Below are 60,948 nucleotides of genomic sequence, written 5' to 3' on the forward strand. Positions count from 1 at the left end.
CATTATTTGCCCTACTTAGGGGCAGTATTTGGAAGGTCCTGGGGGTTGATTGTCCCTATGTGTTTTTTAAGTTCTTGCCTAGTTATGAAATATGCAGAAATCCTCATCATCCTTTTTTTCTGCGTGGTAATCTGGCAGAGTGGCTGGCTCCAATCGCGGGCTGTTTGGCTATTTGAGTGTGTGAAATGGGTGGCATATGTTTGACAGCCTGAGGTCTGTGGGTGGAGGCTCTTCAGATGGAGGTTTACGTGTGTGGTCAGGCATGTGTGCGGAGGCCGTCTGTGTTTTAGGCTGTGGGCGCTGCTCGGACCTGATGAGTGGCACCCGCACGGGCATATACCCAGGCACAGGTAGGAGCTGACGCTCCAGTGGTTCAGTCCTGCTTAAGGCGCCACTGTGTGTGTCAGTGTGTGCGTGTGTTTCAGTGTGAATGTGGTATGTGTGAGTATCTGTTCGTATGAGTGTGTGCGTGCATATTGTGCCTGCATACTGTATGTGTGTGTGTTTGGTCAAGCGCACCCTGACAAACAGATCTGGCGTCATCTAATTAAAAATTAAAAATGGGTTTGTATGGTCGCTCTCTGTGCTCGGGCAGCAGTGCTTTTGTCATCGCTGTCATTCCACATCACTGCCATGTGCTGATGGCTGCGCAGAAGCGTGGAGATGGACGAATAGGATGCAGCCCGCAGGCCTGTTTGGTGGGCCACCGTTGAGCCAGCAGAGCCGGACTTTTTCCATTACACTCAACAAATCTGCCCAAATCACAAACAGACACACACACTCAGGCTGAAGATTGTTACTGTATTATCACTGTAAACACCCAGGATCACTCACAACCTTTAAAAGCAAGAATCCATATAAGACAAGATGCGGTCATGTCATACAATATCACTAGAATAAAAAAAAAATAGGATTAAAATAAATAATGGCAAAATCTAAAGAATGTTCTTTTTTAATGGAGTTATAATGATCTCTCCTAAATATCCACAAATGTAAACCATATGTTGGAGAGCTGATAAACAATAGAACCGCTTAAAAATGGACACCATAACTTGGATTACGTGTTGATTTCACACATTTCGTCTTCTCCTTTGCCAACCTGTCTGCAACCCTGGCTGAGTGTTTTGGAGTAAAATATTTCTCTCCCCTGATGGTCCAGTGATGGATCAGAAACGGACAAGAAAACACCTCCGCTCAGCACACTGGCGTTGGCACACGCTGCGCCGCTCGGTCTGCCAAATCAGCTGTGCTGTCCCATTTTGTGACAGGTGTCTACATTTCTCTGAGCCCCTTTTCTGCACCGCTCTGGGTTATTTTCCTGACATTTTCCAGATGAACTATGAGAGAACATGTAATTCAGCGGTTCACATCGATAATTCCCAAGTCTGTCTGGGTGCATTTGTGAATCAGCGGTGGAACAGTAACCTTATTAAATGTGACAACGCAATTACAGGGTCAGTAAGCATGCAGACCTTATTATTATCAGATGTGTGTGTATATTGACTGTGGTGCGACTGTTTTGCGTAACTGTCAGAGGTCAACCCCCTCTGACTGATTCTAAATTGCTTTACATTCTCATTTACTGTAGTAGTTTACGGTCTCCTATTATGCATTGGCCCACTGCCTTAATTCACTCATTTGTTGTTCCATGGATGAGAGAGCCAGGTTTCCTTGTTAACATCCAAGATATGGGACCCTAATTTAAAAGGCTGTCAAAGTGCAAATTCAGTCATCAAGCAAAGTTCTAATGCAATATAGCTACTGCCTTGCATATGGGAGCATGTGTTGGCTACTTACTTACCCATGGTGTTTAATTGTTTTTGCCTAGTTATTGAATTAGCTTTAGTTAGACTTCAATCAAGATAGGGGCCCAACTTTAAATGTGTAGGTGTAATATCCTACCTACCATACAGTATGTATCCAGTTCCCTAATAGCAAACCCAGAATGAGTAGCAGACTTTAAGACTTTAAGCGAAGGAAAGCTGAGGAGTGAGAGAGGTTAAACCATCCCTTCGCCGTGAGCCGCTGCTTTTACATGTTGTTAACCACGATGGGGCCCATACAAACGCGGATCGAGACGAGATGAGATGAGCGCACGCTCGGCTCAGCTCGGCTCGCTCACAGAGAGAGAGAGAGCAGCAGCAGCGGCACTGATTTCACGTCTGGCTACCACTCACCTCATGCATAATGCACGAGGATCCACTCTCCTCCCGCCTCCACTCCAGCTAAGCGGCACAATGGAGAGAGACAACGGTCTCCCACAGGTACGAGCCTGAGCAGCACTCAAGCACATTCCCACATCTTCTCTGAATCAGAGTGGAGATTAAACTGCACCACTCACACAAGCAGAATGCACCACAGCAGTGCACAAGCACAGTCTCCATACTGAAAGATGTCTATAAGCAAATGGTGGTGGGGTAAAAACCATGGATGGCACAAAAAGTGTTTTGTACTAATTTAGGCATATGCATGTCTGTGGTGTTTTTTTCTTGAATGTGTGAGTTATGAACTTTTTTTAATCCACTCATTGTGAGAATTTGAAGCAGGCGGTTTTAAATGTGCTCAGAAGCGGTAATTGTCTTGCTGCTCTTGTTGAGCACTTGCCACTTTTCCTTCAGTAAAAGGGCATCGTCATGGGAACCATTTAGCATCTCATGCCTGTCCAAATGAATGCAGAGGCTTGTTTATTTCAGATTGAAACACTTCATATGAAAACCTTTTCATGCTACTGAATATAAGATACCTAGAATTTGCTGGTCCGACATAATGGTTCGCTGTTTCCATCTAGTTGTACTTGTGGGTTTAATATAAGGCTAAATTCTGAAGCTTCAGAAAATAATGTCAGATAGTTTCCAGCTCACAACATGGGGATTTGAGAATTTCATATCACAGCAATCAACTCTCCAGTCTGTTTAAATACCTTTCTGAATGGGCGGTAAAGTGCCCAGAATTAATGAATGTCTTAAGCACTAATGTACCAAATACAGCTAACAACTTCATAACATATTGTTCAGACTTCATAAAACAAAGATGTGACTGGATCTGACTGCATTCTCTGCTGATTACTGCATGTTAAAATAAAATTACTGACTCATATGTGTTTGGCCTACAAGGGTCACATCAAGACTACTTCATGGTGACATGTGACATCAAACATTGAAGTTTTCACAATCTGACGCAAATTATGGCAGACAGTTTCTGCCAAAGAGATGTGTATCTGACAAATTAAATAACAGCTATAGTCCAGAACATAATTCAAAAAGGATCCCTATGTATCCAGGGTTCCCACGGGTCATGGAATTTCTGGAATATCATGGAATTTTATTCCAGACATGAAATTCAGGGAATTGTATCATATCTGGGGCAAAGTCATGGAATATCAGGGAATTTTGTTGTAGCAGTTTAGAATATACTTGTCAAAATACAAATATATTTCCACACAGAATTTGTGTATATCTGATTATTAGCTTTACTGCTTGTTTGAGTGATGATGGCTAGCCCAACTTTGTTAATCTTTGACTTTTTTAGAGTGGAATATGAATAAATGAGCTCAATGCTCATTTATTCATATTCCACTCTAAAAAAGTCAAAGATTCTTGAACGCTGCGCGGCTGCTCTGAAATCTTATCTCATTTCTCAGAAAATTCAGGGGTTTTGTCAGAGAAAAGTCATGGAATTTTACACTTAGAGTGGGAACCCTGTACCATCCTGTGTAAAACCCAACTGTGAACCCTGCTGAGGACACCTTAGCTGTTCACGGATGATAAACAGATGAACAAGAGTTTGATCTCTAAAAAAACTCTTCTATATTAAACATCCAGCCAGACCAGCTGGGGGGCAAGTCAGGACCAAAGGGGGCAATTTATCAGTGAGCGTGTCCGTCCTCTAAAACAGGCCCCGGGGAAACAAATCTCCCTGTCAGGCTTTAACCCTGTGCGCCAAGTCAGCATTATTTTTCACCATGTGCCCGTGATTGCAGTGGGAGCTGTCAGGTTGCATGAGAAGCTTATGCCTGAAGCTTGTCTGGCTTTGACAACGCTTTTGCATCACAGTGACTTCGCACCATTAACAACTGAAACCACATTGTTGCCGATGTTGCTGTGCAGAAGCGAGAATTGTACTAGTCACCTGTGAAACTGCATTACCAGTGCCATTTACTATGATCACGCATGCACACAAGTTTATGACAAAAACACAAACATTTACACTTCCGAAAACATACATTTACACTTCCGATATAGCAGAGAAGGAAAGCAATATGCAAAAATCCGCCAGCATCAAATTCATGTCACTGATGCTTGCTTACAAAGGGATGGCTGGGTCTGCTCCTTAAATGCTCTCATAGAGGCTTATGTTGTAACCCTCGGCCGCTACATTCCTCCAAGGAACGTCGTCTGGCATGGTCACCCTTACACCAGTTGCGACTGGTGGTTATAAAAAATAACGGAGGAAGGAAGGTGCGCTTGATTGGTGTTAGTGGCAAATGTGAGACTGTGATGGTGTTGGTGGCATATGTGAACAACAGAGTATGTAGGCCGCCTACCCAGACACATTTATAGCAGCAGTACGCTATGTACTATGTAGCCTTTTAACTGGCAATGTTGTGCAATAAATGCTGTTCTGACATTCTCAGGGATCGTCTGACCTACAGTAAGGAGCTAGGCTAGCATGCAGTAGCCAGAAAAGTTGTGGGTTCAATTCTTGGCTTCCACCATTGTGCATTTGAGCAATTCAGTGGAAAAGCATGGATTCAGTTGCTTCCAGTAGCAGCAACTGGAATCCATGCATTTTCACGGAATTATTTTTGGAATCTGATCCCTTATCATACTTGTTCGTTCGTACTCGTCGCTCGACTTATCGTGACTAAATTCAAGATGGCGTCGAACGGTAAAATTCCTTAAGGTACTGTCTGTATAAATCGTCTTGTAAATAAACTACCAGTGCTTTTTCAAAGTTCTCTATGTCTCGTTTTAAATGTCAAGGCCCTCGGAAGTCTACCAATGAAGTATGGAGCTACTTTGAGCCTCGTAAATGGTGTAAAACAGTTATTTATTTGCATGGATAGGCCGATGCCCGAGGCACCACAACAAAACACTGTGTTGGTAGCATTGGCTAACTAGCGCCAGATTTCTGAGTGCAGGGGACAAGCCGAGGTGAGCTATGAGACATACATTCACACTCGGTATCATGTTTCAACACACTTTAGGTCAAAATCACACCGGAATTATCCTTTAACACCAAATTGCTCTCAGGGACAATGGACTTCGTAATATAATTGAAATATAAAAGTCACTTTGGTTAATAGTGCTAAATTAATAAATGTAAATGTAAATAAATGTAAATTTAGGTCTGGGAAGTCAGGGAAGATATGTAGGTCTAGTTATGAAATACTGTTTTCCAGATGTGCAAAATTATGGAAAGTCTGAAGGTTTTGCTCAAAGTAATACATACAGTCTATAATACTAAATATATATAGACGCTTGTTTTATAAAACCATGTAACTATTTACCATTAAAAAATAGACCTTAAATGTGGTTATTTGTTACATGCAATTTGTTTTTAAAGCCAAATCGCTATATTGGTTGTTAATAAGGGGTTTGCACTGACGTCATGTTCTGGCCGGTAACCATGGTAACCCAGCACGCGCGGCCATATTGGCGATACTCAGTGAATGAGAACTGAGAGACTCAGGAGACGTTTTTATCCCCAGGCCGTCCGAACTCTGAACTCACACTATACTGACTTTGCACTAGGGATCAACCGATATGGTTTTTTCAGGGCCGATTCAATTATTACCAAAACAGGAGGCCGATAACCGATATGTAAAACCGATATGTCAGTTGTCAAAAAGGGGGGTAGATAGTAAAGGCTATATGCTACAAAAATTTAATTCAAAATCATTTAATTATGCAAACTTTTCTTTCTTCTTTTGATACACAATTGTCTATCAACTTGCATCACTTTGCAAGTGTAAATCCTGTGTATCATGTTAATCCAAGAGCTGAGTGATAGCCATTATTTTCATAGAGTAGGCCTGCACAATGGGATATGTGCTTGTTAAGGGACCTGTCACAAAGAGGATGCTTTGCCATCGTGTGTGTGAGTGCACGAGAGAGGGAGAGGAAGAGGTGCATGTGTGATGGCAAGTGTTACTGTTGAATAGTTTAACAAAACAGTTTTAAAATAGTTCTTAGGCTATTTAAGCATGCAATATGTGTCCATGTGTAGGCTATAAGCTACACTTTTGAGAGCCTAAAAGGCACGTTAATAGCCAGCTCAGGACGCGATTTTGTTCAGGTCGGATTAAATTACGGTTGGCCCTGGGTGCATAGTCTTTTCTGACAGTCAGTTTCAAAAAGGAGCAATTAGACTTTTTGACGTTCGCTATCGCATAATTTAGGACTTGTCTGTACTATGTCCGCCGAGGTGTCCCGTTATTCACAATTAACGAACGAGGTGGAGGCAGAGAACTCCCGACGCGCAGCACCCGAGTTTGTGGGATAACTAGTAAACAGCATCAGTAACGTGCATCAATCGGGAATTCGCTAAATGAAGGAAGTGGGTGCTTTACTTATTGATCCGGATCAAAGAGACAATAGCTTACAAAGTGGTGTTTTTGTAACTTCAGTGTAGATGATTGTGATTCACTGCAACTTCAGCAATGTAGGCTACCTTCCTTACCTTTGAAAAATAGCTCCGTAGGCTACAACTGAAGCCCAGTCTGCCAGTGAGAATCCTAAACTTTGTCTGTGTTCAGTCTTCGATCCTGATTGGCTGCATTCGTGCTAACAAATCAGACGGTGTAGTGGGCGAGACAATGCTCTTGAGCACAGAGTAGCAAATTCAGGGAGTGAGAGACGCTTTACAAAGTAGCGCGTTTCATTCTTTATCCATTTCAATATCGGTTTATCGGTGGAAAAAATGACCGATACCAATTATTATAAAAAAATACTCTGCTTGCAATAGTAAGTCCCTTCACCATACTTGCAGTACACTGCCCCCCCCCCCCCCTCCCCTACTTACACAGCACATTATTTCATCAGGAAGCTTCTCCAACACACATCCCCAACATACTTACAGCACACTGCCCCCCCCCCCCCCCCCAATACACAGCACATTGTCTCATGAGGAAGCTTCTCCAACACACATATTGCACACTGCCCTCTCCCCACATACACAGCACACTATCCCATCTCCCTTGTCATCCCCCCAACACACACACCAAGACCCCTGGCAGTTGGGTTAGCCCCTTGAGCCGTGGATCTGCCCAAGGTTTCTTCCTTAGTAAGGGAGTTTTTCCTTGCCCCTGTTGCTCTTGGGTGCTCCTTGTTGGTGCCCCCCCCCCCCCCCCCCAGCATTAGGCACTGGATTTACTTCAGTGCCTAATGCTTTCTAATGAGGCGAGTATCTCCAATATGGCGAATATAGCAAATCCCTGAACTGTCCACGTTTGTGACAGGCCAGCAGTAGGCTATAGCTGATTGTTTTCTGTGCTTAAGTTACCAGCCATGAGTATTTGCCATACTATGTAGCATTCAGTAGCCTACACTAGCCTTACCATCTTTTTTTGGAATATGAATTTTTGGAGCTTCCTGCTGCTTTGATCCTAACCTTTGCACTGTATTTGAATGTATAAAAGATGGACATTGCCTCTGATTCCATTGTACTCTTTATTTCACGAGCAATAAAACAAGCTTTCCGTTCAACACAAGATTCTTCGCTGTATGACTGCAGATAACGTTCTTGCAGAGCAGCTGCTCATTGGTTCACCGTTGCCGCTTAAAACAGCATTGGCATCATTTGTGCGTGGGTGGAAGGGCAAATTGTAGGCCTACTGGTAGTTTGGCTTAACTTACTGAACGTAATATATGCTAATTAAGTCATTTTTGTGTCAGGGGATGACACTTGGTACACTTGTACAGTTTAAAGCTCTGAACATTTTCAGATATAGAGCCATGATCGAAAGCCCTAGGCTAGTGACAAATGGTCAGAAAGGGCTTTAGTTTTTGAGATACCCCTACCGGAGGTAGAACTAAACCCAACAATGTTTTTCCTCATCTCTAAGGTCTCCCATATATGAAATGGATTCTTGGCTAAAAATATTTTACTGCTAAGATTGTTAAATTAACAGATATTGTTATACACCCCAAAACCAAAAAAGGACTAAAATATAGCCTGTCCGTATTGGAGTTAAGGCATATAAATTAGTGCAGATCAATTATACAAGCTCTGAGACCTTTGAAACTTGGCATGTTTATAGTCAGGAAGTTGCTTTACCTACTAGAAAAGACTGGATGTGAATATCTTGATGTATGGAATGAGCAGAGACATGTAAACATACACCTAAAATAAGCGGACATGCAAAAAATTAATATCTATGCAGAATGTTTTCATTTACTTTGTGGCTGCTTTGCCAGGGATTATCATAGAAACACATATGATGGCTTGTTGGAAAGGTGGGGTTGTACTGAATCCAACAATACCAAATATGTAAATATAGTATGGCAAATTAGGGTGTTCTGTCACTCAATGTATGAGGTGTCCAAAATGAAAGAAAACAGAACACTGGCAAAATACAGTCTCAAGTCCAAATCACATTATAAGTGGTGAGAAGAATGTTGACAAATTCATTGTTACTGCAAGGTAAGTGCTGATCTATATCTACACTTAATAATGATACATTTCATATGAAACACAGATCCAATTGAATCAGGTTAACATTGGAATGAAACACCTTTATTAAAATATTTACATTCACTTGAATTTTGTTTTGGTCAAGTCATTACTGAATAATGGAAAATAATATTGTTAGCTTTTGTCTGTCCAGACCAGCAGTGGACAGTAGAGCCTACACTGCTTACTTCACCCCTAAGTAGCTAAACAGTTAGTTGTAGAAACTACTTTCCCTAGCTAAGAAAGTACTTAGCCCTCTGACTAATGTTGCATGTGTAATTGAACTTGATTTGCATTTCAATGAAATATCTGAAATGTATATCATTTTTCCTTTTCACTAGTCTCTTGAATTATGGAGAATGTTTTACAGACATTGGATCCAAAGCTTTGTATCATTTGTGGAATACATTTTGAAAAGGGCAAGAAAAAAGATCCCTATGTCCAAAACCCCACAAGAGAAGACCTCCAACGCATACTTACCCTTGCTCAGCAGAGAGAGAGATGGTGATGTCCATAAAACTCTGGCTCCATATACAGATGATAAAGTTTCATATCATGTATCATGTAGAGCGAACTACTGCAGTAAGACAAAAATCAGTGAGCAGCAGCAAGTTGCAAATGTTGAGAGTGAGAGCACATCTGCACCAAGAAGGCTGAGTGGGGTTGATACAACATCATTTCAAATACGGAGAGATTGTTTCATTTGTGGGAAGGCCAGCTCTAAACCAGAACCTCTGACAGCAATTTCAACTGGAACAGGCGCAAGTACCAGAGACAAGGTCCTTTGGGCAGCTTCTGAAAGGCTTGATGAAGATAAAAAGGGAGATCCAAGGTCTAACAAGAGCCAAGGAGCAGGACCGGTGCACTAAATGCTTAAAGTGATTTTTATTAGTGCAAACTGATTAACGTTTCGACGCCCATGCGTCTTCTTCAGAGTCAAAACCAAAGATGATGAAGATGTACAACTTTGAATTCTTTCATGCCCAAATCTCTTTGCATACGATACCAAATTCCATACCTGGACTTGTAACCGGAGGGTTGCCTGTTCGAGCCCCGACCAGTGGGCCGCGGCTGAAGTGCCCTTGAGCAAGGCACCTAACCCCTCACTGCTCCCCGAGCGCCGCCGTTGTAGCAGGCAGCTCACTGCGCCGGGATTAGTGTGTGCTTCACCTCAGTGTGTGTTCACTGTGTGCTGTTTGTGTTTCACTAATTCACCGATTGGGTTAAATGCAGAGACCAAATTTCCCTCACAGGATCAAAAACGTATATATACTTATACTTAAATGCCTTGCACACTACATATCTAAATGAAATATAGCAGAAGCTATAGAAAAGAATAAAAAAAGCAGACCAATGTCTATAACAAAGCCTTTATTAAGCTCACTGAAGACATTGATAAAACAGTATTGTCCAAAGGTATGAAAGTGAGGACTCTCAACTCGTTCACTGATAGCTATGAGAACATACTAAAGACCATTGCTGAGCAAGAAGGTGTGTCAACACAAGAAATATAGATCAAGGACAGTGGTGTCTACATCCCAACTGTTCTCACTTGAGACGCTGAACATGGAATTGTTGATGCAGCTATCAACAACTTTTACCAAAATGAAGACACCCTGGATGGGAAGCATACAACTCATGTTATGGCATCATTGTGTTCCGAAGAGGCCAAGTCTCTACAGCAGATACATGCCTATAGCACAGGTTCCACATAGGTCCCTCACCACATTAAACATGTTTGATATGAATGGAGATAAACTTTACAGGTACATTTTGTCCATTCTTTTGTCCATTCTTCACATTCAGGGTGTCTTTATTTTGGTCAAAGTTGCTGATGGCTGCATCAAAAATTCCATGTTCAGCAACTCCAGTGAGGCCAGTTGGGATGTAGACACCACTCTCTGTCCTTGATATCTGGTCTGCTGCAACAGATGTGACAAGTCCCTGACTTCTGTATAGGAAACACAGTACCCCATTGCACTGAGCTCATTGATGACTGTCTTACTACTAAACTCATGATGTATCAAAATGGGAAGTCCCAGTGTGATTGCCGTATGGATGTGACAGCTCCAGGTCAGGACAATTTGCGATAACACACAGATTCTCCTTTGAAGCTGGGTCATCATTAACCTGACTCTCGCTAGATGAATTTCGTTCCGCCTAGCTCCACTCATCCATCTGGGATCGGTCCATTGGAGTGGTGCTTCAGAAGGCTGGGCCTTATTAAAAAAATCCTTGCATAAGATTGGATAAGCCACTTGTCCGTCATCTATTGACGTGCTACTTCAACCACTCACATCGAAGCCAAGCCATGACGCTGAGAACAGTCTCACAGTCGCTTCTACGCTAGGGCACATCTATGAAACTCCTGCCCTGCGTCCTGATTAGCTCTACCATACAATCTCGTGCTGAAATCACTCTCAACGGAATCAATCCCAGATGGATGTGAGTGGAGCTAGGCGGAACGAAATTCATCTGGCGAGTCAGGTTAGGTCATCATCACATGTTTGGTCATCTCTGTGGGCATGTTAATCAACACACCAGTTCACAAAGTCATACAGGATGTTGGGTACATATTTGCTGCATTGGAAACATAATAGACAGTCACTGCTGACATATTACTCACCGTCATACTCTACCTGATCCATGCTCTTCCTCAATATGTCTGCAGCCCTGTGTAATATTTGGATTTTATGTCTGTGAGTTTAGCAGCTTCCCTCAGTGCACAATATGGTCATACTATCTATCTGAGCAGATCAGATCTGACTGTCTTGGACGTGGAACAAATGCAAACCTGTCTTTGTGCTGTATCAGCTTTTCCTTTAGTTTCCAGGATCTATATTTCTTGTGTTGAACTATGGACACACCTTCTTGTTCAGCAATGGTCTTTAGTATGTTGTCATAGCTATCAGTCGAAGAATTGAGTTAACTTTCATATCTTTGGACAATACTGTTTTATCAATGTCTTCAGTGAGCTTAATAAAGGCTTTGTTATAGACATTGGTCTGCTTTTTTTATTCTTTTCTATGGCTGCTGTTATATTTCGTTTAGATATGTACTGTAGTGTGCAAGGCACATTTTATGGTATTTGGCATCATATGCAAAGAGATCTGGGCATGAAAGAATTTGAAGATGTACATCTTCATCAAGCCTTTCAGAAGCTGCCCGAAGGACCTCGTCTCTGGTACTGGGGACAGCCATGGCCTACTGGTTAGGGGTTCGAGCATGTAACCGAATAGATACCGGTTCGATCCCCGGCCCAGAAGGAAAAAAAGCGGGGGAAGTGATTGAGCACTGCTCTCCCATGCCCACATCCACGGTGCCCTTGAGCGAGGCACCTAACCCCTCACTGTTCCCCAAGCGCTGCTGTGGTAAAGCAGCTCACTGCTTTGGGTTAGTGTGTGCTTTACCTCATTGTGTTCACTGTGTGCTCTGTGTGTTCACTAATTCACGGATGGGATAAATGCAGAGACCAAATTCCTTGTATACGCAAGTATACTTGGCCTATAATTTACATTGCGCCTGTACCAGTCGAAATGGCTGTCAGAGGTTCTGATCTAGAGCTGGCCTTCCCACAAATAAAACAATCTCTCCGTATTTGAAATGATGTTGTATCAACCCTACTCAGCCTTCTTGGTGCAGATGTGCTCTCACTCTCAACATTTGCAACTTGCTGCTGCTCACTGATATTTGTCTTACTGCAGTAGTTCACTCTACATGATATGAAACTTTGATTTTGGAGGAAATATCATCTGTATATGGAGCCAGAGTTTTATGGACATCACCATCTCACTCTCTGCTGAGCAAGGGTAAGTATGTGTTGAAGGACTTCTACTGTGGGGTTTTGGACATAGGGATCTTTTTTCTTAAGCAGTGTAGGCTCTACTGTCCACTGCTGGTCTGGACAGACAAAAGCTAACTATATTATTTTCCATTATTCAGTAATGACATGACCAAAACAAAATTCAAGTGAATATAAATATTTTAATAAAGGTGTTCCATCCCAATGTTAACCTGATTCAATTGGATCTGTGTTTCATATGAATTGTTTAATACTGGGACATATGTACGGTGTTCATTTTAGGACATCCTCAGACTCAGGTGTCAGACTCAGAAAAACATTGGTCATCTTCAGACAAAACTGCCTCAGCGTCAGAAAAACCAGACTCAGATGTCAGACTCGGAAAAACATCTGTCATCTTCAGACAAAACTGCCTCAGCTTCAGAAAAACTTCTGTCATCTTCAGACAAAACTGCCTCAGCGTAAGAAAAACCTCTGTCATCCTCAGATAAAACTGCTTCAAACCAAACTGCCTCAGAAAAACATCTCTAAGGAATCAGGTCTCAGAAAAAATGCTGTCAGAAAAAGTGGAGTCAGGTCTGGTATTACATCATGGCATAGCACATTTGTCTTTATGGGGGTTTGGGAATAATGATGTGATGATAATGATGCAGGTTTCTTACAGGTAGGTAGTGTACAACTGGGAAACGGTTAGCAAAAGTAAGAAATAATGGTCCAGGTGTCGTTCTGGACTTTCGTGGTGGAAAAATGTTTAACCCACTTTTCCCTAGCTCATTGAATGTACCGTAGTCCTACGAAAAACAAATTATTTTGCTGTATGTAGTACGTAGCTTACTCCGGTATGTGCCTTACAGCAGCTGCTAATGTTAGTAGCGAAGTGAGGTTAGCTAAGTTACATACATGGATTTCCTACAATGTGTATACCATTGGATCACTTTCTACCTTTACTTATAATTTCTACATCTAACCAAGCACCAAATATAACATGCCAGTGACAGAATGAATGTATTAAGCATAATAATAAACTCACCGTTCTGTATCCGTCATCTTCTTCTGTCCCCACAATAACTTTTCATTTGAGACTTTTTCGTCTGACTTTTTCTGACAGCGGTTTTTCTGAGACCTGACTCCACTTTTTCTGACAGCGTTTTTTCTGAGACCTGACTCCTTAGAGATGTTTTTCTGAGGCAGTTTGGTTTGAAGCAGCTTTATCTGAGGATGACAGAGGTTTTTCTGAAGCTGAGGCAGTTTTGTCTGAAGATGACAGATGTTTTTCTGAGTCTGACACCCGAGTCTGGTTTTTCTGACACTGAGGCAGTTTTATCTGAAGATGACAGAGGTTTTTCTGACGCTGAGGCAGTTTTGTCTGAAGATGACCGATGTTTTTCTGAGTCTGACACCTGAGTCTGAGGATGTCCTAAAATGAACACTGTACATATGAAATGTATCATTATTAAATGTAAATATAGAGCAGCACTTACCTTATGTAACTTACCTTGCAGTAACAATGAATTTTGTCAACATTCTTCTCACCACTGATAATGTGATTTGGACTTGAGACTGTATTTTGCCAGTGTTCCGTTTTCTTTCATTTTGGACACCTCATACATTGAGTGACAGAACACCCTAATTCGTCATACTATATTTTTACATATTTGGTATTGTTGGATTCAGTACAACCCCACCTTTCCAACAAGTCATCATATGTGTTTCTATGATAATCCCTGGCAAAGCAGCCACAAAACAAAGTAAATGAAAACATTCTGCATAGATATTAATTTTTTGCATGTCCGCTTATTTTAGGTGTATGTTTACATGTCTCTACTCATTCCATACATCAAGATATTCACATCCAGTCTTTTCTAGTAGGTAAAGTAACTTCCTGACTATAAACATGCCAAGTTTCAAAGGTCTCAGAGCTTGTGTGATTGATCTGCACTAATTTATATGCCTTTACTCCAATACGGACAGGCTATATTTTAGTCCTTTTTTGGTTTTGGGGTGTATAACAATATCTGTTAATTTAACAATCTTAGCAGTAAAATATTTTTAGCCAAGAATCCATTTCATATATGGGAGACCTTAGAGATGAAGAAAAACATTGTTGGGTTTAGTTCTACCTCCGGTAGGGGTATCTAAAAAAATTGGGGCCATTGTCACTAGCCTATAGTGGTTACCAGGGCCGCACAGTTTTAAAAATACCGAGGTCCAAAAACTGAGGACCCCCATGCACCAACAATTGCACAGACAAAAACAGACATTAAAGCTGCAGTTGGCAAGTCTGACAGATTGAGGGGACTTAGCCAAAATGTTTACAAACTCTCATGCCCCTCCCCCACTACCACCGAGCACCCTCTCATCGAGTTTTTGCTGTCAGATCTCACAGCCCTGCTCTGATTGGACCAGAAGAACCGAGAGCTGTGGATTTTTGCAAAACAAATAACAGGCTCTAGGTGGAGGTATGTTTTTTTTTCTAAAACCGGCTGATGGTGACGCCTCTCCCTCTTTCTGACCAGTTTCTGAGGCCTGACAGAACAGCCTCCATGTCTCCAATCTACTTTTCCTCTGTGGTTGCCTCCGGTCTACCTCCATTCAACACCTTCTCCTCTCTGGAGGTTAATGAGGCCACAGACTCGCTCTGCTCCACACTGAGCTCGTGTCTAGACGAGCTGTGCCCTCTTACTACAAGGCCAGCTCGATCCAAACACTCTCATCCATGGCTAAATGATACCCTCCGATCGCAGCGCACCAAACTCAGAGCCGCGGAGAGGAAATGGCACAAATCCAAACTAACTGATGACCTCAAAACCTACCAGACACTCCTAACCTCCTTCTCAGCCAGCATCACTGCTGCTAAGACAGCTTTCTACAATGACAAAATCAACAGTGCTACAGACACTCAAAAACTTTTCTCAACCTTCAAATCGCTACACAACCCTCAGCTGCCTTACTGCAGATACCCTTGCCTCATTTTTTGCAAACAAAGTGGCAGCAATCAGCAGTCAATTCTCTACATGCCCACAAAACGCATCAGACTCAGATACTGCACTCCTACAACCTCTAGGGCTTTTTCAGCATTCGCGCCTCTCTCCGAGAGTGAAGTATCTACACTCCTGACATGTAGTCGTCCTACCACATACTCATTGGACCCTATACCTACGAGCCTACTTCAGTCCATCAGCCCAACCATTGCACCAGCTATCACACATGTGATCAATGCCTCGCTAACTTCTGGCACATTTCCAACAGTGTTCAAAATGGCCCGGGTAACACTGTTACTTAAGAAAACTTCTCTCAACCCTGCTCAAGTCGAGAACTACCGCCCTGTCTCACAACAGTTGCTATGCTTCACTGGTTTAACGTGATGAGAACGGTACAAACTTAACTGATGGGTTACTGATCTACAATTTAAATCCACTTACTTTTCTGACTGTGACATGATTTAAGCATACAGCAAAGTCCTGTAAAATATGTAATTTTAATGTAGCCCAAAATGATAGGCTATAAAAAAAAAGTCAGACAAGGCTTTCTGCCCTACCAAAATGTATGGTCACCGCACGCTACTGCAAAAACTTGAAATTTTTATTGTGCATGATGTGGTTAATCCTACTGAATTTGTAATTATGTATCGGCTGTTATAATTGCCGATACCGATAGTATGTGCGTGCCTGTGTGTGTGTGTTTGTGTCTGTGAATGGATGTCTGTATCTGTGCCTGTAGATGTGAGTGTGTGCAGGTGTGTGTGCAGGTGTGCGTGTGTGTGTGCATGTGTGCGTGTGTATATGCGTGTGTGTGTTGATATATGTATGTGTGTTTGCAAAGAAAGAGTGCATGTGAGACAATATCCTCTTCCACCAACCATTCGCTCAGCACCACCATCTACAGGCCAATAAGTGTACAGTCACTAAATGTACACAACTGTATGGAGCTATGTGTTAGGTGTGGAGGAAGTGATCATTAAACAAAAAGGTCTTGAGATGTGCTTTGAGGAAAGGAAGAGTTACACGTCAGTTTGACAACATGAAAATATGCATGTTGTGAGTGAATAAATCATTTATTGCGAACTAAAAACATACAAATCACATAAGAAAAATGTTCAGAATCAAATGATCTCTTTAAAACAAAACATCTTCTTAAAAACTCTAGTTATCGGAGGAGACTGGCCTTAGTGGCTCTGTCTCCCTGACCTTCCTCGCCTCCATCCTCTTCCTCGCTGCCCTCCTCCGAGCTGTGCATGACGGCCGTGCTCAGAGCCCGCAGGTCGCCCAGCACCGACAGCAACGTGTCTGAGAGATGACAGGGAGAGTCCGAGAGACAGGGTACAAGATGATCAGAGACGCAGCGCCCTGTTAGCAAACGTTCACATGTCAAAAGAGGGCAACACTGACGGGCAACACTGCAGAAAACAACGCTGCGTGAACTGGAGGCATTAGGAAATAAATAGTTGTTTACTCAGTCGGCCTCATAATTCATTACCACTAACATTGTTTGCCCTTTGTCTTACTCTGTTGGCTGACAAATATGCCCCCGTTTAAAAAAAAAAAAAAAAAAAAAAAAAAAAAGTATTTTTCACCCATGCTGTGTTGTTGGGGCACTGTTGGGATAAAAACCATGAGAGCAGAAACACGTTACCGTGAGCCTGGGGCTGCAGCACCGGACTCTCCTCCTTCTCCCTCTTGTGCTCCCGCTGCTGATCTGAGGCCTGTGAGGGGCGGCGCACCGCGCCCCTGAGTCTCCTGTACTCGCCCATCAGCTTCTGCTCGTGCACCACCGCCTGCAAGATCAATCACAGGAGCGAATCAAAGGACAGAGCGACTCGGCACGCGCTGCCCGTCTCTTGGAGCTGCCTCCAGGCCCCGCTGTCTGAAGAGGACTCTGCAGCTCCAGGTTGTCTCATCTAAAAAGGAACCTTCTCTTTTTGTCTCTCCCCTTGACAACATCATCACAGGTTTGCTCGAGGTGAATTTCAACCGTGATTTCTCTAAACCTTCTTGAGAAAATATTTTTGCCTCATTGTTAAAGCCAAAACGTATATAGGATCAGACTAAGCTGCTGTTGTTGAATTCTTCTGGCTGATGTAAGAGCACAAATATCTGTTTACAAAGAAAATGGAGATACTATCTAGTGACAGAAAGTTCCACAACAAACAAACTTACTGATAGAAATGAGCCGGTTCAAGCAAAAGTACAGTATGTGGCAAAAACACAGCAGGACTTTTAACTCCTATAAGATCTTGTCACTGGAGTTTTTTAGTTCTCCTCAGCAGGTAGCTCCAGGCTGCTGGTCGAACTGAAGTACAAAAGGAGGCCAGTTCACCGACTGCATACATATGAAGGTGTGTGGGTGGCGTGTGATTATACGTTTACTCACAAGCAGCAGGTTTCTGTCTTTGTCCTTCTCTTTGAGCTGCTTGTTGAGCAGAGCGATCTCTTTGAGGGCATGCTCACTCTGGAGCGTGTGCGCCACTCTCTCCTGCTCACGAGCCCTCTCCGCCTGGCGCTCACACTGCCGCAGAGCTACCACTGCGTGTATAGAACACACACACACACACACACACCAGACACACACACACCCAGACACACACACACATTAATGGACCTAATTTTAAAGGGCAACAAACTGTGCACAAATAGCACATCATCAAAGGGAGGAATTGTGAAGAATTATTTGCATGTTTTACACACTAGGATGCTAGAGTAGCACGAAGCCTTTCTGGGAATATTATGTACTCAGAGCAAAGTGAATAATCCAAAAGGGCAATAAACCCAGCAAGATTCAAATATTATAAGGTAACTTAGGAAATTGTCAGATGAAATTAATTTACTCCCTTTTTGCGCTTCCATGTTCAAAGCAAACCAGGTGACCAGCGGGCTATAGGATATAGCAATTTGGCAACATTTACCCTACCCTAAAGGCAGGGTAAGCGATGATAAGCAATTTATAACTCTTTGCACTTTCTTCTTCTTTCTAATATCCTCACGATCCACTAGCTCTCCATTCTCTACAGAGTACACTGTAAAAAAGGAAATGTCTTATACAGCCCTAGCTACATGAACTGGAAACCAACAAAGTCAGGGCAGCCTGTCCCCCAAACAATAACAAAACACTTTGTGGAGTTTCTCGGAAAGCAGCGAAGGGAGGGGTGAGCTACCTCTCTGTGTAGAGATTAGATTAGATTAAAAGTGCCTGTCAGACCTTGAAAATCAAGATGCAGGTTACATCTCAAAGAGGGAAGTGGCAGAGGGCCGTGAATATGAAAAGCTTACATTTTTACCAGACACACTCAAATGAGGTGAAGGTCTGTCTATCAAAGCGCTTAGGTCTGTGCACTTGTTATGAAATTACCAAAGGAAGGCGCTCTAGTGATCAAAACACCTTTACACAATGCCCTTCTCTGTTGTGCCTAAGAACCTGCACTGCACTGGAACTTCATTCAAAAGTGAAAGCAGACGGTTGATCAGCTGTGTTCTAAAGAATGTTTGATTTAAGTTCGCGTGTTGTTGCAGGCGCGCGGGAACCTATTTTTTACCAGGGGTGCTGAATAACAAAAATAATGGATGTCCGACGATTTCTCCCCTCCTGGACATGTTTCGGATTTTGACTGCTAAATACATCATTTTAGTGCGGTGTGTGGGTGATAGAGAGAAGTTTTAGGGATCAATAAAGTATATCTATCTATCTATCTATCTACGTCCTGGGCAGCCACAAATTCCAATGTTCCGCGACAGCACTCCGACTCCACTGCACCCACCCTAACCCCACAGAAGCACACTGGACATCATTAGCCTATTTCAGTATAGCTAAGGAAAATTACTTTTCTGATCGTCAAAACCACACCAGAGATGTTTGGCTTTAAATATAGGCTAATAATCAGGCTGCAATGATCTCACAAATAATTCCTGAATAGCCTAAAGTGTGTCGTCTCCACAGCAAGAATGTGTCCTAATAATTTCTATCTTAGCGACTAGTGAAATGATTTCACTAGCTATAATTTATTAATTTTGCAAAACTGTACAACACAATTAAAGTTTCTTTCAGCTTATCCATGCTTTTTTGAACGTGTAAATCGCATAGAATATGTAGGCCTATATCAATCGTAGGCCTACACACTTGATCGCCATCACCAGAGCCCGTTTACGGATTAGACATTCTCTGGCTATCACATAGCTGAAACCACGCTACGGTTCTTACAGTAACTGACTCACGTTCACGTTGATCTCTATAACTGTTCATTTTTAGTAGCCTATATTCCAACCAATCCATAACCCTTTTTTGCTATTTGACTCATCATTTCACATACACAAATATAAATAATGTCAGACAGCGAATTAGTAATTATTTAAAAATATATATAACAAATTTTAAAAATCTATCTCCTGCTGCAGCACCCCCAGCACCCCCCTTCCCGCGCCCTTGTGTTGTTGCGAACTATTTCAGCAAATGCCACGATGAACGGTAACAAATAGGCTAGGCTATGTAGGCTAAATTCATATTGTGGGGAGTTTATTATTTCGTTTTGGCAAGTAGCCGTGTAATACGCGGAATAATGTATAGAACGCCAGTCATTATTGGGAAAATAAGTCTCTTCAGGGCGGAACAAGACCCCTCCGCTAAAGTGAAGCGGCGGTCATATAGGTTTAGTCCGATTTTTTTCTTTTCTTTTTTTTTTTCTTTTTCGCATGTCCAAATTTCCGTCAAGGATTCCCGGGACACTGAAAGACCGGGGTACACGAAACTTGGTGGGCATGTAACTCCACATGGATAGCATGGAACCATCGTTTTTCGTTTTGATCTGTAGACCCCCCCCTGGACTGGACCCCCCGAAAGGAGGGTAGGGCAGACACAGTTTTCTGTGAATATCTCGAGAACCGTAGGGTTTAGGAGGACCATTTTTTTTTTGTATGTTGATCTCAAGGGGCCATGTCAACCCATTCCATAACCACTCATTTCATGTATAGCGCCACCTAGTTAAACACAAAAAAGTAAAAATGAGGTGTTTTCATCACAATATCTCTGGCTGACATGGTCAAAACTGCACGAAATTGAAAGTGTAGGATCATTATGACACCTTCCGAATGCATGCCAAGTTTTGTGAACTTTCGTTCATGGGGGGCCTTACAATAAAATGATTTATGTGTACATTTAGTGACCGTACACCAACAAGGATTCCAAGGATGCACATGCACAAACACACATACGCAGACAAACACACAAGCACGCGCACACACACACACACACATAAACATAAACGTGTGCACGCACACATGCACACAATTCAAGAATTTCTCAGAATTATGAACAGGCAAGATGGGGGTGGGGTTATATAAAATGAATTTTACATGTGAAATCTATGAACTAATCATGTTTTGGTACTTGTTGTCTAGCAGATACCAGTGAGAATTGAGTGTGGATAATGCAATTTAGTGAGACAGTTAGAATCATATAGGCCTTTCAGCGTGATTTATTTTTGTGGAAAAAATGTGCTGGACTGGGCGGCGGTCATATTTTGTACCGCTCTGCGGTACATCTAGTTTTCCCAATAATGACCGGCGTGCTATACATTATCCCTTACTTATTATACGGCTCTTCACAATGCAAGTAGAATGCTCCATTGACTTGAATGGGATTTCCGAAAGTTTTAGCGGTCATTATTTCTTGGGAAAGGACCTCTGAAAACAAGAATGACCGCTGTCAATGGCAATGGAGTTTGTGCTTGGAACTTCATTCAAAAGTGAAAGCAGACGGTTGATCAGCTGTGTTCTAAAGAATGTTTGATTCAAGTTCAGCGTGTGTTGCGAACTATTTGTTTCTCAGCAAAAGCCACGACGAAATGGTAACAAATAAGTGTAAAGAGACATATCATGGAGTTTATTTTTTCGTTTTGGCAAGTAGCCGTATAATAAGCGGGATAATGTATAGAACGCCGGTCATCATGGGAAAATAAATCCCTTCAGGGCGAAACAAGACCCCTCCGCTGGCGCTTCGGGGTCCGGTACGCCCTGTCGGGACTTATTTTTCCCATAATGACCGGCGTTCTATACATTATCCCTTACTTATTTTTATAACTGAATTTATGAACATTCCAGACACAGTGATGACCTCATAAGAGGGAGTCCAGCAAAGTTGAGCATAGGGGAGAATGGGTTTTAACTGCATTTTCTTTTACACTGATAAGGCCAAAAATGTTCTCTATGACATACCAGTGGTTCATAAGCATTAGCCTGACTGGCAGGGACAAGGTAAAGACGAATAGGCTACAAAATTTAGGTAAATCATGACCATCAGTGAGAAATTGATTAGGGGTGTGAGTAGGATCGGATCACTATTAGTATGCATCATGGCTTCAAAATGGCAGTTGTGTCATTTTCCATCACATAGGCTTTCATATACAACAAGTTAAGTAGAGCTTAACTTCAGTTAGCAAATAAGTTCAGTAAGCAAATTAATAGTCTGTCTATAGCTAACATTAGTTGATAACCAGATGGATATATAAAGAGCAAATGTGTGGTAGCCCATATACACTGATGGTTTTATAGTCAGGTCTCTTGAATTTCCCCTTGGGGATCAATAAAGTATCTATCTAAAGCAGGAAGCATATATGCCCATGGTTGGCTGAACACAGACTAATGACTTGCTTACATCATCATACTTGCTTACCTCATTTTCAAGCATTGCTACTTACCCATATCCTCTTCATCACATTTTAAGATCAATAATGGTCACCAGTAAAGAAAAAATGTATCAGGATATTTTTATGTCAGGCAGGTAGTAGACTCTAGCATGACATACTGGAATGAAGTCATGTTTTTGGCCTCATCAGTGTAAAAAACCTACTGTATGATCCCTTATTCCATGTGTTTTAATTGACCAACTTTGCTGGACTCCCTCTTATGAGGTCATCATTGTGTTTGGAATGTGTCCTGGAATGTTCATATTTATATATATATATATATATATATATATATATATATATATATATATATATATTTTTTTTTATTTTTTTATTTTTTTTTATTTTTTTTTTATTTTATATATATATATATATATATATATATATATATATATATATATATATATATATATATATAAAAATAACTGTAAATGTTGTTCTATTATTTTGTATCTATTGATTTTTCAAGAAAAATGTCTACTCACTACTATCTTGCTTCATATCCCTTCATTTGTCAAAAATGTTTTTTAACCTGACATATACACTTTAAGCACTGCATATCTATTAAGGTACAGTAGGTTCTGAAATGTACACAATGTTGGATGGGTGACTAGCTGTGCTGTGGCGGTGTGTTGACAGGGGTTTTACCTGCTTTAGTGTGCTCTCTTCGGGCCGTGTTCACTTGAGCCTCCATGGCTCTCAGCTGGGTTCTACACTGACTCTCCACTTCCGAGAGTTTCTGCTTGGATTCTGTGAGCAGGACACAGCACACACAGGTCAAAACAACGCTCAGTTCACATGGTTTTTACTAGGGGGCAGCAGCAGTGAGCTTCTGACTGAACAGACAGAAAAAACTTGAACTCTCGGGGTGCGAGTTTGACCGCATATTCTGCCGACAGTGGCCATGCGCACTGTGGCCAGAGCGAAGTCAAATAATAAAAGATGGATGTATAGTCCCCGCCTTAATGTAGCTTCCTGTTAACTATTTCGCTGCCGAACCCAGGACCTCAGATTACTAATTGGGAAGGACTTCCTCAAAATTATGTTGTTTATACCATAATACACCAACAGCCAAATAGCAAGTTCACAAATTTAATATAATCAAGTCCAGATTTAGTTAGGTTTCCTGATGCATCTGCAATATCCTTTCTGACAGAAAACTGCAAGTGTGGGCAGTAGTCAGTAGTCTTTGAGGTTATATCATGTCCATCATTTTCTATTAAGCACAGATTCTTGTTTTTTATGCTGATTATAAAATCACACAAAAATCCACAGAATTTGATCCTTCACATTTGAACTCTGGACTACATGCAGTATGTCTAATGGTCATGCATGATCTTAAATTGGGTGGACAATATTGTTTTCCATTATTGTACACACACCTCTCACAGCAGACACACTGGTGGATTTCTCACTCTCTCTGGCAAAACTGAGATTCATCTTAAGAAGCTTTCGCATTGGCTCACCTCGCTCAGTCTCCTCTTGCTTAAGCTGAGCCTCCTCACGCAGCTCCGCGAGGAGGCCCTCCAGCTCCTGAGCACGCTCCTGCAGTTGCTGCAACTCCAGCTCTGTCTCCCGGCGACCGGTCTCGGAGCTCATAGCCTCTTGCTGACTCTCCAGCAGGGCCTGACTCAGCCGGCCAACCTCAGAGTCCACTAGGGGCAGCCACATGACACACAGGTCAGCTGGGGGAAACTCAATGGCCACACCAAGGGGCTCATAACAGTAAAGTGAGGGATTCAGCTTCCAGATATGACGTAAAGTGAAAAAAAATTCATAACAGTGCAAGGTTCTTCTGATAGAAGTGGCATTTACACCATGTTAACTAATTCAATTACATTTTATTTAAAATATGAAATATTTTAAAATATTCATAAAATATAAATATGCCCCAAGGTGCTTTCCAGAGCCCAGCTTGAACTTGAAGCCTCTGAAACTAATATAACATGACAACACGAAGCCAGTGCTGGAAGGGGATATGGGTGAACCCACTCTTCTCCTGCAGGTCGACGAGAGCACTTTGAATCAGCTCTGGGGTGCGTTTGAGCTCCTGGGCCAGTTTATCCCTTTCCTGGCTCAACATTGCCACCTCTGCCTGGAGGTCAGCAATGCACCTTCTGTACACAGTAAAGAACCGTTTGGATGTTAAAATACAGTAACTCACCAAATGATCTTAAAAGTGATCTTATCTTTTCATATTCTATTTTCTTTAGTGCTTGACTGCTCCAGCATCCTGAAAAGCTGATTGTGTTCGCATTAGTACCTGTCTGAAAGGGTCTCTATAGGTTTTGCTGTCTGTTGGACTTTTCGTAAAGCTTCTCTTCTCATAAGTAGACCTGTACATGCAGAAAGAGTGGGTCATTTACATACTTTATTCAAACATAGAGTGGGGAGAGGACTCCCCATGTCAGTCAATACTAGAGCTGTCACTTTACGTTCGAAAATCGATTGGACCAACCAACACAAGTTTCGAAAACTAAAATAGGGAATCGATTTTAACCAAATATGTACACTATTAATTTTAAACAAATTAAACAAATAAAAAAGATAGATGTAACAAAACTCACAAACAAGCAGAAAAAAAAAAGAATTCCGAAAGTGCAGTAGGCATTGCGAAAGCTAAAAATAAAATTCCCACCAATTTTACGCACCGGAAACAGGTGTTTCAATCGGCTGCTGTGCTACGTTTCTTTTACTGTCTATGGCTACGTGTTATGCCAAAAAATGGAGGACAACGCGATCAGCCTGTGCGACATGAGAGAGACGTGGGATTAACCCTAATAACTTGAGGAGTTCGATATGGAAGCACTTCGGGTTTTGAGTAGATCAAACTATGGAGGTAGCAGTCGTGAGTTCCTACGTAGGCGAAATTTGTTTGACATTTCTAATCGTAAACACGGCCACGTTGAAGCCTGCAGTAATGTTCAGGTTCACGTTCACAGTCAATCTGACACCCGCAGGTGAAATAGGTGGTAACATCATCACATGACCACACCAGACCCAGTGAAAGTACTCCACACTCTAACACCAGAAATTGCAATCAATATCGTCAATTCAATATCCTGCATATTTTAGCTTGCATATAGGCCTACATATACACAATCTATGTCATTTAAGCATATTTGTATCAAGAAAAAAACATATTGCATGTTAAAAAATACAATAGATTTTTTTGGTCATTACCCATATCAACCAACAATTCATTTACATAGAAAAACACACTCTATACAAAAATATACTCTATTTACAAAAATATAATCTATTTACAAAAATATACTCTACATACACATCTTATCCCAAGAATACACTTAAATCCAGTACCTCATTTAGACCGTATGGTTCTACTGTGTTGAGTTCATGTATCCAAAAGGCCTCTCTCTGTAAAAGTTGTTTAATTAAATGTGGTCATGTGATGATGTTACCACCTATTTCACCTGCGGGTGTCAGATTGACTGTGAACGTGAACCTGATGAAGCAACTTGCGAAATGCGTTGTTCACGCCAAATAAAGTCAGCAAAATATACCCTCCAGTGTGCGATGTATACTACTCTTTTGACTTTAACTAGGATTCTATTTATTTTGGCAAATGTAAAACAAACAAGCAAACATACCTTGAATGGTATCAACTCTCCTTGTAGCAAAAGTAACTCTCTGTCCTAAGCCACTGAGACGACTCTGAGCATCTTCCATGTCAGCCATGTTCCTCTCGAACAGAACACCAAAGCTAAGACAGAAATATGAGGTGAAAGAGTTGTGTTGCTCTAGTTTTACGACCTATTTTGTACTTTTGTACTTCTGTTTGTACCTCTGCACATTCTCCGTGATATCCTTTAGGGCCTTTGTGCAGTTCTGCTTTTCCTGTCTCAGTCTATCGTTTTCCTCCTTGACACTGGCTAAATCCTGCTGCAGTGTCTGTTGAACACACAGAGATATATAGACCCTTTCAAGAGAGTTCCATTAACAGCATCATAGTTGGCCCCACAAGACTTCCGTTTTAACATTCCATATGTTATCTTAATGCAGAGGAAGTAGATTGGGGCCCAAATAGAACGTTCAAGCATTGTTTTTGTTTTCATTGTTGAAAGGGTCCATACAAACACGTACTAATTACGTTTGTAAAACACTGCCTCTGGAAACTGGCACAAATTTTCATGAATGTGCTTCAAATATGCAAATGACTTGGAGCTTGTGTTGACCTAATAAGCATGCAGTTTTGTGAGTTACATGAAGGCCTGCAGTGACAGTGGCTGGATATGTCTGTCAAGTAACGAGGAAATCGTAAGACAAAGACAGAGGCAGAGACCATGTCAGACTGACCTGTGTGTGGAGACACTGGAGGTCCAGCTGAGCCTGCCGGTCCTGCAGCGTGTGCTGAACCAGACTGTGCTGGCTCCTCTCTCTCTCCAAGTCCTCCTCCAGAGAACAGATCTACACACACACACACAGACAGACATAGACACAGACACACTGTTCTGTTTTGCAGGAGAGTATAGAGACTTTTTTGCACACTCCGTGTTTTTGTTGCACTTACTGTACCTGTTTATGCCCATTACCTTTTATTAATATCTTATTCCTCTCTCTGTTCTTTTAGCTCATTTATAAAGCACTCTGAATTGCCGTTCTGTAATAAACTTGCCTTGCCTTGCTTATAGAGCTTCAATCAGTGTAAAACTAACTACACAGTATGTAACCGCATCATTATTTTAATTTCAACTGAGAATGCGTATTGCAATCAAGTTAGTGGGCCCAGTAATGAGCACCTGGGAGAGTAAACATTCATCATTAAGGCAGTACAGTCATCTGTGACATGCTGTTTGCTCCAGTGCATTAATTTTTATGCACAGGGCATACCCACAATTAAGTGTAGAGGCTTAATGCTTGATGACACACACACACACACACACACACACACAACCTCAGTGGACTTACAGTGGAGTGCAGTGAGTTCTTCTCCCCGGTGAAGTGCAGGTCTTTGGCCCGGAGTTGCACTAGGAGCAGGAACACCTTGTGTCTCCACTGAGCCAGCACTTTGCTGCCTCTGCTGCTGCCTTTCAGTACAGAGCTGCAGTTCATCTGCACAAAACCAAACACATCTTCCAACTAAAGGGCTAACCTCAACACAGTCGTGTAGTGCATGCACTGTGCATATGTTCCATTATACATTGTCATGTGTAGTATGTTTTTTTAGCACAGTAATGTATGAACATTGTGCAAGATCAACAGCGCTCCACACACCTCTTCAGTGAGCTCTTTCTCCTGGATGGCTACAATGTCATTTGCAGACTTTAGTCTAATGTTTACAAGCTCCAGTGATGTCTGCAGGGCCTCTCTCTCCTTCTCCAGTGTCTGTAACACAATCACAACAAAAGCCTAAATATCTAAACCCAAGACTACATTCACACTATGCCTTGCAACCAGTCAGATCCAAAGGATAAATTGATGGTTGTGTTTACGTTCGTTCTCTACCTGTATCTTCTCTGTCAGCCTCTTCTGCTCTCCTCTCTCTGGATTAAGTTGGCCAATGTACGTCCGAAGACTTTGAATTGTCTCTCCCTGAGCCTCAAAGTCTTGATGCAACTGCCTGAGCAAAAGACAAAAGCAAAACAGCATGATAATTATAAATCACAAGAACAAGTTGCCCATGTAGTTATGCAGTAGCAATATTGTGCCCTGGGAAACCCATTCTGCCATAAGCCAAAAGAAACCTGTTCAACATAATGTACATTATTTGATTTGACTTTCCCTTATGTTTCCATAGCCTAAAAGTGGACATACCGTAGCTGTTCTCGTAGACCATCTCTCTCTGTGCTGATATTCTGCAAACGGCCCCTAAGTGAAGTCACTTCCTGGGTGACATCACTCAGTCTGAGCTGCTGGTCAGAATTCACCTGTTTCAAAATGGCCAATTCTTCTCTGTGGCCCACCGACATCTGTTCAATCTAAAAAGTCAGACACAGATTTTCCAAATTACAGTCAGTCTTGTGGTATGCACTGATGTTTTATGGTTCACTGGTCAACATAAAGAAAACATCCAAAAGGACATATTCAACATAACGTTGACAGTTCTACATTCAAAGTGCTCCATGTTTAGACCAAACCTACAGCTGACCTGACTCTGATGTGTCTGAACGGCTCTCTCCAGCTCCTCTCGAAGTCTCGCTGCTTCTAAGCTGGCCTCCTCTTTGGCTTGCACACTCTGTTTCTGGGATTCACATGTGAGTCTTTGGACATCCTTACAGGAGGCTTCCAGCTCCCTCAGATACCTGTTCCGTTCCTCAGAAAAGTCCCTCTGGAGTTTGTCCAACTGTCCATTTAGCAATATTTGCCAAACACATTCAAAGCCGTTAAGCTGAATTATGGGAAAAGTATTCATCACCACAGAGAGAGACATAGTAGTAGCAGAACTCCACTGACCTGAGAGAGGAGCTTCTCCCCTTCCTCTTTCCTCTGAGTCAACTCTAACGCATTCTGGGCCAGTTCAGCTTTACAGCGACACATCTCTGCATGCAACTCCTCCAGCTCATGATTTTGCCTGATATTTTAGGAAAAGGTTAGGTGTGACATACTCAAGTAGTATTCATAACCAGTTGACCAAACCAAGTGTTATGGACCCACCAATAAACGTCAGTCAAACAGGGTAGTGGTTGGGACAGGTACAATTGGGATAGGCTACCTGTGAATAGTGCTTTCCTTGTCCCTCATCTCCTCCCTCTGTCTGACAGCATTGTCTCTCAGGGTCTCCACCTGGCCTCTTAGCCTCTCAGTCTCTGCACGCAGCCTCTCAAGATCCAGACGCCACTCTGACTCCAGCCCACCCCGCTCTCCACACCTGAGATGACAGTTCAAAATACACACCTTGCTCAGAGTACTCCAGAGTGTTTTATATCTTAGAGATGTTAGTGGGCCTAATGCTTGAAGTTACCTAGCCGAGTGTGTGTTGTGCTGAGCCGAAGGTGACCGGTCCCTTTTTTCCTTGAGTCTCTGATTTTCTTCACGAAGCTCCAGTATCTCCTTGTTGGTCTGGGCAATGGCCAGCCATGGGTCCCCTGGCACAGTTGTGGATGGAAGGGTCCAAGGCACTGTTGTCGCACCAAATCTCTGGGGTCCTGGCAATGACGAAGGAGTGAAGTGGTGGGCACCTGTTACTGGTCCAGAGGAGAGCTGTCCTGGTATTGATGCAGATGTGGATTGGTGGTTCGTAATGAAATGAGAAGGTGGTATAAGATTCCTCTGAGTATCTCCTGGAAAAAGGAGTACAATTATTTTCACAGAAATGTCTAAGAAAATTGAAATTGTACGTCTGTGATCATTCTAGTCATGCGGTTTCCTATGGCAACTCATCCAAACACAGATAGCGGAATAGTGACAAATCTGCTTAACAAACTTTGCTAAGCTAAACTGCCAGCACAAATAGTTGAAATAAGTCCATTTGATTAACAGGAATGAAGCAAGCTGTTACTTACTTCCAACATTTGTTGATATGAAATCAGCTGGAGAAGTCAGCTTTTCGCCGGTATCGCGAAGATTCATTCCGTCTGCTTTTGCAAATAAGCAATACCTTGCCAATACATACCCTTACTTATAGAGAACGTAGATATCCAAGCATCTGTAAAACGGCCAAAATATAACGATAAAGTAAACGCGCCATCAGCTTTGAAACGTTCCTGGAAAATACAGTCGGGACGTTACTTCCGTTTTCTCTTCTGCGCAGAAGCATTGGTTCACTTAAGTACCGCCCACCAGAGGATACAGGATTCATCTCATAAGTGTGATAAAGGTTTGGGTGAATTGTAAAGTGTTAACGGCGGCATATTCAGCTAAATAACAGGCCAATTTTTTTTTTTTTTTAAAGCAAAAATACGTGTACTAGAAAATATCTGTTTCAGCAGGAAATGTATGGAATACCATTAAAATACAGGGAATGTTGGTAGTATGGACTCTGAAGACAACTATTACACAGCATCATTCAGTGACACACAGGTGCAGCATGCTTGAACAATAAAACAAGTTATTTTATCTTTTGCTCAGCAGTTGCTGCAAATTTATTAAATATTTCTTAATTCCAGATTAGTTTTAGGGTTCTAACCATTGTAATAGTATTCCGCAAGCATCAATGTAAGAATGAACCTTGAATAGACCAACATTTTTACAGTGGAAATTAGTCACGTAGTTACATTGAGACAAAATAATATAAGCTTAAAACAGGCATCCATGAGGTCAGTCAGAAATGATTAAGGTTGAATAGCCTAATGATCGAGTGGAGGTAAGGATGTGCAGGGTTATTTTCTTATATTTCACATTTCACACATTTAACATTACTTGTGCTTGAGTATAGAAATAACTGTATTGGACCTATTGAAGAGTTGAGACACTGAACATTATACCGACTTACTGTAGCACAAAGGTTCTAAACGCTTGAATAAAAAAGTAAACTGAGAGGAAAGTAAACTCATTAAGCAGCCATGTGATAATACTAACGTTGGGCCTGTAATGAACATACACCTATTGAATACGGCCATTAAAAGAAAAGTGCATGGACATGGAATAAACTGAACTGGTCTAAAACTATTGGGTCAATTCATATAAAAGTAAGGATATCATAGGGAAGACATAGGATTGACACGTATTCCTAGTAAGTGCACATCTAATATTCATACAGGCTGTAGGCCTACAGAAATACCCGAGATATTTAGATCTCCAGATTATCAACCAAACAAAACAGATGATACAATCTCCTATCTTTCAAGTATGCCTAGAGTAAAAGAAAAATCTATTCTTATCAGATGTAGCAAGCATTCTTTGCCACACCTCCAGTTAAGTGGAAACAAAACTGTTTCATTGTACTATCGCTACAAGTCTGTTTCATTGTTTTATACCATTGTATTACAACATAGTAAATGTTACACGCAACACAGAGCAACATAAAATGCAAGATGGCCACTTACAAGATCCAAAACTCCAAACATTAAAATCATCACAATGTAGGGGCTTTATTCTGCTCAAAGTCACCGTGGCCAAACATAAATACAAACCAGAGATGGTATAGTGGACGCTTTGTAAATAGAAATACAAAACAGCTGAGTTTATGTACAGTTTAATATATTATATGTGTATGTTTATACAGACATATGCATGTATCTGTATACACATACACGGACGTTCAGCAGTTCAATGGAAATGAAGGTAAGGGATAAAAAATAGAACATATCAGTATTTCACTCTGGGTGAAACAACATACACAAAAAAAGATTTTGTCCAAACTAAAAACACACACACACACACACAATCAGCAATTCAGGGTTTCAAGTCTGCCTCTTTGAGGTCAGATGCTTGCTTTAGAAAATAGATCTATTTCAGCCAAGTCAGACATTTGAAACACACTAACTCAATATTCACAAGTCTACACCCACCCCACACCCCATCCACAAGCAAAGAAAGGGAAAAAAAACTTGAAACATGACAAGCACATTAGGAATAGGCAAGCCAAAAATATACAGAGGAAAAAAGTGGGAAAAAGGTTTGTCAAACATGAAACAAATACTACTGACAAAATACAACAGAAACAAAAATAAATGTTCAATGTGATTTCAATGTCAGGCAGTTCAGCTGTATACTTACATTCTAGCTTCTAGTGAACCTGAATCTACACTCTTAAAATATGGGTTCTTCAAGAGTTCCGTATGAAGCAAGAGTGTAGAACCTCTGCTGTGTAGAACTTCTTGTTTCTTGTTTGGGGGGTGGGGTGGGGGGGTTCTTTGTGCCTCTAAAGAATTCTACAAAGTAAAAACCCTCTATCAGGAGAGTAAGAACTCTTGGTGTAAAACTGTTGGTTTGAAAGAACAGCTGAAGAACTCCATAGGGAGAGTTTTTCTAAAACTTGAACCAACTAAAAATGAAATCAGCACCAATTCACATTATATCACACACATAAACAATATAATATAAAATTATACATTTTAGGATATATAATAATATATCATAATACCAGGATTTCAAAATCAAAATGTTTTTTTGTTTTTTTTAGAAACATTCTTTACCAAGCACATTTTCTTATTCATAAAACAGGGCAATAAACAAGAGATGACGGTAATATAACTAAAACATCTCTGAATAGCTCAAACTTTACATTTCAGAGGTAAGTTAAAGTGATATTTCAACATAAAGCCTCAAGAAAACATACTCTGTTCCACAGTCAGAGTTGATTAATATGGTTTTGGGGTGTTTTTGGTCAAACGCTTCAGATTTTACATTAAAGGTGTAGTCCTCTAGCCTGGCCATGCCCACCTAGTTTCTGGGCCCATTTTCATTTCACTGAAATACTAGTCTGGTTCCTCTAAATGCATTTACATTTCCCTCAGCCACCAGGATGGCGGACCAATCAGCGGCAAGAGGGGGTGACATTAGTGTCGAAATCAAAAGTGGCAGTGGTAAACAGTAGTAGCAAAGGGAACATGTGTACATTTACACAGCAAAGGTAAATATGTTGTTTCCTGACTGCCAAGTTGGCCAGTTTGTAAAGGTGAGGCGAAGTAGGAAGTAATGTTAGGCCTCCCAGATCAATGTGATTGGTTAGGCAGGACCAATGATTTCAAAGTTAACGCAAAATCTAGACTCATTACGATGCTAGTATTGGAAACATTTCCCAACGGTGATTACCCACTCTTCACGAAGTGAGTGGGTCTGGTGAAATCAGGCTAGCAGTCCTCCTAGTCCTCCGATCCTTCCAATGGCTTCCATGGAACATCAAAACACATTTCTGAACTGGTCATGTGCAGTCAAAGAACCGTAAGAACTTTAGCGTGAACATCTGGAGAGGACCATAGAGAAACTTGGCCTAAATGTCTCTAAAGAAATATTTAAGCTGTAACTTTCCAGACCGATCCAACGTGTCTTGAGGGCGAGGCTAAAAGTACCCAGACATGTGAAGGTTGGGAGTGAACTGAAGATTAAAAGCTTGTATTGGCCTCGCCTTATGTGCATTCATTTTCAACGCACTTCAAGACCGCAATTTCACTGAGCTGTGTGCAGACTGAACTCACGTCACTAAGTGCAAAAGTTCCATCTGGTCCTGTGAGACAAGTGCTGCTGCTGCACATGTTTACCTACTACCACATTCAAGTTCACATTCTGGTCACTGACCACAACATTCCAACAGTGCAGAGCAGCAAACAATCTCAGGCTAATTGAAAAAAAAAATAATACATACATTCAACCTATTACCTGGTCTCCATTTTAAAATGGCTGTGATAATCCAACTATTGAGGGATATTTTTTTGCTGCTTTAGACGTTTTGAAAACATTTCTAAATTTCAAGTAATTTGTGGTCTTAGATTGATTCCAGCTGGGAGCCTATGGGGTGTCATTTTTGTCCCATCTCAAACTTAAACACCGAACTAAAGCCACACAATGGATAAAAACACCACAGAACCATTTTAAACAACTATGAACACTGAACAAAATAAAGTTTCTTGAGTCTAGTGCTGGAATATCACTTTAAGTGAATAAATCCTCTGCTACCGCAAACACCCTCACCCCGATCCACCAAAGGTATGTGGGCTTGTATTCTAAAATGCCAACTGTGTTAAATAAATGTAATTAAATATTAAAGACATCAGTGCTTCGCCACCACAGTTCCCCTATCACTACACCCAATGGTCGTCCTTGGTCAACGTCATCTCAGACATCAGATCAGTACTGTATGTGGAGTATTGTAGAAAATGCCCCTGTGACTGAAGTCCCTCTTCTAGCAGGCAATTTTACTCTTAGCTCCCCTTACACTACCAACAAGCTCATGGTACTGGGATTCTAACATACAAAACAAACACAATGTATGTGTTAACAGAAGGCAGAAGGGCAACCTTAAAAAGCTGTGTTAGACTTGCAGGAAATGATAGGAAGCATCAACCTTTATCAGCTAAAGAAAGAGGTAATGATAAATGTTCATGAAATGTTGAGATACCCTGGACCTCAGACCCAGTATCCCAAAGAAGAAACTCGAAGGGAAAAGGGTTAAAGTTCTCATCTTGAGTAATAACACATTTATAAAGTACTGATTTACATCTGATTGTCATTACAAAATATCTATAAATCAAAGTCCTCTATCTGTTAAAAAAGCAGACCAATTAAATTTTCATTTAAAAAATACCATGATTGAGAGAGAACTCCATATATTACATTTCGTGGAAAGGATTTTTTTTCTGACCAAGACATTTCACATTTTTCTTGCTGTAAATAGATTTGATATCTATGGCTACATGCCATGCCTTGTGTAAGAAATGAATATACCAACTACTTGTTTACAAGAGTAGGACAGAAGCTTACTCACAGATTGGCAAAAAAGTTAACGAGTGTAAGGTTATCACCCGAGAGGCAGCTCAAGCGGTCTCTCGTGTATCAAGTCCAGCATCACCGAAATGCCCAATGATTCTCTACGAAGACTGAGTCTCAGGCTCCAAAAAGTTTTTTCATCCTCTGTAACAAAGCAAAGTGTGTGCCGCCTTCCTTCCCTCCTCCACGTGTTTGAGCTTAAAACATGGAGACATTAAGGACCTGAACAAAAAGAAAGAGGAGTTCAGACACAGGCCAGTCTGACAGCTCACTCTGCTCCGAGCACAGACCATGCTCAGGAGATGAGGGGCAGGGGGCATTCTTGTTAGTCTAAAAGATCAGTCTGTAATCTTATACACAAGCCATATACATCAAGGGATATCTAATGTATATAGGACTCGCCTAGAGACATACTCTTATGTTATGGCGCTTTATGAATAAAACCAAATGGAATTTAAAATATCATACACATCATATCGTTGCTACATATGATGGATATCTTGAGTGAACAACATATTAAAAATGTATACTGACCAAGATGAGGAAATCTAAATGTAAAACTTCAAAAGAACCTCAGAATAGAAGAGGTGACAAACTGATTGACAGCTGAATACTTACTGAGTCATCCATGATGGAGGCTGGATCAAAGTAGTCGGGTTTGAGTTCTGTCCTCTCTCTACGGTTTTTGGATGGAGGCTGGAAGAGAAAAAAAAAGAGAACAGTTTTAGTTTGACACCTTCAAACTCCCTTCATGACTCATACCTTTCAATGAATTGGTAAATTTTAGTATTAAAAAAATCCTCATTATTTGAATAATTTCAGTAATGTTCCATTCAACCTGACCAACATTGCTCTGATCTAACTCGACACAAAAACCACTCAGTTAAACTGAATGAATCATACCAGGTCCATATTCATGATGAGTGTTAAATTGAATGAATCCTACCAGGTCAATATCCATAGTGTCAAAGTCCATCCCCTCATTCAGGTCCTCTAGTCGATCCTCTGATGACATCATCACATCCTCCACTATGGGCTCCTCGTCATCTTCCATTAAGCCAGTTCCACGTCGGCTACAAATTGAATAAACACAATTGTTCACAGTACCCCTAGCATTCAAATCAGTAACAGATAAAGTATGAATTTTAATAGATTCTCCATGATTAATAGATTCTCCACACACACACACACACACACACACAAAGTACCCCTGGCATGTATTTAAATACTTTTTTGTTCCAATGAACTGATAAACTATGACTTCTGGTAACTTGTGTTCTTCACAATCTAAACACTAATCGTCAGCTTCAAAAATGTCTGTGTGCAGCGTGGTCTCTTACATGGCATGCTGCATGTGACTCCTCATCTTGGCGTAGTGCATGCTGGCTCTCTCGTGCTGCTGTCTGGCCTCGGCCTGCTGTCTCTGGGCCAGCATCCATGTGACCTGGGAGCTGTTTATGGACACAGAGCACACAACAACGCTCACATCACATGCACACAACGAAGACATGTGGCCATGGCAGCACACTGACACAATTGCCATGAAAACAATAGGGCATAAACAAAATCCTGCTCCACTACAAAAAGGGAGTGGCTGCTTTGATAGTCTTGTCTTCTCTCTGTGTTATCACAAAACAATCTGTGTATTGGTGCTTATCTGTGAAAATGGCAAGCAAGGGCTATAGCTTTGGTGGATACTGCACAGCAGAGATACATGCAGGAATGGTGGACTCAAGCAATGGCAATATTTCTAGATGTGTGTATGTGTGTGTGTGTGTGTGTGTGTGTGTGTGTGTGTGTGTGTGTGTGTGTGTACTGCACAATCAAAAAACCCTCTTCAAAAGCCATTTATTGGTAGCTGTGCTGGGGGGGGGGTGTTCTTACTTGTAGTCCATGGTGGGCTGCGGCTGGCTATGCGGGGTCAGAGGGGTCTGCGGCTGGTGCTCGTTGGCCATGGCGTAGACGTAGGCTCCGGCCTCCTCCTGCCGCAGCTTCTTGGGCTCGCGCAGCACCGTGGAGGTGAGGTGTGGCGACGGCAACATGACCGGCGTCTGGGCGCCCTGCTCGCGGTTCAGCCACATGGCCGTATCTGTGCTGCTGCAGCTACCCTCCTCTGATCAGGGTGACGAGAGAGAGAGAGGGAGAAGGAGAGAGAGAGAGAGAGAGAGAGAGAGAGAGAGAGAGAGATGAGCATGCACACACACAAACCACAAACACAGAAAAAAACACATGCAAGTAGAAACCCAAGACACGTTAATAAAAGAAGACATAAGAGTGCAATAGAGAAATATAGAAAAACAAATCAAAGCTAGAAATCATAGATGCATCACATACATTTTTTAAAAGGTGCCATGTGTAATGTCCGCCAAAAAATCAATTTTTCATACAAAAAAAATCAAAATTCATACTCCACATTCCATAAAAGATGGGGGCAGTATACCTCCAGAAAGTGAGTTGGTTTACCCTAGAATAACAACCGAGAAACGTGTATTGCAGTTTGGCTGGCGGTTATGTTGCCCGCATACTGCCTCCCATGGCCGAAACTGGTATTATGACACCTGTCGGGCTGTGGCTAGTGATTTAGCAAGCTAATTCAGGTTGATATCTCTGCAGCACTATACCATGTCATTTTTTAATGACATCATCGCCCTTATTTCTTCTCATTCTTTTGATGCGTGTAGCTCATTTTTTGGATATTTTTACCTCAATTCTTACACACGGTACCTTTAAAGTATTCCATGAAATAAGAAGATTTTTACACAATCTTTTTTTCACTCATTGAAACACACACACTCACCTTCCGGTAGTTTCCTCTTGCTAGTGACTGAGGGGGCTTTGCTCTTTTTGCTGCGCGTGGAGCCGCGGCTGCTGATGCCACTGATGACGGACATGGTGTCGTCGTCGGCACCCGCCTGCAGAGAGTTCCGGTAGGAGATGAGCGGCAGCCAGCAGTCCTCCCTCTGCAGAGCCATCTGGAACGTCATGAAGCGCTCCAGGTACAGGTGTCTGCACAGCAACACACATCATTAAAACAGGGACCATTAACACAAGCACACACAGACACACACATATCTGGAATGTCATGAGGCACTCCTGCACAGCAGTATGGAGCACAGACCATTAAAACACACACACACACACACACACACACACACACAGTAAAAAATATAAAGAAATAACGAGTGAGAGGCTGCTTACACAGTCTTCTTGTCCTGGCGCAACAGTTTCGAGGAGAATTCACTGAGGATGTCGAGGAAAGACAAGTGTAGGGGAGGATTGCCCTCTCCCTGTGGGCTGGGCTCTTTGAAGGCAAACTCTATACCGTCCCTGAAACACACACACACAAGCACACCCAGAAACACAAACACACACACACACACACACACACACACACACACACACACACACACACACACACACACACACACACACACACACCAGCTTTCACTGTGATTTCACAGGTTTCATAATGAGAAAGTCACAGTATCGCCAACACTATTCTCATTTAAACTTGTACAGATGTACCTGTGCACTGACATGTCTATACTGCAGATTATAATGAGAAAAGTGTATTGCGTGGATGTTTATTTACTTGTGAAGCATGGCGATGGCTTCCCTGGTCTTGACCTGGTCCAGTCCAAAGGTGAGAGAGAAGCGCCTGGCGAGCTCCTTAATGCCACAGAATGCAGCCGACGAGCGGTCAATGTTACAGCCCAGCTCCGACAGCATCTCGTTAAAGAGCTACGGCAAAGATGAGCAAAACAAAAACAATGGCAACAGGTCAGACCAATCTGCATTTGAAATCACCTCCAAATCCCTCTGTCAAAGGGAATGTGTGGCCAACGTGTGCAGGAGCCTGGTGTTACCTGCTGGAGACTGAGGATGAGGGTTTTGGCACACTGGATCTTGTCGATCTGCCTGGTTCTGCTCATGGTCTCTTTGATGATGTCACCGTAGTCATTGTAGTACTGGGACAGGGAAACACCATGCAACCTCTTACTTACACAGCCCCAAGGAACCACAAACTCACTTGTGTTATAAAATGAATACAATTAGGATTAAAGATATCTCATCAATGATCAACTGAACGGAGCTGTCCACTTGTCTGGTCCTTACCCTCATGTACTGTTTGAAGATGTCTGCTCCAGTGCTCATCTCCACCACGTTATAAATGATGAGTTTGCAGTACGCAGCCAGAAGGTTCCGTCTTTTGTGAAGAGCTTCGATTTTCCATACCTCGTCATACCGCTGATCATCTGCAGTAAAAACACACACACGTAAGTCAGCCAGCCACCTGACAGCACAAGATTTGAAGCTCAACGTCCAAAATTAATGTCATGGTCATCCTACACCTAAAAAAAGTCTTCTGTCGGTGCCAAATAAATAAAAATGACAAACTTGTGAAGTTTTAAAAATATGGACTCATGAATAAGTAACCTTAATTACTGATCTTCTACACAACCTACAACCATATCAGACATTGTATACTTTCTTTCAGCATTTCCTAACTATGTTATGTAACTGGGGTTTGACCTGTGTTGTTTTCTTCATCCTGGTAGACGAAGACGTGGTCCTGGATGAAGCTGAGCAGATCGGCCTGTAGGGACGAGTCCGGGTTGTAGATGAGCGGCTCCAGGGCCTCGCGGCCAGACGACACGATCTGGTGGCTGAAGACCAGCAGCACGTCGCACAGGATGGTGAAGGCCTGCCGGGGACAGCGCACAGCGCCGGGTTAGAGGAAGGTACGAGGTGCGACAGGGGGTTTTGTAATTCAGTCTGTAAGGTGGCTGGTTGCAGAGAGAGAGGGGTAAAGTTGGACTGACCTGCTCTTTGACAGCTGTGTTGACGCTGGTGAGGTAACGCTGGCACATCAGGCAGAAAGCTCTCATCTGCTTCCTCAGATTGCCCATGTCGCTCTGAGCACGCAAAGAGGGCAGAGAAAGACAAACACGAGGGTGTTTGACAGAAGGCAATGCTGAAATGTAATGAACTAGATGTACCGCAAAGCGGTACAAAATATGACCAAAGCTCAGTCCTGCACATTTCATGCACCCCAGTCTTTCAGTGTCCCGGAAATCGTTGACACCAAATTGCTGCGCGGCAGTCATAATTAAAAACTGCCATCGAAATCTGGGAGACACACCGGCATAGAAATCTGGGATCTGTTAATTGATATTTTGGCTTTTGGATATTTTGGGATTAAATCTATAACTCACCAAGTAACAGAGGAATATTATTATTAGAGTCTGTATCACAATATTACCTGTTTTGCAGTGCCTTTGGAGACCTTGGCGAGTTGCCACAGAATGGAAAAATGTGTGCACTGCAAGGCGTGTATCACAATCTGAAAAAGAAAACATCCTGTGTCAAAGCATGTCTTTGTAGGGAATACAGAACTTAAGTTCTCTCATCACAATACACAAATCATTATTACTCAATGTGGAACCCATAAACATACATAGGGGACTGGTTCAGAGGGAAAAAAGGAAAGATGCTGCTATGGCAACACAAGATGCCTACTATAGCCCTCAACAACTGAATCAGTAGGCGAAAGGTCCAAGGCTTTGTGAAAGACTGCACCTGTTGTGGCATGTCCCCGTTCTGCAGACCAGTGTTGAGGAGTCTGTAGAGGTTGGTGAACAAGTCCCACCTGGAGAGGTCATGAGCGCTGTGACACAAGTGTGAGAGCAAGGGTCAGACTCATACAACATCTCCCAACACAACCAGCAAATGAGCGCTGTGACACAAGTGTGAGAGCAAGGGTCAGACTCATACAACATCTCCCAACACAACCAGCAAATGTTCACTTGAGGAAGAACAGAGTATGCAAGAGCTGTACGATATGTGATGTGGTCTTACTTATGGAAGGCTGTGATTCTTTTCAGTGTAGACAAGACCTGATACGCATCATCTTCATCAGTCTCCTCCCCCTATTTAAGAGAGTCATACAAGTGTTTATTCAAAGGGTTGTTAATCTTATTCTTAAAGGGCACGTGTGGCTGTAGCTTACTATTACAATCAAACAGCAGCACCAAACCAATCAGCAAATCTGCCATCATTTAGTATATCAACTAGTCCTGACATAAATTATTTTGAGTAAAATCTGGTGTTACACCAAACCCCTCCAGTGAAGACTGGTCAATCACACTTACTTTCATATTTGCACAAAAATGTCTCATTTACAAAACTTTTCCAAATTGATAAACATTACATAAAGACGCACCTCCTGTAAAAACTCCTCCAGTAGACGGTTGAGCTTGTCAACCTGTTCGTCCAGGAGCTGACTGCGCGCGATATCCACGCGGTTGAAGATGGTGTACTCCTCGTTGGAGAGGGCGTGGAAGGTTCTGGAGCAGGCCTCCAGCACGTCCGTCTCCGTGTGCTTCTCCACCACCTCACGGATCTGACGGAGCAGAGACTCCAAGTGCTACAAGAAGACATAACAGACACTCACTCAAACATACTCATGATGTCATAATGGGTCACACTTTAGTTGGATGGTCTGCTATAATATAATAATAAAACAATATCTGTTAACAATAATTTATGTTGGTTAGAGTTATGGTGATTGATCAAACAACAATTTTAGAGAGCGAACTTGATGATCACCACACCATCAGTTCAGTCCCTGTTCCATAATGTAATGTTCTATTTACATAAGATGTCCGTGAAATGTCCGTGTCCAAGTTGTGCTTTACTTGACTAGTCAGGTTAGCAGGACAATGCTGATAACTCACCTTCTCCAATCTGCCAGTGGTGAAGATCTCCAGCTCAAAGTACTGGGGCAGCTGCAGTAGATTGGTTAACTTGGCTGCATCCACCGTGTACTGAAAGCCAATGGGGAGCATGTAGAGTTTCTGTCTGTGTATGGAAGGTGAAACTACACCATTTTTACTTAACTTAATATGGCCATCATGTAAAACCTACCTTTGCTAGTAACAATGGAAGAGCAACAGCAAACATCTCTGTGATTCTTGTCCGGTCGTCCAGCTGAGTTTTTTTTTCTTTGGCTGTGAGAACCTGCATGAGATTTGAAACATTGGAAATGTCAAGTTCATTCCTAACATAGCAGTGTGTGTGTGAGAGTGTGTGCTTGTATGATTGTGTGTCTATGGACATACAAGAGATTTGATGAGATCCATGGAGAATGTGCATGAGATATCTAGTCCGATCTGTATGAGTGTGTGTGTGTGTGTGTGTGTGTGTGTGTGTGTGTGTGTGTGTGTGTGTGTGTGTGTGTGTGTGTGTGTGTGTGTGTGTGTGTGTGTGTGTGTGTGTGTGTGTGTGTGTGTGTGTGTGTGTGTGCGCGCGTGTTGAAGCTCACCCTCTTGCCACTTCCTCTCCCCACAGGTGGGTGGCACTCACAGGCTTGGCGAACGGCACTCAGCATGATCTCAATCAGAGCCGTTTCCTGCCGGTCCGTCAGCTCTTAACACAAATAACAACAACACAGAGGTTACAAACACACAGTGTTACAAACTAAGTGACAACATCTGTCAAGCATAAAAACTGCAGACCAGACTAGACTTCAGTAATGTAAGTCTGGACATCTGTTGTGTATCTGTCATCATCTATCATCTACACTTGTAACAGGGGTTACGGGTTAATAATAGCTATTGGGGCCATTGGCTGAGCGCTCTTCTCTGGTTAAATCCAGTGTGGAGCATATTAGCCATTAGCCGTGACAGAGGTCTTGGTCCTTCCTACCTTCCTCTCCTGGGAAGGGCTCGTCCAGCAGAAGGCTGATCATGCTCTCCCAATCCTTCAGCAGGTCCGACGCACAGTCCCACAGGCTGTCCACCAGGTACGCCCCGTGCTCATGGAGCTGTACACACACACACACACACACACACACACACACACACACACACAGAACCCATCACTCCCTCACGCGGGACCAGTGGACCATAGTATAGACATAAACACACAAAGACACTATTTGGCTTTGCTTTGACACACAGGCTTACAGATAATCTGTCTGACGGGCTCTCTGGAATTTAAACATTGTTATAAACACTTTGACAGCAACGAAACAACACATTTGAGCTAAACCCAAATGTAATCTTTATTCAACTGGATGCGATGGCGTAATCTTTCAGTAATCTGTTATAATATCCATTAGTAACAATCGAGACAAATTTGAGCTTTTTCCAACTGAAACTTTGGCATGTCCCTACTCCTTACTTTTGCAGTTCTTTTATTTAAAGTCTATGCATACAATCAGATGTTAGACAGACGTTACACATGGAAAGCCATGTTCTGTGTACCTCACTCTCCAGGAAGAAAAAAACTGTAGTCTTGATGAGATTTGCATTGCGACTCTGTCTTCCCCTTCTGGGCATGCCATCTTCCTCGGGACTGCGATTGCTAAACAACCTAGAACACAATGCTTACTGTATAAGACACACTGAGCACTGAAATGGGGCCTTAGGGTGCATTCACACTGGGTCTGTTTAACTGGACCGTACCCGAGTGTGATCACTCCCCCCTAGCCCTGACCCAGCTGGTCTCTGTTCACATTATATTTTTGTTTGTGCACATACACTAGCTTATTTTTACTAATATCGCTTGGCAACATCACAAAAACAGCAGTTTATTTCCTGGTTTTGGAACAGATAGCATTTAAACTGCACCGGAGTTCTAACAAACTGTGCCCTAGACGCCCGTTTTCTAGCGGACCCTGGTCCGGACCCGGGTTCGGTAGACTGTGTTCACATTAGCAAAAATCAAAGAACCATCGGTTCCAACAAACTCTAGATATGAACCTAAAGCAGGGGTAGCAAACGTGCCCTTTGTGTGCACTCATGCAGCTTGTGGCTGTTCAGTAGATGTTTTCACTTTGGACTTCTTGGCCTTAAGAGATCTTTCACCCTTTTAAAATATTCCCAAATGTATCTAAATACTTGACACCGCTGACAATAAAGTTACCAATAGTTTAACTCAAATCATTTTGCTCCTTTTACGAGATGGATAGGAATTTAGCCCCAACAAGAAACATAAGCAGACGCTTTGTTTCTTTCACTAGGTTTAAAGGAACCCTTAACAAGATTTGCTCTCGGGGTCACCCTCTGGTACCCTGGAAATCCAGAGTTCTCGCGAGAGCACAATGGAATTGTCTCTGCGAGACACTCTGGCAAAGAGCAATGATGGATGTTACTTTTTCCCCTTGCATTCCGGGGAACCAGCTAAACTGATGAAGACAGCGCTGCAACGTTGGAGGACAGTACACATTGTTCATAGTGTTATCCGGTTGCGTCGAAGTCCGAAATCATTCAGAGTAAACATGGTCTAGTGTTATCCAATTGCGTGCAGTGAGATTTTTAAATGCATGCTTGTTGCAGCCCCTCGAGTTGGGCCATTACATTGCTTATTGCCCGACCCTTAATCTTTCTAGATTATCAGGGTCTGGATTTTCCAGGCTAACCCTCTGGCTGAGAAGCGCAACAATAAACAAACTAAATATGCGTCCTTTGCAACAAAGTATGAACATATATAGAGGGAATGCATCGACAGCAGTCTGTCGAAAAAGATCTCCGAATCACTGTAGCATAAAAGCTCTCCTCATGCTCCCATGTTGTGAGAATGACAATAAATCTATCTATCTAATAATATCTATCTATCTATCTATCTTTTACGTTTCAATTTTGGGAGGGTGGGGTGGGGGGGGGTATGGGGGCAGTTTAGGTCGCCTACATAGTGCCGCTCAGACAATGGCTGATGTACTGTTCGTCATGTTATGAGGTTATGTGCCATCAAAATGATTTGGGAAACGTTATGTTAAGGTCAAAAAAATGCTATGGGTGCCTTTAATGCTACTGTCGGAATCACCATGCCAATCAGCACACCTCATTTGCAAGTAAGATCATTATAGTAGATGAGGACTAAAGATGATGACTGCCAACAACATATTTTATCAACTGCTCCAGGAATTTAACTTAAGTTAAAATGAATACATAAATATCAACTCATTCCACATTCAATAAAACAAACCGTTCCTGTGATGTATTTGAGGATATTGTCTTTGACTGCAACTCACTTCTTGTAGAGGAACTCCCCTGCCGCCACAGCCAAGGGCCGATGGGCCGAGTACACCAGGTGATAGACACTCTCACAGTCTTCAGAGGTCAGGCACTCATCACCACTCCTGCAACACAACACGACCAAAAATTATATCCACCACTTCACTTTGAGAACAGACATGAAACCGGAAATTATGGTTTCTACTTAAAGGAGAATTCCGGCGATTTTTCACATTGATCTCTGTTTCTCGAGGTCACCGAGTACAGTCGGTACGAAAAAAAACCCCAAAACAATCTGTTTTACCAGCTCGAGTTGGTGCAGCCAACAGCTAGAGCTGCCAGGAAGCTACAATGCTACACTCTGGGGGCATGTTTACAGAGATCTATGTGAAAAAAAAAGCCGGAAATTCTCCTTTAAATGTAGACAAGTAAGGACTTACTGTAGGACCAAGGTCAAGAGTTTTACACCCTGTACGGCCACATCATACTCCTTATCCAAAGTCATGGACACAATGCGATCCTGAAAAGGCAAATTAAAATTGGACTGGATCTTCTGTGCATGTGTAGGTGTTAAGTGTTGGACAGCTGACCCTGCTTACTGACTGCAATCATATGCATATTTGAAATAAACATCTACTGTCAACAGTATTTATCTAACACCACACCACAACAACAGAAGTGGCACTGCACAAAAGGTAACCTCTCACCTACTCAGGATCCCCTTGCATGGAACAAGTTAAAAAAAAAAACAAGGGTCATCCCAGTCCGAGTAGCTCAAGCATACCTTAACATCCTGGCCAGTTTGCCTGACGCAAACTGATTTTTCATGGTGGGTATAATAGTGAAATAGCTGCATTCCTCTCTGCACATGTTCTTATGTTCTTGTTCTTCAACAAAAATATGGACTTAGTTTTAATGGGCTTCTAGGACGTTATGAAGCATCTACATGACAGCATAGTAATCTATTTACCCTCTCTGCATCAACGTCTGTCAAAGCTTTTAAGTCAATATTTTACCTAAAGTGCACAAACCTATGGTAACAGTCTGCTTGTTCTTTAACTGTACCATGTTCTGATGTGTTGAGGTCAAAGTTCACTCAGCTGTGTTTGTCTTACATGTCTATGAAAGCAGACCAATTTATTAGTCAGCCTTCCGCAACTCAACAGTGCTGAGTCAGCCAAGGAAATGTCTATCTACACAAATCAATAGCATGTACGTTAGCACAGGCACATGAATATCTGTGTGTTGTGTGAGTGAGTGTAGATATGAGTTTCTGCTTCTCACCTTGAAGCGACTGGTGAAGAGCTCCAGGCGACTGTTGAGCTCCCGGTTATAATACAAACCCTGCAGGGCCGTTAGACACTTCAGACGCACCTCACCTTGCTGTGACAGGAGGAAAGTAGCATGAAAGGAAGAGAGAAAGAAAGAAAGAAAGAAAGAAAGAAAGAGAGAGAGAGAGTGTCACTTACAGTTGCACTGCCCTCAAATCACAGTGACGCATTTTTCTGAAAACGTGCTTTTTCACTGGGACAGTAACTTGAAAATGCAAATCGGCGGTGAAGAAAAGGAAAAGAACTCTATGGCGCAAACAGCGGTGAAGATCTATCTACTTATCCATCATTACTGTTTACCTTATCATGCAACGTCCAACCGACATATTTCAGGTAGCTGTCATTCAGAAATGCATCACTGTACATCTTCATCCAAACACCGATCTCCTCAATACAAATGGCTCTGATCTCTGCTATTGCATCACTGGAAGAACAGACAGGAATAAAACCACTACAATGTAATACAATGTAACACAGAACAAATACTGCACTGCATACTCTTAATGTATATTATAATGCTATATGCTACTCCACAAAATATATAAATCAATAATAAAGTTGGGCAGCGTACCGATAACGGTGTATAAAAACACCTTTGAAGATAGCATTCATCATATTTTCAATTTCATCTTGATTTTCGTGAAGCTGAAAGTATATAAAAGTAAACCAAATGTGTCAGAAAAAAATATGGAAAAATGAACTTTTTAAAGATTTGCAGGTTTTTTGATTACAAGATCAATTAAGATCTGTTATCTGTATAAATGAGTATTACTGACTAACCTCTTTGCGCTTTTGGAACAGTAGCTCCACTCGTTCCACAGAACGCTTTCCGATGGTTTTGTTTCGCTCAGCCTCATACTGTCTCTGAGTGTTGTCCATGTTGATGCTGAGGTTTAGGGCTACATTCACTAAAGCGGTCATCAGCTTCATTGCTGCAAGCACACAAAGGTAATGCAAAAATTAGTAAGAGAAATCCTCTCATCCACACTAAATCTCACCGTGCAGCAGGATGGATCAAATATCTGGTCTTTGTTTTAACAAGGTGCAGCCTTTGTTCCGGTTCAAGGTGTTGAGTGAGAAGATTTCCGCACACAGTTCTCACCTGCTAGCGTGCTGGTGTGCCTGAAGGCTCGGACCTGGGAGTCAGACAGGCCAGTCAGCAGCGAGATGATCGTGTCCATCATGTACTCGTCATAGATGGTGCTGTACTGACACTGCCGCACCAGAACCCCGATGAACTCACAGAAATTTGTCTTAAACTTCTTCCATTGTGGCCCCGCCATGGTCAGTGGATAATCTCCGCTGTCCTACAGTCATGAGAAAGCAAAAAATAAACATAAGTCCATGTTTATCAACAACTTTGTCAAACAATTTTAAATACCAACACACAATACATATTGTACATATGCACTTAGGCAAACATTTAGAGGGTGTAAGCACCTCATCAAACTCTTCCGTCATCTTTCTGATGATCTCTGAGTTCTGCATGTGTCTGAACATTTCCGAGCTCACAGCACCTGCAACAACAATAGACATTTATGTAAAAACATATGTCCAAAACAACTTAAGCCGAGTAACCAGCTACGTGTTTGACTTACCTTTGCAGCCCGAACACTGGATGAAGAAGTTGATAAGCTCCAGCAGTGCAGTGTCCCTGTCATTTTTGTACGCCTCAATCCAGTCATCTACTACCGACTGCACAAACACAGAAAAAGTGCCATGAGATTCATATATCTAGCATCTACGAAGAAAGCGTGAGCATAACGGTGTTGCATATATAAGCGTAAGGCATGCTAACCTGCATGGCACTCTTGCCCAGTTTGACCACCTCAAAAAGGGTCAGGTTTTCCATGCCATTCTCTTGGTGGTGGCCGTTGACTCTGTTCTGCCCGCCACCTTTGCCCGCTGAGCCTTTGCCCTTCTCACCGGCCCCCTTCTTCCCCTGCCTGGGCACCTGGGCATATTCAAAACAGACAAAGCAATGACTGTTATGGATGAAGACTTTTCCCAGTAACGTGAGTCCTGAAATTAAGTTTTCGGCAAATTTCAGGTCACACAAAACTGCTGATGACAAACAAAGAGGAGGTTTAAAAGTCAACAGGTAAGTTACTTACCTTTGCTTTCCCAAGCTTTGCATTGCGCCCCTCTAGATCCTCAAGATCAGTGTCAGAGGATAGCTGAGTATCAGCTTCCCTGTGAAAAGAATTGCACTGTCATTGAATCTATAAAGTGTCATTGGAAGAATCAATCAAAACCTCTAACTTCTTTACTTTACTTGCAAGTTCTACTGTCTACTGACATGAGTTAAGGAAAGTTCAAGTTGGAATATTACAGATGACAGCTGTAAGCAAACTTTCCAAAGCTCACCATGAATCCGTCAGTTTCATAAGTTCAAAAGTTCTACTTACTGAGGGAAGTGAAAGTCTGAATGGAGCTCCTGTGCCTCTATCATTTCTTTAACATTTTCTGTTTCCCAGTTTAGCACTTGAAGATGTCCCCTCTTCAGCTAGCACCTCTAAAGCTTCCAGAAAACTAAGAGGGGAAAAAACATGAAAACAAATGTCACCAGATGACTAGAATATAAATAAACACTGAAAATTGTGTAACATTCATAAACACAATCAAATTGTAAACACATTTATTGAGTGTGTAGTAAAGCACTCCTAGTTTCAAATAATATTTAGAATTACACAGGTCATTATTTACATTGCTGCTTACCAAGTGTAAAGAACTAAAACGCAGAAATATATTTTTTAGGCCAGTGGTTCTCAACCTTTTGTGAGTGGCAGTCCCCCAGAATGATGGTGTTTGCGACCAACCCCACCCTCCTCCTGCACGCTCCCTGCACTTTTTTTGCTATGAATTAAAGTTTCAGGGAGCTTCTAATACAGTGTGCAGACCCTTCTTTTGATTTTACCTGCATTCCACAGACAGAATAAATTCAATTCTGACTCTGGCTGCAGTGCTTTTAGACATTTTTTTTTCCCGAGAAGCCATCTCCGCAGGCCAACTGTTACAGTTGTTGCGAATACATAGGACATCATGTTCATAACAGCCATTCTTGACCATCAACAACAATGCACAGCTAATAGAACAACACAGCTATGGAGGACAATATCATCGTGACTATTTGTAAAAGTATTAGTCCGCAAAGAATGCAATATTACTATGGGGACCTCCTGGGGGTCGGATCCCCAGGTAGAGCACCACTGTTTTAGAGCATAATTGTCGCCTTTTTGCTGTATTCGTATTCCACATAGACCTTCAGGCCTTTTCTAGTTTGCCTCTCAGGTCCACGCCTGGTTTAACCCGGTAACACGCTAACTTAACACCTAGTTAGCTGTCCGATCAGAAACTGTCCTGTGGTTAAGCTGTTGAGTGTTAGCAATGGCAGCAAGAATCATCTACCAAATCCCTCCATGCACTAAGTTTAAAATCTCCTGTAACATCAGCTAACACTACAAGCTCGATTTTAAAAATGTCACAGTCAACAAACGTTAATGTTGGTTTGATAAGCTGATTTAAAACGTCTACGACCAACCACTGAGTTCTCACCCAGTTAGCAAACTAAGCCATCGGTTACTAGCCGGGTTTGTAGATATTTGTTTATTTTTGTGGGGTATTAGCAAGTTGTAACGTTAGCTAAAGAACACTGGCTTTCCAAAGTAGCTAGCTAGCTGCCCAGTCCGGTACATCGAGTCTCTTCCGTAAACATTGAAGCTAACCATAATAATAGCTAACATTATGTAGCTTCTGTGTTCTCTGTGTAATTCTGTGTTCTCTGCGTTAACGTTAGCTGGCCATCTAGATGCCAAAAGCAATTGAACAGACACCGCTATGTAAGTTTGCAAACGAAGAGACTGCGTTAAATTGTGAAATGGTCACATGCGGAAATGCACGTCTAGCTAAAACAAACGTTTGTGAGCCATGTACAAAGTACGCAAACGTTAGCTAGTTACTGATAGATAGCTAACGTTATCTTGCAGCTGTCACCAACTTCGCTAGCAAGCTAGCTAAGTTGCTAGCATAGCGCCACTAGTTAGCTTACTCGGCAGCTATTGCTACAGCGACAGCAATCGCTGTTGCTCCTGTCAACAAAAATGTGCATTCCATTATTTATCATTCTGAAAATAAAAGATCGGTCTTAACACTTCGGTGGCGGTAATAAAATCAACAAACTCAAAGCACTGTATCCGCCATTTTACAACTTACCTCGTTACAATCAAACAACGTTAGCTACACGAATCAATCAAAAATAATCCAGAAATGACACTTATCCACAGAATAGAATTATTCTGGAAACGAGGCATTGATTGTCACGCGCACGTGCGAGATACATTCGTGTAAGCAGAATTGGTTGAATTATTGGACTACTTTCTCCTGTGCTGGCATGGTACAAATTGTATTTTCGACAGATAGAAGACTCCTGTTCCACAAACGCACCACCAGCAGGTCAGAATGAGTATAACACACGGAACGTCTGGATCAGAGTCCAGAGTGAACAAACCAAGTTTTGCTACAATTATGAACAGATGACAGTGCTTCGTAGGCTACTGAGCCCAGGCGGTATCATTGCAAGATATTTTTGTATGTAGAGAGAATGTGCGCTCATTTGAGTAAATCATGGTCTAATTTTACTGTATTGTGTGCACAATTTAGTAAATTGTGTGCTCGCTTTACTACATAGTGCTCTCGTTATACTTAATTGTGGTATCATTTTAATATATTGTGCGCTCAATTTAGTAAATCATGCACTCATTTTACTAAATTGTGCGGTCATTTTACAAAAATGTAAATGAGCGCACAATTTAGTAAAATGAGCACACTATTTAGTACAATGTGCACATGATTTATAATAATAATAATAATAATAATAGTAATATATAATAATAATAACAATAAGCTTTATTTGTATATCACCTTTCATACACAGAATGCAGCTGTGTACTAAAAGTGCTTTACATTTAGAACATGTAGGCTATCAAAACAATAAAAATGTGCGCACAATTAACTAAATTGAGAGCACAATTTAGTAAAATGAGTGCACTATTTAGTAAAATGTGTGCACAATTTAGTAAAATGAGCGCATGTTTTCTGGATATACACCAAAAAGTATCTTGCAATGACCCCTCCAGAGTTCCGTAGGGACTTCGCGATCTGATGTAAATATGTAATATGTGTGCTGTGACTAAATATCCTGACTACTTAATTTCATTTAGGGCAGATTTAAAAACTGGATATGGAAATGCAGTCAAATTTAGACTAGCTTCACAAAAAATACATTTATTTCATAAACCCTTTACACCCGTAAGTCTTATGTGTGCAATTTTTAGATGCTTTAACAGATTATGATTTCCATACTTATACTGATGATATCATTGTATCTCCATTTTTGATTGATCTGGATTAGATTATCCTTTCCAAAAAAAATTGCAGATGCTATTGCTTGTCTAAACTGAAGAAAAGATTATCGTTTTGGTTTGACACGCTGATTGTGGATCAGTATTGAGTTCATATCATTCTGAAGACCCCTAAAATATCACTATTGTGTTTTAATTTTAAAAGTGACATACATGCAAATATGACAACATTGTGGCCAGGTTTAAAATGTCTTTAATGTTATTACGTAGTGGCAGTATAGGCATCAGTATGGGTGATTTTGAATGTGATGTGAAAACATATGCATTATTGTTTTTTGCATGATTTTTAATACAACTTTTGGAAATGTTTGAAATGTCAATATACCTGATTTATACCTCTAAAATTAATTTTAGAAACAAATGCTTGGTTGATTTTCAAAATAAAATACCTGCTTCAGTTCTAGGCCTTATTCAAAATATGTATCATAGCTATTAGCTAATAATAGCTAATAATAAATCAACAATAATAATAATTGTTTGTATTATAGTAATAGTAATAATAACAATGTAGCTACTCAGTTGCCTTGATGACAATGGTACATAGGTGAAAGCTTAAATAGCAAAATACACAGATGAAGTGTAAAATAGTAACCAAAATAGTAGACAAAATGTCCTCTAGAGAGCAGTATGCTCAAAAAATACAGACATCATATTCTCCCTCTCCTTTACTGTGTCTGGGCATGCTTGTACATCGTTATTTGATAATCATCGTCCCCTTACAACAATATACATTTTTGCCAAACAAACACTGATACATTATGTACAGGGACCAGAAGGCCCAAAATATAACAGAAAGTACAACAGTACAAAGAGTGTGAACACTAAACAGTGAGTTCTGTATTTACATACAATATTTCCCATCTGTGAATCATGTTATTCTTTAACTGTACAATATTGTAATCTTTAACGTACACCATGGCAAAACTGACTAGCTTATAACATGTCAAATACACTCTCACATGCAAAAAAGGACTAAAATCAAAGTGATGAAAGGTACCATGAGAGACATTTTTAGGATGTCCATTTGTTTCTACTTTGCTCCATACATTCTCTCGATATCTGACAAGTAGTGTTGCTTCAACTCCGTCCTTTTCAGCTTGAAAGCATCCGTGACTAACCCCGTCTCTGGCGTCCATGGCTCTGGGCTCAGGCACACCTTCGTTGGAATCTCAAACCGCAGCAGTTTACCTTGTTCAGATAAAAAAAAAAATACAAATCAAAGATTTACAATCATAAGATACCCCACTTTTTTTCGCAACAAACTCAAAAAAATGTGTCAAAGTGTTCAATGATTATGTCAAAATGTGAACACTAGATTACATGACTGTATTTGTAAGGTGGCGCTTACTGGATGTTGCAATTTCCTTCATGGCCTTCAGAACCTCTGCCTCCATTGTAGGATGCCCACAGAGCTCACCCAACTCTCCTTCTACACCACACTTGCTGGCCAATGCTTTCAGATGCTTTTGATTTGGCACCACGAAGCAAATCACATAGCTCTGGTCACTGTTCAGAGTGGAGGGAGGTTGCAGCAGAGGTTACACATAGCTTGCCTTCCAATAATATCAGTCAAGTGTAAACCAAACACATTTCTCTCTTAAATACCACTTGCTCAAGATAACACAAAACCTTTAGTCTGAAATTTGTTGTTAAACATCACTGGACAAAACGACAGATAGATAGATAGATAGATAGATAGATACATACATACATACATACATACCCACCCACCCAAGGGGAAATTCAAGATGGAGGAAGTGGGACCAATGATGCAACCCACAACAGAGACAGGAATAAAGAAACCCTCTCCTTGCACATTTAAGCGGCTTGCCTTCAACAAAATCCCTATGTGCTACATAGACTCATAGTACCACATGTTCGTAATGTATACTGTCGTAAGGGTACCTGTTGGCATAGGCACAGATGTTGTCGACAAGGGGGCAGTTTTTCAGCACTGATTCCACCTTTCCCAAAGACACATACTCCCCGACCTGCAGCTTCACTAAGTCCTTCTTACGGTCTGGCAGCCCATGATTGGTACAGAGGGAGACACAGAGAGAGAGAGAGAGAGAGAAAGGGAGAGAGAGAGAGAGAGAAAAAAACTGATGTTGCTACAGAAATGGAGGAATGTAATCTCTGGATTGCTGTGGTACTACTGACAACATTCTTTTCACTTACCTACAATCTGTAGACAACCATCTGGGTGAACTTCTCCAATATCTCCTGTGCAGAACCACCGCTGGCCATTGTCATCCACCCAGAAATCTTCATTCAGTTGGTCATTCTTGTAGTAACCCAAACACACATTAGGCCCACCAATCATGATCTCCCCACGGGGATTGGGCTTGTCCTCACTTGTGTATCCACCTAACAAATAGAGTTATGTATGTTATGTGGGATTGTTAGGCATACTATGCAGTGTCAGCCCATTACTATTCAAAAATGCCTTGCATTGAATGCCTTTTGCATTCACAAAATGTTTACCATCCTTAAATTTTCCGTGTTTAATACGTTCATCAAATTTGAAATCATTGATACTAGATGTTAAAGGGGCTCGGAAAGAGAATTTCTATGTTAAAGAAAGATTTTCTTGAAAATAGTATGTCGACATCTTTACTTCCTGACTCCCTGTATGGCACTAACACGAATGGTTACCTGTACATTGGAGTGCTTCCAAACTCAGTTATCAGAGAGTATTTATCAAAGCACACTGGATATTAACAATAGTGCTGCTTGCTATCGGTCAGAACTTTCTGACCAGGAATGAGGTCACATTGTGTAGCTTAAGGTAGCCTTAATCACAGAAAACCTGTGGACTGTGATAGAGGTATCAGAGATGCAGCATAAAGCCTGTGCACCTCATTCAGCTGATGATAATGAACTAAAGAAATGGCAATGAAAATGTTCAAACTTCCAAAGACATATCTCTGTTGTAGTGAGCACTACAACCTTGTGAATTCAAGGAGACATGATAAATCATGTAAGCTTTGACTATTGTACCCATATCCAGATAACAGTGGCATGCCCTTGCAATACTTTTGCATGAACAAATAACAGGACAGCACTATTCAAATAAATACTGTGGAAAAATGTTTCTTATGCTGATTCATTTCTTTAACTCATTCATACAACTCATATCAATCTATCAAAATATTATGTTTTAGAGTTGTAACAGGCCTTGTGCTACCAAGTTATACATGTGTTAGTAAGCTATTGTATCTTAAGTTTGAATTATGATAAGCTAAGATCTCTAATGAAGCCCTTGTGGCAAAACAACAAACAAAATAAGCAGATTTACATGTTCTGCCACTTTAACCGGTGCTTTAAATGCCAAATTAAACATGAAATACTTAATTTGGTCTGCTTTTCATTGACAGAGCATTAAGCATTTCATCAGACAATATCATGACTGTTTAAGGTAGTTAAAATGTATGCAAGAACAGACACACACACAGAAAGAGCGAAATGAGGCCAAGGGGTGGGGTGTGTGAGTGTGTGTGTATTCACAGCCTTACCCTCTAACCAGTCTCGTAACTTGATCTCAGAGCAGATAAGTGGAGCTCCAACTCTTTTGGTGCTCTCATCAGTAACTAAAGAGTGATGTTGAGAGAGAGAGAGAGAGAGAAAGAACACCAAATCATTGAATACCAAATTATGTCAAAACAAAGTGCCAACAGATAACACGTCAAAGGTCTTGTCCTTTGCTAATGCAAGTAGTAGCGTGCAAAAAAACGTCTGAACTGTCTAGCCCTGACCTGTATTACCATGTGAAAATATATTTTACCATCATTTACACATTCCTGTGGTGCAGACTCTAGTGCAAAAAAAGTCATGCAGTAAGCATCTACCGTATTTGAATATCAGGACATATTTTATGATGATCCATTACACAGCTGCAATAAAAGTGTACATAAACTAAATAGATATTTTATTCAGCTGTATATGCTGGTACATACATAAAAACGTAATATTGTTACAGGATGATTTCATAGTTACAGGATGATTTCACTCTGTATTTTGTGTAACCTCTACAGAAGGTTATCACAAGTTTAAGCATACAGACATGTGGCTGCAGCTTGACAGGTGCATGTGTATACATGTGAATGTGTGCATTCTAACAGCAAAAAACAGTATCAAATATGAACTGGCATGCATAGAACACTTAACATTCCACGATCAAAACATTCCACAATGTCTAGCCAATCACTGTTTGTCGAATGGGGTTTCTGTCAGAGAGAGGGTTGGGCTGAGGCTCACAGTTGGTGAATGCTGCTACATTTGTTTGGTTTGGGTGTTATGTTGGTGTAACGTCGGAGTTTGGTTTGGCCCGAGGCTTACCGTCAGTGATGGTGCCGGCTCCACAGGTCTCTGTGAGTCCATAACCATTGCTCACCGGACAGAAGCACACATTCATGAAGTACTGGGTGGCAGGGGACAGGGGGGCCCCGCCTGACAGCATCCTCCTGATGTTGCCCCCGAGTAAAGCCTTCACTTTCCCGAACAAAAGCCTATGAAGGACACACATGTTATTCCAAACTGGCCTCTGAGTAAAGAGAGGAGGAGGAGCATTTTCGTCTTGTTTTAGGGATGGTATTAGAGGTTGAATCGACCAAGTCTGGGTTTACGAGTCTTCTTGTAAACACAGCTGTGTTGGAAGGCTGCGGAGTGTGATCTATCCAGTGTCATGTCACTTACGTGTTGCAAATGGGGGTATCCTTGCCCTGTTTGAGCTGCTCCAATTTGTAGTTGTATCCCATTTTGAATAGAGTCCTCTGGATGTAATTCATATCTTGCACTTTGCTCATAACATTCTTATAGATCCGGTCCATTATCTCCTGCAACACACAGTCAGAGTGCATACTCATATGTTTTATTCAGCTAAAACCACACTAACAGATGCACACATGCACACACACACAAACACACGCATATTAAATGAGTAAGCCCCATAAAGCATGTTTATCAACACTTCCTGTGTATGTGACTTGAATTTTAGTTTGTGGCAACAAAGTCATCTAACCACAAAACCCAAAGAAGACTCAAATAAATATAGCAAAGTTATGAGCCACTTTGCAGCATACAGAACTTCCCATGTGAAGACAGAGGAACATTTCTATTTATAATTTCTTATTGCCAAAAACATATAGTAAGAGGCCAATGTTAGTTCAGTTGTGAGTAATTGAGGAGTAGGGACAGAAATTAGAGCAGAGAAGATGAAGTTTTATGAAGTGAGAGACAGATGGAGGATGAGAGTATACCGGCACAGCTGCCATCAGAGTGGGTTGAAGTACTGTGCAGTCTCCCTTACTTCCCTTTTTGATCTTCGTCGACTATAAAGAGATCACAGGAAATAGCATAAATTTCCCACGCAAAGCAATAGTAAAGATACCTTGCAAATGATCCTTTTGATGAAAATTAAAAACGGAAATCCTGTCACTAAATGCATCCAAAATGATCAGATCTTCAAAGTGTGTCATTAGGCCTTTTCATTTTTTAACAGTAGCTTTAGGCTCTCACGTCCACCAGCTTTCCTTGCTTTGTATGTCACACACACACTCTGAGCTTGAATGCTGCCCATTCTACAGTAAATTTGTTCAGGTGGTACAGACTGGTCAGATGACACCATGGCAGCATTCAGGTGGTGCCACAAAACGTTAATGGCATTCAAAAGAACTAGGACACTGCAGAGTGGGGAGGCTAAAGTTTCATCATCTGCATGTGGTCAGTGGTATCCCATGTTTTTCTTAATTTCCTCTTGACTGTGTTTGAGTGTGTGTGGGTGTCTGTCGCGCACTATGTGGTTAGTTACTGTAAATATGAAACTCTGTAGATCTGTAGATCAAGAGGCATCTATACTTTGTATAGTTACATGGTGTATACACTTAAGTATAGTCTATGTTTACAACAACAACTCCACTACATTTAATCTGTTAACTAACAAACCAAAATATACTGTAGGATGAGGTAAGTATATGCCATTTAGGGCACTGCAGGTGAAGTACACAGTAATGTTGTAAGTACCTGGTCTGACAGGGTTTGAGGAGAGGAGTAGCCGACCCGGCAGCCATGGGTTAAACAGGACATTTCTGCGGTCAGTTCCAGCACGTGGGCCAAGGGCAAATAACCAATGTATGTGTCCTGATGACTTCACAGAGTAAGACATTTAATCACAGCAACCATACTGGCCTAAATATGCAAAAAAATATATAAAAGTATTTTCTGATAGAGACACGGGTCGTGCTCTGTAGTACTGTACAGTACATGCTAATTTGGCATACCCTAGACCCGGAATCCTTTGGCACTGTCCAGCCATGCCAGCGATGAGGTTGCTGTGGACGATCATGACCCCTTTAGGAGTGCCTGTAGAGCCGCTGGTGTACATGACCACTGCCAGGTCTGAAGGAAGCGGCTGCTCCACAGCCACATTCACTTAAGGACAAGGAGAGGGAAAACAGACATGGTGAAGAACGCACCGGAGAGACCTCCTCTGCACTTAATTTCATGTTTTCCTTTTTATTTAATATGTAATTGTGTATATATGTGTATGTAATATGTTTGTTTGTTTGGATGTATTCACATGTGTTCTGAATGGATGGTTGTCACTTACAGTTTTCAGGTTTGGCTCCCAGGTCTGTGACTGACTGCATGCTTTGGATCACAAGAGACTCAGGATAGCCATCACTGCTCACTTCCTTATTATCCACATATATGACATGGGTCAGAGCTGGCACCTGGGACAAGATGCTCTAACACAAACAGAAAGAGAGGGAGAGAGTTTAGGGCCAAGTTGACAAACAGCAAAACACAGAAAAGTCAATCTGTTCTAAACCTGCACACAGACAACTCTAAGAATTTCACACCAAAAATGTAATAAATATTTGTCATGTTTAGTTGTCATTTTTATAACATATACAGTATGTTGCAGATATTGACACCTCATGTAGAATAATAATAATAGTGATATCTAATTGTATCTGATTTGTCACCTTTAGTTTTGTTTCCATGAGTTCCACACTTGTGATAAGGTGTGTGGCACCACACTCATTCAGCCCATAGGCAACTGCATCTTCCCCCAGCGTCGCATAAAGTGTTACCACTAAACACACACACACACACACACACACACACACACACAAAAGAAATGGGGATTAGGGGTGAGAGACGGGGTAATGATATGCGCAGAACTATAGGTCTATAATAGATGATATCTTTCATGGTCTTGAAAAGATGGAGGAAATGGAGGATGTGATGGGTCTTACAGGGGAAGTTGTGTTTGAAGCAGGCTTGTGCTGTAATCATCCACTCTGCACGGGTTTCGCAAAAGATTGCAATGGTTGACTTTGGCTGTTGACCTAAGGATGTAAGGCCACTACCAAAAAAGCGCGCTGCTTGATTCACTTCCTCATAAGACATCCATTGGTACTCGCCCAGGACCAACTACAAGCAACATTACACAAAGTACTTTATTTACATTAGAATGTATTTTACATTGCATAATACATGTCATGGTAATACCTTGTAAGTTTGGATTTATAAACAGTTTAAAGGACAAAATTAACACAACCTTCTGCTAAGCAAACACATGAGAAACGCATCAGATGTAATTATCAAATTCAGACAATTCAGCATATTGTATTTGCCAGACCCACCCTACCATATGACAATGCTGAGCAAATATTATTAGAGATAATGTTTTTTCCCCTTGTATAATAGCAAACAAGAGGGAGTGATCTGGGTCAAATTGATAACCTACAAATGGCAACTAGCCACAATTCCACTGAACTGACATTTGAGCAGCATGTGAGGAAGTCCTTCTCAGAATCCTCTAATGACTCCACGGTTAATTAACAGGGAACTAATGAGTGAGACTGATGAACTATGGTGTGTCAGTATATCTTGGCCATGAGTCAGTCTTGAGATCTAACTGGACATTTCTGAGGACAGTGGTTAGCTGCCACCATACAGATGCATGCACTGATAATCTATTTGATCTGAAGTGTAGAATTTTTGTAGTTTTTCTTTTTTTAAATGAACGGTCTGTGCTAAGGCTAACCCTGACCAACATTATTAATGGCTTCCTGGCAAGAGACAAGTGACACCTTAAGCATGGTGTTTACCTTCTTGAAGACCTTTCCATTGGGTTGTGTCTCAGTCTCCTCACTCAGGACGTCTCGAGTGCCCAGGCATGCGGCCTTGCCAAATCTTTGCACGGAGTGATCAAATAACTTATCCAGTGTGTCCTTGCCTTCAAAAGCTATATGTGCCAGACCATCCAAGGCCTCGACAGCCCGATACGGTCCCTCTGGACGCCCGCTTATTGACTTGGCTTTCTCACACATGGCCATGGCTTCACTCTGACAAAAAAATACACAGAAAGTCAAATCAGATCCAAGCATCAAACACATCAGGAAAATACTATGATTTATAATGTTATTTTGTGGTAATCCCTCATTTATTATTACTCAAGTATATATATATATATATGTCAATAACTGTACAATACTGTATGTCTCTAAGTATTACAAAACAATGCAATACTTTACTGGTGTCATTTGCATAATCACAAAGTCTCTATTCTCTTAGTAGATGATGTCTGGCTCATTCAAGATTGGCTGAAAGCAGAGCCGTCTGCCAATGCACTGTGCAAACTGTACAATAGGTAACTCCAGGCAGAAGAAGGCAGTGATCCAGACCCGCATAGCTTTTCACTGGACTCATAGTCTGACCGCTCTTCAGCACCGGTCTTGTTTTTCTTTCTGAGTTTATGGAGGGTGTTGATACGGCAAACAGTAGTTAAAAAAACCAGTTAAAAAACCTGTTCTCAGATCACCGAGTGTGTGGCAAGAGACACAGGAAATTGGCAGTTATTCACCGACCCAATCAGGATCACCAACAGACACCAATATCCTTTCCTTTTTCTATTTTTTCAATTATTCAACCTCACACTGAGTATACGTAAAGCTTTCATGACTGCCATGAATGTACTGAATGAGGCTGCTATGCAGCCCAACTCTGGAAGGAAATATAAACTCCTTCCATCACTTTCTTTACAGTCAGGTTGTCCTAAGTCTTTACACAACCCACAGACATTACTCTAGTTCAAAATAGTATATGCATGACAAAGAAGGGTGGGGAGCACAATAAGTGTTAATAAAAAGTATTGCGCAAGTTTACCTCTTTGTAGTCTGTGTATAGGTAGAAATGTTTCTTCTTCTTGACTCCTGATGCAAAAGTATGATTAAGTCAATGAAAGCAGCTTCTCCTTCTTTTGGACGGTACTCTTTCTGTCTTTCACACACTTTCTCCTAAGTTTAAACAGCTGCATACTTGTTCAGCTACCCCTTACAAAAAAATGTAGTGACCACCCACCTCTCATCTTATCCTATCATGTTAAAGTTGAGAAAAGAGGAAGTGATGCAGTTCCTTTGAGTCATCTGTTCCTGAGTAACATTGCATACATAAGCACACCCCCAGACATAGACACACGTACCTGGCAGTACAACTCTGTGGGAGAGACTGGAATCGACGTGCATGTCTTACAACATTCTGAAACACATACTTTCCTCAAGCTCATCATTTCTTACAGTCACACTTACGTATATTCACACAAACAAATCCTAAATTCTTACTTGTTGGCTGTTCTTCTTCCTTCTTTCACAAATTTTGTAACACATGTCATTTAGTTGCTCTTTCTCTCTCTTCTTCT

General features: G+C 41.5%; 3 protein-coding genes across 6 annotated transcripts; all 3 read right to left on the reverse strand.

The window, feature by feature from the left end:
- Positions 1 to 16,482: 16,482 nt before the first annotated feature.
- On the reverse strand, positions 16,483 to 29,848 carry cchcr1 (coiled-coil alpha-helical rod protein 1). Its single transcript, XM_042093901.1, has 19 exons — positions 29,609 to 29,848; positions 29,068 to 29,386; positions 28,819 to 28,974; positions 28,560 to 28,677; positions 28,255 to 28,449; positions 27,921 to 28,084; positions 27,612 to 27,726; positions 27,381 to 27,491; positions 27,075 to 27,218; positions 26,463 to 26,573; positions 25,951 to 26,057; positions 25,757 to 25,869; positions 24,409 to 24,481; positions 24,138 to 24,262; positions 23,612 to 23,800; positions 22,794 to 22,895; positions 17,846 to 17,997; positions 17,108 to 17,249; positions 16,483 to 16,761 (listed from the first exon to the last, which is right to left on the reverse strand). Exons 1-19 carry the CDS (start codon positions 29,673 to 29,675, stop codon positions 16,622 to 16,624), a joined length of 2,643 nt encoding a protein of 880 aa, XP_041949835.1. The 5' UTR covers positions 29,676 to 29,848; the 3' UTR covers positions 16,483 to 16,621.
- A 1,262-nt stretch (positions 29,849 to 31,110) lies between these two features.
- Positions 31,111 to 50,274, reverse strand: stag2a (stromal antigen 2a). Of its 2 annotated transcripts, none has more exons than XM_042093880.1 (34): positions 50,035 to 50,274; positions 48,231 to 48,354; positions 47,937 to 48,015; positions 47,621 to 47,776; positions 47,421 to 47,517; positions 47,263 to 47,339; positions 46,925 to 47,129; positions 46,603 to 46,754; positions 46,394 to 46,467; positions 46,123 to 46,246; positions 45,776 to 45,874; positions 44,932 to 45,011; positions 44,509 to 44,616; positions 42,740 to 42,848; positions 42,180 to 42,297; positions 41,797 to 41,900; positions 41,400 to 41,492; positions 41,210 to 41,299; positions 40,696 to 40,899; positions 40,332 to 40,402; positions 40,053 to 40,140; positions 39,736 to 39,816; positions 39,296 to 39,388; positions 39,006 to 39,177; positions 38,589 to 38,728; positions 38,339 to 38,440; positions 38,065 to 38,213; positions 37,671 to 37,799; positions 37,270 to 37,478; positions 36,357 to 36,585; positions 35,813 to 35,923; positions 35,419 to 35,545; positions 35,091 to 35,168; positions 31,111 to 34,694 (listed from the first exon to the last, which is right to left on the reverse strand). In XM_042093880.1, exons 2-34 carry the CDS (start codon positions 48,272 to 48,274, stop codon positions 34,671 to 34,673), a joined length of 3,816 nt encoding a protein of 1,271 aa, XP_041949814.1. In that variant the 5' UTR covers positions 48,275 to 48,354; positions 50,035 to 50,274; the 3' UTR covers positions 31,111 to 34,670. The 2 variants fall into 2 exon arrangements, with proteins under 2 accessions (XP_041949814.1, XP_041949815.1); XM_042093881.1 differs by lacking the exon at positions 50,035 to 50,274 and adding an exon at positions 48,541 to 49,740.
- Positions 50,275 to 51,419: 1,145 nt separating this feature from the next.
- On the reverse strand, positions 51,420 to 60,586 carry acsl4b (acyl-CoA synthetase long chain family member 4b). 3 transcript variants are annotated; one of them, XM_042093914.1, is made up of 16 exons: positions 60,417 to 60,586; positions 59,936 to 59,998; positions 59,360 to 59,596; positions 58,502 to 58,679; positions 58,229 to 58,338; positions 57,850 to 57,988; positions 57,521 to 57,671; positions 57,264 to 57,387; positions 56,501 to 56,572; positions 55,938 to 56,077; positions 55,581 to 55,750; positions 54,758 to 54,832; positions 53,421 to 53,609; positions 53,148 to 53,262; positions 52,591 to 52,748; positions 51,420 to 52,436 (listed from the first exon to the last, which is right to left on the reverse strand). In XM_042093914.1, the coding sequence occupies exons 2-16, from the start codon at positions 59,939 to 59,941 to the stop codon at positions 52,273 to 52,275; spliced, it is 2,028 nt and encodes a 675-aa protein (XP_041949848.1). In that variant the 5' UTR covers positions 59,942 to 59,998; positions 60,417 to 60,586; the 3' UTR covers positions 51,420 to 52,272. The 3 variants fall into 3 exon arrangements, with proteins under 3 accessions (XP_041949848.1, XP_041949850.1, XP_041949847.1); XM_042093916.1 differs by lacking the exon at positions 59,936 to 59,998; XM_042093913.1 differs by lacking the exons at positions 59,936 to 59,998; positions 60,417 to 60,586 and having other exon boundaries at positions 51,420 to 52,430; positions 59,360 to 59,614.
- Between the last annotated feature and the right edge of the window lie 362 nt (positions 60,587 to 60,948).

This window comes from Alosa sapidissima, chromosome 5 (genome assembly GCF_018492685.1).
Source record: "Alosa sapidissima isolate fAloSap1 chromosome 5, fAloSap1.pri, whole genome shotgun sequence".
Lineage (NCBI taxonomy): Eukaryota > Metazoa > Chordata > Actinopteri > Clupeiformes > Clupeidae > Alosa > Alosa sapidissima.

Coding starts and splice junctions, on each gene's coding strand:
- cchcr1 (XM_042093901.1), bottom strand. CDS start 29,675: ATGAATCTTCGCGATACCGGCGAAAAGCTGACTTCTCCAGCTGATTTC. Junction 28,085..28,254: donor TTCAGACACATCAGAGTCAG/GTCAGCTGTAGG, acceptor CTGACTTTTTAG/ATTGAACAGATGTCGGTGGG. Junction 27,492..27,611: donor GGCTGACAGAGAAGATACAG/GTAGAGAACGAA, acceptor ATTGTGTTACAG/ACACTGGAGAAGGAGAGAGA.
- acsl4b (XM_042093914.1), bottom strand. Junction 56,078..56,500: donor CTCTGATGGCAGCTGTGCCG/GTATACTCTCAT, acceptor TGTGTGTTGCAG/GAGATAATGGACCGGATCTA. Junction 52,749..53,147: donor ATCTGTGCCTATGCCAACAG/GTACCCTTACGA, acceptor CACTCTGAACAG/TGACCAGAGCTATGTGATTT.
- stag2a (XM_042093880.1), bottom strand. CDS start 48,274: ATGATAGAGGCACAGGAGCTCCATTCAGACTTTCACTTCCCTCA. Junction 39,389..39,735: donor CCAAAGGCACTGCAAAACAG/GTAATATTGTGA, acceptor TTGCGTGCTCAG/AGCGACATGGGCAATCTGAG. Junction 36,586..37,269: donor CAAGAGGAAACTACCGGAAG/GTGAGTGTGTGT, acceptor CACCCTGATCAG/AGGAGGGTAGCTGCAGCAGC.